Source organism: Aegilops tauschii, chromosome 5 (assembly GCF_002575655.3).
Source record: "Aegilops tauschii subsp. strangulata cultivar AL8/78 chromosome 5, Aet v6.0, whole genome shotgun sequence".
NCBI classification, from domain to species: Eukaryota; Viridiplantae; Streptophyta; class Magnoliopsida; order Poales; family Poaceae; genus Aegilops; species Aegilops tauschii.
Window position 1 is genome coordinate 255,791,426 of NC_053039.3, and position 72,089 is coordinate 255,863,514.

Here is a 72,089-nt window from a genome sequence, read left to right on the forward strand (position 1 = left end):
GCTCGCCATGCGCAGTGCGCCACCCTCTTGTCTTGTCAACATCGTCAACAACCGAGAGGAACAAGGAGATGACTGTATGTGGAGAGGATGACAGTAGGGACCCACCAGGGTCATGGCAGTATGCAAGCAAGTGCCTCGTTATTACAAGCCCAAAAAAATGGTTCATCCTAATGGTTGGACATCTAGGGCCCACGCCATAAACGAGAGAATTACACAACAAGCGACTGACACTAGGGACCCAGCAGGTCGGGCAGTTGTTATTTACTTTTTTCTTAAGGAACAAGCAGTTGTTATTTATACTAGTTCTAGAGACGGATCAGGGTAACAACGGGGCTATGCGGGGGCTGTGGCCCATCTAGCCAGGGTTTTATTTATGTTTACCACATCATGAGCCTAGTTGTGTTTTTTTCTTGCTGAAAATGGCTAGCCTAGTTCTACTTCTTTTAAAAGAAATACCCAACCGAGGCCTACTTGCTTTGTCAGCCCTGCTGGGCTGCAAATCTTTCAAGACGAGGAGAGTTTCATTCGGCTTGCCCAGAAAATGGGCTATCAGTAATGAGAAATGGGTTGTACATTTTTAAAACACATCAAACCGGGAATTAGTTTCATTTTTTTCCTTTCAAGATTTTTAAATTCCATTGATTTTCCTGCGTGGACAATTATTTGGATTTTATATTTATATAAATATATTTTTCAAATTAGTTTGAATGTGACTCAAAATTTCGGGATTAAAAACAGTTCACCGCACCGGAATATGCAAAATTTCGTATAATTTTTAGCCGTAGCCACAATATGGGCTGTAATGCTAACAAAAAAACAAAAACAAAAAGAAAATGGGCTCCAAAAAAACCCTTAAGAATTAGCAAATGGGCTGTAAATTATTAGAAATAATGGCAGATGGGTGGTATGTTGTTTTCCACATATTTTAGGCTGACTTGTGCGCCTACTATAGGTTGATGAATACGCTTTCCTAAAAAAGGTTGACGCACACGCAACGCCGTGTCAATTTATTCAACACATGAGAGCAGTGACTGTTGGATGTCCATCCAACGGCCGTCGTGCTTCTTCAATCTCTGCTCTTCCTGGTCCAGCCGCTCAAACAAGCGCCGGCGGTACTGCCTGCTCCCTCCTCCCGCGTCCAGCTGTGCTACCGCACAGGCCTCACCTCCCCATCGTACTCCCATCGCTGGCCTAGCCATCCCTCTACTCACCCACACCTGCTGTTATTCTCCGGCGACGGCAGACGAGCCAGTAAACCCTCGTACTCCCCTCCGCGTGGGAAACAACTGCCGAGTCTTCCCTGGCTCCATGTAGTTCCCTTCATAGGCCTCGCCGTCGTCCACCCCTTGGTGCTCTCGGCGTGGCGAGGTCAACGTGGTCCACGAACGACATCCATCGGAAGTGGACTGTACGTGGAGAGGCTGATAGCTGGGTCCACGGCCGCATGCAAGGAAATGCCTCCTTATTATGCACAAAATAATGATTCCTCGACCTGATAGGTAGGACCCACCAGAAGGGCCTGTGAATTTTGCGAAAAAAATGTTCCCACCCGCTGACAGCTCGGACCCACCAGCTATATCTTCGCACGCACGGAAGTGCCTCCTTATTATGCACAAAAAAATAAATACCCCCTGCTAGCTGGGACCCACCATAGTCGGAGGCTTACTTGTGGGCCTACTAAGTTGACGCAGACGGAGGGCTTTGTCAACTTAGTCAATATGAACGATTCTAGCTCCAGTGACCGTACGATGTCCATCCAACGGCCGTAGTGCTTCTTCAAAATCTGGTCTTCTTGCTCCAGCCGCCCAAACCAGCGCCGGTCGTGCCGCCTGCTCATGCCTCCCTTGGCCGGCTCTGCTGCCCCGCAGGCCTGACCGCCCCACCCTACTCCAATGTCTGGCCAGGCCATCCCTCTACTCACTCACAACCCCTGTTATTATGCGGCGACGACAGCCTCACACCGCAGCCGAACTAGTCAACCCTCGTACTCCTCTCCGCATGGGCATCCACTGTCGCGTCTTCCCCGGCTCCGCGTCGTCCCCTTCCTAGGCCTCGCCGTCGTCCACTGCCTTGGTGCTCTCGGCGCGGTGTGGTCAATATGGTCAAGGAACGACTTCCATTGGAAGAGTACTGTACGTGGAGAGGCTTACAGCTGGATCCATGGCCGCAGCAAGGAAGTGCCTCCTTATTACGTGCAAAATAATGATTCCTCCACCTGACAGCAGGGACCCACCTGACAGGCCACCGTATTTCGCAAAAAAAAGTTTCCCCCCTAACTGCTGGACCCACCAGCTACATCTTCACACGCAAGGAAGTGCGTCCATATTACGGGCAAAAAATATGATTCTCCCCCTGACAGCTGGGACCCACCAGCTATATCTTCACATGCAAGGAAGTGCCTCCTTACCCTCCCTGACAGTCGGGACCCACCTGGTCGAAGCGTACATGGCGTTGTCATTCTGGTCGCGTACGTGTACGTACATACTAGTCGATCGGTCTGTCTGCAGGCTGCAGCGATGAACCGTGGCCGAGTTAGGAAGGGCATGTGTCGTAGTAGAGGCGCGGACGTAGCATGTCACGCAGTCCCGTCAATATCGTGTACACGTACGTATAGCCAAGGTGGAAGAAAGTAAATACGGCCACGTACGTACATACGGGCGGGGTCTCGAACGCCTACTCGCGCATACGCATGGCCAGGGCTCGTGTACATGGAGAGGTAGCGGAGAGCAGTGACGGCGTCCTGTTCATCGGCAGCAACCTGGCTAGGTCGGAACGGAGAAACTACATCATCGTGTTCATCGGGAGGCAACGGAATGCACCGTGTTCATCGGGAGCCAACCGGCTTGGACGGAACAGCCGAAACCAGGCCTGGCGTACCTCAGAACGGTGGAAACGGCCTTTTGTTCGACCGCCTACGGTCGAAATGGGATCCTGTTCACCGGTAGGGGTCTGGCATACCACAAAACGGAGGAAATGGACTTCTCTACGACCTCCTACGGTCAAATCAGGGTCCTGTTGATCCGGAGGGGTGTGGCATACTGCAAAACAGAGGAAACAGACTTCTCTTCAACCTCCTATAGTCGAAGTGGGGGTCCTGTTCATTGGGAGGGGTGAGGCGTACCGCCAAACAGGACTCCACGGGCTACTGTTCATCCATCGTCTACTGCCTCGCTCCAGCCTCCCCGGGATACTATTCATCCACCATCAATCTCCTCCAGCCTCCACCTGTGACTGTTCATCCACGACCTCTCCCTCCTGCCTCCACCAGGTAATGTTCATCCAGCCTCCACCGCTCCTCCACCGGCTACTATTCAACCACCCCTCCACGGGCTACTATTCATCCAGCCCTCCATCGGCTACTGTTCAACCAGCCCTCCACGGGGTCCTGTTCATCCACCCCCAACCGGCTCGATCAGGGTCGTATTCATCCAGCGGCAACGGCCTCTAGCTACTACCACGGGGTCCTGTTCATCCAACCCCCACCGGGAACTGTTCATCTAACCTCCAACAACGCTCACTGTTCATCAAGAGGCAGCAGGTTCGGTCGGCTTCAGTTAGCAGCAGTAGCGAAGGAATCGCTCGATCGGGTTCAGTTAATAGCCAGGGATTGATCGCTCGGGTTCAGTAACGTGTAGCCAGTGCAATCGCTCGGGTTTAGTAGGCGAACGCCTCGCACCCACGCGCGTACGTGTACGAGAGAATTGCACAATCCCTCCGTGCATCGCTCGGCCCCGACCACCCACCGTAACCGGGAACTCCCCGATATTTTCCTCGCCCTCGCTTCTACCATGGTTTTTTCCATCATGGACGGCCCAAAGAATGTCATGCAGCTGCGTCTCTGGCCCGCTCAGGATGAAAAGCCCATTTTTTGTCATGATTTTTTGTCATAGAAGTAGGAGCCCACCACATCTATGATGATACCGGGTTTTGTCACAATTATCATCATAGAAGTGTCATAAGCATGACAGAAAAAATTCATTCAGCCCAAAATGTCACGGATGTGTCTTTTTTTGTAGTGCGGCCTTCTTCAGCCCTGGCGCACTTGTCAGCAAGGTTGAACAGCTCCACGGCTGAGCAAAGGTCTTCATGCATGGTGAGCTCCTCGCTCATATTGACGTCGGTTATGCCCTCTGTAAACGCGAAGATGATGGCTTCATCGGATGCTTTCGTGACCTTGAGGCGGACTTGGTTGATGGGCTGCATGTACTTCCGGAGGGTCTCACCTAGCTGATGATTCACGCGTCGTAGGTCATTGACGGTGAGGGCGTGGTCGCGGGTCCCTTGGAAGTTGGCAATGAAACGCTCGCGGAGCTCGTCCCACGACGAGATGGATCCCTCGACGAGGTTCATGATCCAGGAACGTGTGCCATCATTGAGGGCCATGGGTAACCAATTTGACATGACCTTGTCGTCGCCGTTCGCCACTTCGATGCTCAGCGCGTAGAGCTAGAGGAACTCCGCGGGGTCATGGGTGCCATCATAGCGCGGGGCAGGTCAGGCTTGAACTTGACTGGCCAAACGACGCGACGAAGCTCGCGAGAGAAGCCACGGTAGCCTGCCGCACTCACAGGCACGACCCGTGCAAGACGGGCACGGTCTTGACACCCAGGCTGGGCGGCCTCTAGCGTGGCCCGGTCCTGACGTTGGCGCGGTGGCGCGGGAACGGACGCGTGTCGTACTGAAGCTGCTGCACCACGTGGCAGCTGGCCTCGTCCAGTGCTAGAGTCGGGGCCTCGCGCGGCGGGTCATGCTGACGCACATCGCGCCCTGGATCGACGCTAGCGCTGCGCCGAGGCGGAGGTGGAGGAGCACCGTGCGCCACTTCGCCCGCGTGGGACGGTGGAGGACGAAGCGAATGGGAGGGCACTGGGCCCTCGCCGGCGGTGTTGACGAGCTCGGTGATGCGGCCCAGCCAGGCGTTGTAGCCCTCGTTGGCGGGGCGGTAGCACAGCAGTTTCCGTGCCATGAGGAGCGCGGCCTGCGCGTTCGTCGGCCCGCCGCGAGCATGGGAAGATGATGACGTGATGGGGGTGAAGGAAGGCGTGGCGGTGTGGCCATCACACGGCACGGAAGGGGGCAGCGAAGAATCCTATTGCTCGTGAGTGGCAGGGTCAGTGGCGGCGTTGACCACCGGGGAAGCGGAGCGATGAGGGGCACCGCGGCCCACCGGGGCCGTCTGAGTGATGCGAGCGACCCGGTGCTCAGCACAGACACGACAAGCTTCAGCCGTGGGCACGGCGGAGCGAGAACGGATCATGGTTGATGAAGGGACGGAGTTTGACACGCCCCTACCTGGCATGCCAAATGTCGGAATCAGGGATCCACAAACCCAGTAAGGTTCGAACTCGGGGGCGTGTACGAAGAACCTCGCTTGACCTGGACGCTTTGCTCGATACACCCAAGGCTCGATCTTACCGTGTGTGCGTGATTGCTGAGAAGGAAAGAACACCGAGATTTACCCAGGCTCGGGCCACCTTGTGGTGTAAGACCCTACTCCTGCTTTTGGTGGATTGGCCTCACGAGGAGGTGGTGGATGAACTAGTACAGTGGGCCAGCGGCCTCGCGAGGGCTCTGAGGTGAGAATGGATCGACCCCCCCTCTACGGTGGAGGCTAGTCCCTATTTATAGTGGCCTTGGTCCTCATCCCTTATCGCGTGGGAAGGGATCCCACAACGGCCAATTTTGAAAGGGGACAAGAGGTACATCTTATCCTGACGAAAGGTGGTCTTCGCATGCAAAGCTTCTGGCCATGATGCAGCGGTGGGCTCGATGATGGCATCCATCCTACCAAGCTCGTGTTCTCAGTCTCGTTGCACCAGAAGGGAAACCTTTGGGGCCTCCATCAGGAACCCGCGCCTGCCCTTCTCTCTTTTGCACCAAAGAGGAAACTGTCCCTCCTGTGCCCGCTGGCGCCCATCTGGGCTTGGTCGTCATGGCTCACGTCATCGCAGCCTCATGAGGTGGGAGGTCTGCATAGAAAACTCCGCTCCTCGGGAGGCAGGCTTGGGGAGCCGCTCCTATGGAGGTTTTGGCGTCGTCTGCCTCACGAGGCCGGGGGTCCTCGCGAGGGCCTAGCTCACGTAGTCTCGTAGCTGGGAGGTACCGGGCCGTCGAGGGGCACACACGCTAGGACGCAGGCAGGCAAGTCTGGGTACCCCTGATCCCAGAACGCCGACAACCCCGTCTACGAAGCATAGCATAAATTCGACAATGTGCCGGGCAATGGTAACATAGGGATCTGGGTCAACCTACCACATGATACTACTCAAGACTTGATTCAATTTCTCCTACTTGCATGCATGGTGGGGAGGAAATTCTACTAATGCAATAAAACATAGGTAATAAAATTTCATGATCAAAGACTTGCCTTGTTGACGATCTTCGAACGGTAAGGAATCGTAGCACTGGTACGCGTCGGTGCTATATAAACGGTTTTTAACCCCTTTCCGCGACGGCATTTGGAACCGTCGCCTAGTGAGTGTGGGCGATAGGGGGTCCTTCCCACACGACCCAGAAAATGTCGGGGATATGCCCTCCTGGCACACACGCTCAGCAAAATGAGGTCGTGTGCGACCGGCAAGCGCTCAAATACGGAAATACGTACAGTAGAGCTAAAAATACAATTATAGAGGCGAAATTTTTTCCGGACGCAAGTACATCCCACACAAGTAGTCCCCGCTAAACGTTTCCGTTCGTACGTACATCCCACACAGTCGCTCCAAGGAAAACGTTTCCATTCACTGGTACATCACACACAATTTTTCCCGTTAAATCGTTTGTGATAGCGTTGCCATTGCAGACGATATTAACAATTTTTATCTAAATCGGCAAAACGAGTTCACTAATGGACCCAGCTTAGAACTTGGCGGGGTCTCAATTCAACGAAGAAGAGATGCTCGCCTGCCAAGTCACCCCAAATATTGGAACCAGAGATGGTTTTATTGTAAAGACGCTTCTCCGGCTGATGAGAATCCACTGCCGGGTTATCGTGTTCAGCGGCTCGATCCAAAACATCATCTTCCCGGACGGCTTACCACTGCTGAACGTGCAAAGCTTGCACCCACTATTTCAAAGGTTAAGGCCCTGTTGGGAAATGGTTTAACTGGTATTGACTTGGTTTGGTGCTGGGTTTCCTGGAGAATCATACCCTTGAGCCGCCGATCCGGGTTAATGTGCACTTATACGTGTGATGCAAAAGATCCATTACGTTACAGCTCCTCGCGTTTAACTGATAACACAATCAATGAGATGACAAAAACCCTTCTTAATGAGAGCCTAGAAGACTGCAGTAAAGTGGGACTAAAACCTTTCTGCAAACTTTACCCGCCACCAGGTGTGAGTCTCCAAATCATTTATTTTTGCTTATCATTCACATGTTCTATCGACTCAGTTTTAATAATCTTCACAGGCTGGATCCGCTTTTTGGAATAAGGAGTACGACCACAAAGCTGCCAAGAAAGCCAGGGCCAAAGCAAGAGCCGCCAAAAAAGCCGCCAAGAAGAACAAAAAGAAATTAAGCGCTTCTGATATGTTTGAGTTGGACAACAGTACTGAGTCAGAGGTAGCCCTTGACTCCCTTGGCTCCTTTTTCAATTATCTTATTGACACTGATTATTATCAGGATGACACGGGGGCCAGTCAAGTGGGTGATGAAGAGGTAACTTATATTTCCTCCGACTCAGAGCCTTTGCCAAGACAGAAAATTCGTCGAGTAAGCCGGAAAGTAAGCTTTTCTCACCCATTAGCTCATCTGGATCCTCACTTTCTTTTGAAGCAACAGCAGCATGAGAATCGGCGCCAGACCCGGACCAGTGGAGGTGGAGAATTATCCTCTGGTTTACCAAATACTCCAGCTCTGCGGAAACATAGAAATGAGGTCCCTTCAAATTTAAACTCTTTTTATCCTCTGGCAGGTCTTATACGTCAGCTGCTTAATTCTTCCGATTCAAACTATCAGGGGACTTCTCACTCCCCGTCTGGTGACTCATCACAGACCCAACTGCCGGCTTTCAAAACTGCCCCCTGGGTAACAATTGTTATTTTCTACCACTTTGTATCCTTATACTTGTACTAACCTCCCACAACTCTTTGCAGTGGAAAGGCAAAGCCTAGCAAGAAGGCAAAGGTGATCAAACCGGCTGAGGACTCCAAAGTCCATGAGCCGGAGCAGCAAATTCCAGCGTTTGAAGCTTCCATGCAACAACTAGAAGAAACTGTTAATGATCTGCCACCAGAAATTCCTGACCTCTCAATTGATCACACAAATGTAAATCCTTTGAACACTGAATCATCAAGCCCAGTTAAACCGTCAGAAACACATGCTGAAGATGTTCTTATTACTGGCTCCTCCTTCCAAGAACCGGGAAAACCAACTGCCTTGGCCAAACATTCTGCCAAAGAGGAACTTACTGAGAGGCGGAAAGTGAGATTTGACATCGCCAACTACTCTCAATTAAGTATCAGTGAAGTACTCTCTGGTTATCTCAACCAAGTGCATACCAGCCGCGATCTTGAAATTGACATGGTGAAACACATGCATCAGAAATATGAGGTATGAGCTCCTGCTTAATAAATTATGCATATCCTGTCAGCCCCCAAGTCTACTGTGTATCATAGAATTGAATATGTTGTAGACTTAGAACCGCCATGGATAAAAAAAGCATCTTTGGTAGAATCCTTTCAAAGGCCGGGTCAAACCGGGTCTATAACTTTCGAAGAATTAACATTGCATCCGTAGCCCCCAAGGGCCGGTTTAATCAGCATGAATGAACCAGGACTGTTCATCATTGTTTATAAATCAAAGCATACTTGTATTGTCCCCATGAGCCAGTTGTGTTCCTTTATAGCACAACCGGGTCATCATAAGGTAGTAATAAATCGCGAGCAATATGCATTAGCCCCCAAGTGCCAAGTGCCCTTGCTTGCAAAGTGCTTGGGACTTATCCATGTATGTCGTGGTATGAAGCATTTTTCTGTACGCATTAGCCCCCAAGTGCCAAGCGTTGTTGCTTGCAAAAGGCTTGGGACTTTTACTCTTGTGACCCAACTGTGAACACGTACTCAAATCTGCTCATGTATAGGATGCCACTGCTCAACTTGAAACACAATTGGCTGGTGTAAAAATTCAACTGGAGAATCAAGAATCTGAGACTCGAAAGGCCGATTCAAAATTCAAATTTGCCCTAGATGAAACAGAAAAGCTGAAGACCAGTTTCAACACTAAATAGAGCGCCTGGGCTGAAGAAAGAACTGCTCTTATACAGTGGACTGAAAAAGCTGAAGCTTCTCTCCAAGAGATGACAACTGAGCTTACCGGCTTAAAGCACCAAATATCCCAGATGGTTTCTGCTACCTTTGGTAAGCAATATTGCTATAATCATAACCAAGTCTTATATTTCATGTTACACACCGTCACTGGTCAACTCTCCCATTGTTACACAGGGCCTAGGAGCAGCAACCTTGGTCAGGAGATGCTTGTGAAGCTGAAAGCCGTATACACGCTTGTTGAACAACTATACACTGGGACGCAGCGCACGCTGGCCACTATGTCCCCTACCAATCAAGCGCCCACTCTGCTAAGTGACGTCTTGAAAAAACTTTCTGTTCTGCCAGCTAGAATTGAAGAAATAAAGCGGTCGTCTGCAAGAGCCGGTGCTGTGACGGCATTGAGCCGGGCCAAAGCATGGCAAGCAGATTTAGACCCGGCCGAGCTTGCTACAGGATATCCAAGTCTCAAGGAAGATGGCACTCCTTTTGACAAGAAAGACTTTGCTGCCTGTGTGAAGGAGATACGTCCACTGGCCAGCCTGATTGCCGATGAAACGGATCTTTCAAGATACCAGGCGGCTTATAATATGGAGAATTAGAAGATGCCTACTCCGGCTTACAAAGTGATGGATCTGATCCCTCCAATCCGTAAGCATACCTTCGCTCCTGAAGTCGATCCGTCCGAGCTTATAGATGATGAAGCTGAATTCCAAGCCTTGTCTGGCATTGACTGGTCATCACCAAATTTCCAGACGACGGAGGATGACGAAGAACCGGCGAGGGATGATCCAGAAGCTTCAGGCCGTCAAGGCCAAGAAAATTAACCCACCAGGCGGTTTATGTTTGATCTTTTGAGAAATATTTGATCATTTGGACTCATAGAGTCATGTAATAGTTTAGTGAAAACTATGATCTGTCGTGCCATCGTGCATGTTTTGTTTTGCATGATACTATTGATCCGCCAAATTAAATAGCTGCCACTTATGCTTATAATGCCATCAATTTGAGTATGTTCCTGCATACAACAGATCACGAGTGTCCTGGCGGTTTACCGCAGGACGGGTCATAATACCGAATAGAGAACCATTGGTGACTAAAATAGTTCATAACCAGGGCTGGGTGAATCATAACACTACAAAAAAAGACACATCCGTGACATTTTGGGCTGAACGAAATTTTTTTTCTGTCATACTTATGACACTTCTATGATGATAATTGTGACAAAACCCGGTATCATCATAGATGTGGTGGGCTCCTACTTCTATGACAAAAAATCATGACAGAAAATGGGCTTTTCGTCCTGGGCGGGCCGGAGACGCAGCTGTATGACATTCTTTGGGCCGTCCATGACGGAGAAAATCGTGGTAGAAGCGAGGGCGAGGAAAATATCGGGGGGATTTCCCGGTTATGGTGGGTGGTCGGGGGCCGAGCGATGCGCGTTTCTCTCGTACGTACGTGCGTGTGTGCGAGGCGTTGCGCTCTAATAGACCCCGAGTGAGGCGTTGGGCTCTAACTGAACCCGAGCGATTGCACTGCAGGCTACGTGTTACTGAACCCGAGCGATCGATCGATGGCTGTTAACTGAACCCGATCGAGCGATTCCTTCGCTACTGCTTCTAACTGAAGCCGATCGATGCTACCTCTGGATGAACAGTGAGCGTTGTTGGGGGTTTGGATGAACAGTTCCCGGTGGGGGTTGGATGAACAGGAACCCGTGGTAGTAGAGGCCGTTGCCGCTGGATGAACAGTACCCCGATCGATCGAGCCATTGGATGAACAGGACCCCGTGGAGGGCTGGATGAACAGGACCCCGTGGAGGGATGGTTGAACAGTAGCCGGTGGAGGGCTGGTTGAGCAGTAACTGGTGGAGGGCTGGATGAACAGTAGCCCATGGAGGGGTGGTTGAACAGGACCCCCATGGAGAGGGCTGGTTGAACAGTAGCCGGTGGAGGAGCGCGCCGTGGAGCCTGGATGACCAGGAGCCCATGGATGAATAGTCGCTGGTGGAGGCTGGAGGAGGTCAACAGTGGATGAACAGTAGCCCGTGGAGGCTGGAGGAGGTCGACGGTGGAGATGAACAGTATCCCTGTGGAGTCCCGTTTTGCGGTACGCCACACCCCTCCCGATGAACAGGACCCCCGTTTCGACCGTAACGCTCCAACACAAGTCTGTTTCCTCCGTTTCACGGTACGCCACACCCCTCCCGATCAACAGGACCCCGTGTCGACAGTAGGAGGTCCGTTTCCTCCGTTTTGCGGTGCACCAGACCCCTCCTAATGAACAGGATCCCGTTTCGACTGTGGCCGGTCGAACAAAAGGCTGTTTCCTCCGTTCTGCGGTACGCCAGGCCTCGTTTCCATCGGCTGTTCCGTCCAAGATGGTTGGCTCCGGATGAACAGCACGCATTCTGTTGCCTCCCGATGAACACGACGCATTTCGTTGCCTCCCCATGAACACGACGACGACGCAGTTTCTCCGTTCTGACCCAGCCATGTACCCGACCCCTGGCCGTACGTATGCGCGGGTAGGCGTTCGAGACCCCGCCCGTATGTACGTACGTGGCCGTATTTTCTTTCTTGCACCCTGGCCGCTGTACGTACGTGTACATGCTACGTGCGCGCCTCTACTACCACACGTGCGCGCCTCTACTACAACATGTGCCCTTCCTAACACGGCCACGGTTCATCGCTGCAGCCTGCAGACAGATCGATCGACCAGTATGTACATACACGTTCGCGACCAGGATGACAATGTTACGTACGCTTCGACCGGGTGGGTCCCGACTGTCAGGCACTTCATTGCGTGCGAAGATGTAGCTGGTGGGTCCTAGCAGTCAGGGGGGAGAATCATTTTTTTTGCTCGTAAAATGGATGCACTTCCTTGCGTGCAAAGATATAGTTGGTGGGTCCCAGCAGTTAGGTGGAGAAAACATTATTTTTCAGGGTAAAAAGGATGCAGTTGCATGCATGCATCCATGGGCGTGGTGCGTCCCCACTGTCAGCCTCTCACGTACAGTCATCTTCCGATGACTCTCGGTTGTTGACCATGTTGACCACACCGTGCCGAGCGCACCAAGGCCGGTGGACGACGGCGAGGCCCCAGACTGGAACGACCCGAAAATGGGGAAGACGCGGCAGTGGAGTTGCAGATGGAGAGGAGTGGGAAACTTGACTGGTTCGGGTGCGCGGCAGCACTGCCGCCCACGAGAGACAGGAGCAAGAACAGAGGCTGAAGAAGGAGCACGGCTGTTGGATTAACATCCAACGGTACAGCTGCTAGAATCATTTGTTGATTAAGTTGACAAAGCCCTGTGTACAAGTCTGCTTAGTAGGCCCCCAACTCAGCCACCAAATCTGCCGGGTCCCAGCTGTCATCGGGAGGAATGGTTTTTTTCGCATAACAAGGAGGCACTTCCTTCCGTGTGAAGATACAGCTGGTGGGTCCCAGCTGTTAGGGCGAGGAAATAGCTTAATAAGGAGGAACTTTCCTTGCGTGCGACCATGGACCTCGTGGATCCCAGCCGTCAGGCTCTCCACGTACAGTCCTCTTCTGATGACTGCCGTATGTTGACCACGCCGCGCCGAGCGCACCGAGGCGGTGGACGATGGCGAGGCGCAGACTGGAATGACCCAGAGATGGGGAAGACGCGGCAGTGGAGTCGCAGACGGAGAGGAGTGGGAAATTGACTGGTTCGGGTGCGGGGTGGGCCTACACTCGGCAGAAAATAACAGGAGGTGCGGAGTGGAGGGATGGCCTCACCATCGGCGGGGTAGCATTTCGCTGAGGCACGCAAAACAACGCCGCTGGACGCCGGAGGCTGGAGCAGGCGATCCCGACAGCGCTGGGGGAAGAAGACGAGAGATTGAAGAAGAATGCCAGCTGTTGGATGTAAATCCAACGCCTTCTTAGGCTTTGACCTACTGGCCCACTTGTCAGCCAGTCCATTTGTTTTTTTAGTCCATTTGGTGGGCTGGGTGAAACAATGATGTAGCATCTATGCAGCCCGTTTATATACATGGTAGAATTTAAAGCCCATTTGCATTTTTCTCGAAATCCGCGGACTTGCTGCGCTGGGTGAAAATATCATGTTGGGCTAGACGGAGAAATGTTATAAAAACATAAACACATGATCGCACGTCTATTACTGCATTGGTCAGTAGAATCTTTGCAAGCTTATGTACGCAATCACTAGGAGTTAACTTGCCAAGTTATATATAAACAATTATTATTATTATTTTGTAAGAACTTTCAACTTATGAAATAAAATATCATTCTAATTTGATGAGTTAATAGTACATGGCGTATTATTAGTTTTTAGGCTAGACGTGGGACAGTTGAGTTGGTTCTAGGGAAAAGAACTGGGAGAAAACTTAGTTTACATCAAAAAAGAAAGTGGGAGAAAATTCTGATATAGGATTAATGAAAACGAAAAATAAAGGAAGTGGGAAGGTCTATAAAATGGTTGGACGAACGACAGGTTCAACGGAACCTTTTGTTGTTTCTATTATATATATATATAATAAAATAAGATATAAATATAGGTTCAGTTTTGCATTCTTATAGAAAACATAGGTTCAGTTTTTGCATTCTTATAGAAAAATAGAACTGAGCTGTGCGTCGTCTTGAAAAAACAAACATAACTTGGGCTTCTGATGTTACAGACAAGCTAGGTTGGGAGGCCCAGAGGCCGCTTGATACCTGCTGGATCCCAAAAATGTTGAAACATGTCGTGGGCTGCCCATGTTAAACAACAAAACCTAGGCCATGGACCTGGTGGGCCCGGGGCTGTCAGCCTCTCGACGAACAGTTGTCTCCCGATTCCTCTTGTTTTGCTGACCATGTTGGGAACGACAGAAGACGGCGTCGCAGCGAGATCACCAAGGCGGAGGACGATGTCAAGACCTCAGACCGAACGAACCGGAGCGGGGGAAGACGCAGGCGGAGGGGATTACGAGGGTTGACTTGTTCGGGTGCAGGGTGGGCCGGTGGAGCTGACGCCGCCGGACAATGTGTGGGAGTAGAGGGATGGCCTGGCCAACGCCATAGGCTATGATGGCCAGCCGCTGTATAGGAAGAAGACGAAAGATTTTACAAAATAAAGAAATACAAATGTATAGGTGGTTGGTCCCATATGTCTGTGTATGAGACCTGCTGGGTCCACCTGAGAGGGGGAATATGTTGGGAGGAAGGAGATTCAAAGCACGGCAGCCGAGTGAACTAGTTTTTTTAACGGACAAGTGAACAAGTTACATACATAAGCAAATAGCCACTAAAAAAGAAAACATGTTAATGGGTTCTTAAAAGAAATATTTCGGACAAACCAGATAATTACGACACATAGGCTAATGCATGAAACACTCAGATGATAAAGGTGCTTATAAACAGATAAAGTACAACATCTAGACCTTCCTGGCTGCGGCTGTCCGTGTACTCGTCGGTTACGGGAAGCAGACACGCCATCATGTCCAAGATCCGCATGTACATGTCGTAGCATGCGTAAGCGTCCTTGGCCGCGTAGGTTATGTAGGCTAGATTCAGAGGTACCTCCCACGTGTTCAGGTCCTTGGTATCATTGTCTTCTTTCATGTTGGCGTATCAGGGTCGATGATGGTCTCGGCGAGGTCAACCACGGAGTCCTTCTCCTGTCGGTTGCCGATGATATTGTATTGCTTCTGGATGTCGACAAGCTTGTTGCACCAGATGGCCGAATCGTCGCTCTCTTCCTTATCTCCACCATAGTGAAGGTGCAGTCGGCGCTGCCGATGAAACGGGCGAATGCTCCAAAACCATTGATGGCCCTATAGCAGTGGTAGATGACAACCTCGTCCCGCACACATACCTGGGCGACAGCGATCCGCTGGTCCCTGTCAGGAGATGAATGGGTGGGCACAAGGTCTAGTCCTACGACCTTGTGCTTTCTCGTCCTGTAGGTACTGCTTGGACTCGACGAGGCAGAGCTTCACCAAGTCCGGATCGTTGTGTACATCACATTCAACTTGGTGCAGCCATATGACTGAACGGCGAACTCAAAGGGGAACTCCTTGGTGAAGTCCACATCCAGCAGGCTCACCTGTGACGCCCGGATAATTAAGCTACAGTAACCCTCTGTGATTAAGCTAATCACTTTACTAAACAGTGCTTGATCACATTAGAATCATATCTCATTTCAAATTTCAGCTCCAACTGTAATTCAAGTATGAGGTGAAAATAAAAGTTGTCCCAAGCTAGGAACTAAAAAGTTCATAATATTGGAAATAATCCATTGTGGATTATGTTCACGGATTCAACAACATCTAAAGTCCCTAGATGCCTCTAACCTCTTGCAAATAGAGCCAACATCACTCTTTTGACTCTTTTAATGCAATGCAAAATTCAAATGAGATTATATTGCTCCCAAACTTTTTGTAGCAGTGCAGTATATTGCATCATAATTGTTTGGCCTGGCTGGACATTTTTCACAAATGTTTTGGCAGCCAAACAATTTGCAAACATAAAAGAAAAGATAAATAAAAAAACCAAAAAGGAAAACTCCCCTGAGGCCCTGACTCCCCCTAGGCTTTAGCCACCCAACCGGCCCAACCCAGCAGCCAGCCCAGCTCCCCCCCCCCCCCCCGCACCAGACCCCTTCCTGTTCCTCCGACCGCGAGACGGGGCGTGCCCGGTTGCCACCACACCGACTCGTCACTGTCGACGTCGAGTGGATAAGGATCCCCTCCCTCCTCCTACTCTGCACACTGCCCCGCTTCCCCCAGATCTCGCTCGCTCTCTTCTCCCTCTCCGCTGCGATCCCCTCTCTCCTCCAGATCCATGGCGCCCAGCGTGCCCATGGCCTCACCGCCGAGCTGACCGCGGCCATCGGCTGCCCCGTGACACCTCGTCTTAACCAGGTGCTTCGCCGAGCACCACTACGTCGTCTGCACCCTCGACCTCGAGCTCGGAGCCATCGGAGCACCCGCCTCGTCTTCTTCTTCCTCGACTCCGACACGCTCCGCCGTCGATTCCGTCACCGCCGACCCTTCCTCGAGCCCACTGCCTTCCACTACCGACCCGCAGTGAGCACTGCCCTGTTCCCCTCTCGAATCCCCCTGATGCCTCGCTCGTAGCCATACTCACTGCCATGGGTCGAGCTCAGCTCGGCCGTGCAGATTGTTGCCGTCGTCACTGTCGTTCTCGTGGCCATCCGAGCATGCCAGTGTGCTCGGGGCACCTCTACGGTGCTGTTGGAGTCCTCCATTTAGCAGCAAGGGCCGCGGCTGCCGTTCCCCTGCCTGCACGCCGCCTCTGCCCGCTCGCTGCGTGCCCACCGCCGCTGGCTTCTCCTCTGGCTACTCCTGCTGCGCCATTGCTGTCGTCGCCCGCGCCGCGTTTCCCCTACTCGCCATCCACGCCCGCACCGCCGGCTGGCCGGCCACGCCCTCATCCCGCCCGCTCCCTTCCTAGGTCGCTCGGGCACGCCTCTGGCTGCGGCCGCCGGCGCCTTGTGCGGCCGTGCGAGCCCAGCAGCGCCCCTGGTGGCCTCGGGCGCCCGCACCCGTTTAGCCGCGCCCGCTAAACCCGCCTGGGCCACAGTCCCATGGGGTCCACGCCCCTGAGAAATTAAAAAAAAGAATTTTAAAAATATAATTAATTAATTAATTATCCTATTAATTAAACTTAATTAACTTAATCTGCTAATTAAACTACCTAATCTGTAATTAGTTAGATGAGTGTATGACAGGGGGAACCCACCCCCTGTTGACTAGTCAACATTGACTAGTCAATTGGGACCCCCTGGACCCATTGGTTAGCCCCTGGGTGCACTCTGGGGCACTACACGGGTGCACTTAGCATTTTTGCTATTTTAATTCGAATTAATAATAAATCCAGAAATTGTTTTAAACTTCGAAAAATCAAAGAAATTAATCCGTAACTCGGATGAAAAAGTTTTATACATGAAAGTTGCTCAGAACGACGAGACGAATCGAAATATGCACTCCGTTCATCTGTCACGTGCCCCTACATAGCGAACATCGAATTTTTCCCCTCCGGTTCGTTTGTCGAAAATGCCTAACTCCGGAAAAACTTTCCGGATGTTACCCCCCTTCACCGGTATCGTGTAGCACCGCGTTAGAACACGTCTAGCTCTGCCTGTTATCCTGTTATGCACTTGCTTGCTATGTATTTACTGTTTCTCCCCCTCTTCTCTTCGGTAGACCCCGTGACGGCTGCCGATGCCGCTGTGATCGACTACGTCACTAACGACCCCTTCTTCTCGTCTGAGCAACCAGGCAAGCCCCCCTTTGATCATCCCGATATCGCCCATTCCATTGTGTCATGCTTGCATTAGATTTTGCTACTGTAATTGATTGCTCCTATTCTGATGCATAGCCTGCTTTTGTACCTGTTATTGATACCTACCTGCTTATCCTAAACTGCTAGTATAGGTTGGACAGTGATCCATCAGTGACCCCCACCTTGTCCTTGTTGCCCCTGCTTCATCTTTGATGACTCGATCAATGTGATCGACGACCAGAGCCTGACACCTCACATCACATCACGCCCCTTTAGCTGCTTGACTCTGCAGAGCTACTATCGAGTGTCGAGGGTGATCCCTCATAACGCACTCCTGATGATAATTCTGTAGTGTAGCTATTCGGTCGTGGTCAACGGGGGTGGTTCCTCTTTCACCATTCCCGATACGGCTCTGTCGTGCAACACCTCAAGTGTGAACCTCGAGGGTGGTTTCCTCTTACATTCACCTTGATGATTACATCGAGTGGAATCCACCAGGGGTGATTCCTCCGGTTTTCCCCTTGATGTCTGGACACATAGTTACCTCGACTTTACTTGAGACCATTGTGAAAGTCGGGAGGGCCCGGAGAGCACCCGTGCGATGTGACGGTGGTGGCTGGCTGTTTAGCGGTATCACCCGGGAAGGGGTGATAGCTCCGGACTTGTCCCGACAGCCGTCACTTCTTTTTATAATGCACTAACAGGTTTGGGTATTTGTTCTGAGTTGGCCTTTGTCCTTTACACTATAACCACCACGCGAGAATAGTTATGGGCCTCGAGGTCGTGGTATCAGCCGAAGCTTTATCAGATGTCCAATTCAGCATTGTGGCACGGTCGGATCGTGCCATCCACTACACGGGTGGTGCTGGTATCCACCCTGCACACAGCGACCCGGAGTGCAACGGGCGATGGGCCCAGACCTCGGAGTGCTTAGGATGTAGACCGGCGGGGACCTCTCTGCTGAGCCTAGGTCAGGCTGCGACGTGTTGATCTTCTAAGGCCGGGCATTGACCCCAGAAAGGTGTGTCCGGCCAGAGTAATCAAGCATGTTGGAAAACGTGGTGCACCCCTGCACGGAAGACATATATTCGAATACCGTGTCCATGGTAATGGACGTTCAGACTTGTATCCTGATCTTATACAACTAGAAATGGATACTTGATATGTGATGGATATGTGGCCCTGGGATTGCTTCCTCGCAGGGAGTCGAGGAAGGTTCTCTAGGCATTAATTCTACAACATGTTTGTTAAATATAAACTGCTATTCTTTACTCTTCTACATGCTGCAAGACGCTTGGAGTTGCTTGAAGATGCTAGTCTTTGATAGGCTAGGCCTTCCCCTCTATTCTGGCATTCTGCAGTTCAGTCCACAGATACAATCCTTCCATTTGATATCAATGCATACTTAGCATAGATCTGATGCTTGCGAGTACTTTGGATGAGTACTCACGGTTGCTTTGCTACCCCTTTTCCCCCTTCCTTATTCTTTCCGGTTTATGCAACCAGATGGTGGATCCCAGGAGCCAGATGCCACCCCAGTCGACTACTACTTTTACCCTGAGGGTGCCTACTACTACGTGGAGCCTGTTGATGACCAGGAGTAGTTAGGAGGTCCCAGGCAGGAGGCCTTGCCTCTTCGATCGTTGTTGCATTTGTGTTTGCCTTCTTAAGGCATCCTTGTTTAACTTATGTTTGTACTCAGATATTGTTGCTTCCGCTGACTCTTGTGTAGCGAGCTATCTATTCGAGCCATCGAGGCCCCTGGCTTGTAATATGAAGCTTGTATGACTTTTCAATTTGTGTTTAGAGTTGTGTTGTGATATCCTCCCATGAGTCCCTGATCTTGATCATACACATTTGCGTGTATGATTAGTGTACGGTCGAGTCGGGGGTGCCACAAGTTGGTATCAGAGCCAACTGCCTGTAGGAACCCCCTTTCCAACTCCTTGGCCGAAGTTGAGTCTAGTCTTTGAAAAACTGATTTACTAACATGGCTGTGAGGCTTACGGGCCCACGTCGCCATTGGGTGGTATTAGGATCTTTTAAATCCTCGTCTATACTCTGGGATTCTGATCTCTCTTCTACTCGGGTTAAAGTTTTCGCTAACTCTAACATTAGGATCTCGTGATCACATCTATCCAGAGATTTGTATTATGCCTTTCTTGAATTAAGGGCCAAGTTTTGCTTCACAATATTCACTGACCGCATGATCCTTTTATCGAGGGCACCCTGTGTCGTCATTTGCAAATCCCTCGCTCTAGAGGTTTTCCCTAACGTTGATGTAGCCTTCGCTTTGTCCCGTTGATGTATCCCTCCATCGCGTGAATGCGTGCCTCCTAGTATGTCTGTGATGTTTCTCTTGTCCGAACTCTTATGAACTACATGTAATTGGCCACGCATATGTATCGGTATGTCTTTAATGACTACTACTTTGTACATACTACGCCTTTGCTCATTGTTCAGATTACCTCATGAATGACTCCATATACTTGCTCCACCCCTGGGTAAACTGCCCCTGTTGCATTAAGCAAGATGGTTAGACCCGTTGGTCGTGGTCGTGGTGGCAACAATCCACCACCTCCCGAATACATGGCCGGAATGATACAGCAGCTGAGCTGAATCGCCAGTTCAAGGTACGAGTCATGGCTCAGTTCCCGCGCCCCAATATGAATCAACAACTAGCTCCAGTGACTCTGCATGTCTTTGCACGTCTCAACCCTGTCATCTACCGCAACTCAACTTAGCCCCTTGATGCTGATGACTGGTTTGTGACATCACTTTCGAGTTGGAGTCTGCTGATGTAGCCCCTGCCAGCTATGTCACCTCGCGGCTTATTACCGAAAGGTCCCGATGCTCACTGGTGGTACAACCACAGGCGTTCCTTACCTGTTGGAATCGCCATCACTTGGCCGGAATTCCAACCTGCATTCCGCGGGCCAATGTCCCCGTTGAACTTGAAGGATTGGAATTCCATGTTCCCCCCATTATTTTGAAGTCGTTCAATATCGACCTCATTCTAGGAATGGAATGGTTGAAAACATATACCGCTTCTATCATTTGCACCACTAAAACCGTCCATCTACTACATCCATCAAATGAGATAGTGAGCTACCATGCTCATCTTGTTCGAAATGCCGAAGCACGGATTTATTCCTTGAATACGTGAAACGCTTCTCCTCTTGTGAGAATTGAAAACATTCTAGTCGCTTGTGACTTCCCAGATGTCTTTCCAGAAGAACTACCCAATCCAAGACCTTGAACTTGTTGTAGTTAAATTGCACTGAAGTTGTGGCAGCATTTCCTTTTGGTACATGTTGTGAGATCTTCACCAATCATTAAATTCTGAAGTATCTGTTTGCTCAGCTAGATCTGGATCTCCGTCAGCAGAGATGTATGAAAACAATTACAGACTATGATTACGGTATTTCTTATACCCCTGGCAAGGCCAACGTCATGGCCGATGCCCTGTGTCGCAAATCTTATTGCAACAACAACATGGCTTATAAAGCTCAACCCCTACAAGATAATCTCACTTACAGAGAGCATTCGATCCATGTTCTCGTTCAACCTGAATGCCACACCCGTCTGAGGGCTATCAAATTTCTTAAAGCTCAGTGGTCAAATCCTTCTGAAGATGAAGCCATTTGGGAACTCGAGGACCGTCTTCGAGATAAATACCCTGTTTTTGTTTCCTTCTACCTCCTAAATCTCGGGACAAGATTTCTTGTAGTAGAGGAGAAATGTGACGCCCGGATAATTAAGCTACAGTAACCCTCTGTGATTAAGCTAATCACTTTACTAAACAGTGCTTGATCACATTAGAATCATATCTCATTTCAAATTTCAGCTCCAATTGTAATTCAAGTATGAGTTGAAAATAAAAGTTGTCCCAAACTAGGAACTAAAAAGTTCATAATATTGGAAATAATCCATTGTGGATTATGTTCACGGATTCAACAACATTTAAAGTCCCTAGATGCCTCTAACCTCTTGCAAATAGAGCCAACATCACTCTTTTGACTCTTTTAATGCAATGCAAAATTCAAATGAGATTATATTGCTCCCAAACTTTTATTAGCAGTGCAGTATATTGCGTCATAATTGTTTGGCCTGGTTGGACATTTTTCACAAATGTTTTGGCAGCCAAAAAATTTGCAAACATAAAAGAAAAGATAAATAAAAAACCAAAAAGGAAAACTCCCCTGAGGCCCTGACTCCCCCTGGGCTTTAGCCACCCAACCGGCCCAACCCAGCAGCCAGCCCAGCTCCCACCCCCCCGCACCAGACCCCTTCCTGTTCCTCCGACCGCGAGACGGGGCACGCCCGGTTGCCACCACGCCGACTCGTCTCCGTCGGCGTCGAGGGGATAAGGATCCCCTCCCTCCTCCTACTCTGCACACTCCCCTGCTTCCCCCAGATCTCGCTCGCTCTCTTCTCGCTCTCCACTGTGATCCCCTCTCTCCTCCAGATCCACGGCGCCCAGCGCGCCCGTGGCCTCACTGCCGAGCTGACCGCAGCCACCGGCTGCCCCGTGACACCTCGTCGTACCCAGGAGCTTCGCCGAGCACCACTACGTCATCTGCGCCCTCGACTTCGAGCTCGGAGCCATCGGAGCACCCGCCTCGTCTTCTTCTTCCTCCTCGGCTCCGACACGCTACGCCGTCGATTCCGTCACCGCCGACCCTTACCCGAGCCCACTGCCTTCCACTACTGACCCGCAGTGAGCACCGCCCTGTTCCCCTCTCGATTCCCCCTAATGCCTCGCCCGTAGCCATACTCGCTGCCATGGGCCGAGCTCAGCTCGGCCGTGCAGATTGTTGTCGTCGTCACTGTCGTTCTCATGGTCATCCGAGCACGTCAGTGTGCTCGGGACACCTCTACGGTGCGGCTAGAGTCCTCCATTTATCCGCTAGGGCCGCGACCACCGTTCCCCTGCCTGCACGCCGCCTCTGCCCGCTCGCTGCGTGCCCACCGCCGCTGGCTTCTCCTCTGGCTGCTGCTGCTGCGCTATTGCTGTCGTCGCTCGCGCCGCGTTTCCCCTACTCGCCATCCGCGCCCGCGCCGCCGGCTGGCCGGCCATGCCCTCGTCCCACCCACTCCCTTCCTAGGTCGCTCGGGCGCGCCTCTGGCTGCGGCCGCCGGTGCCTTGTGCGGCCGTGCGAGCGCAGTAGCGCCCCTGGTGGCCTCGGGCACCCGCACCCGTTTAGCCGCGCCCGCTAAATCCGCCTGGGCCACAGGCCCATGGGGCCCACGCCCCTGAGAAATTAAAAAACGACTTTTAAAAATATAATTAATTAATTAATTATCCTATTAATTAAATTTAATTAACTTAATCTGCTAATTAAACTACCTAATCTGTAATTAGTTAGGAGTGTATGACAGGGGGAACCCACCCCCTGTTGACTAGTCAATTGGGACCCCCTGGACCCATTGGTCAGCCTCTGGGTGCACTCTGGGTGCACTACACCGGGTGCCCTTAGCATTTTTGCTATTTTAATTCGAATTAATAATAAATCCAGAAATTGTTTTAAACTTCGAAAAATCATAGAAATTAATCCGTAACTCGGATGAAAAAGTTTTATACATGAAAGTTCCTCAGAACGACGAGACGAATGGAAATACGCACTCCATTCATCCGTCACGTGCCCCTAGCATAGAAAACATCGAACTTTTCCCCTCCAGTTCGTCTGTCCGAAAATGCATAACTCCGGAAAAACTTTCCGGGTGTTATCCCCCTTCACCGGTATCGTTGTGACACCCAAAAATTTTGACCTTGTTTTATTTATTAAAATGTTGCCAGGAAATAAAACTTTTCCATTTTGTCAAGATTTACCCTTGGTGATCTTTGATTTTTGCCTCTAGTGGAAAAACCTTTAAAGAGTATTGTTGGACTTGAATACTCTCTTTAATAGAACAATTCTTTATCAGTGGATTTAAATAGCAAGATTGGTTTTCTCAGAACTTTATTCTTTTAAAATGATTTCTTTTGCATTTGGAGCCAGTTTTGCACTACAACCATTTGACAAATGCATTCAAAATTTCCACCAAAATTTGGGGATGTCATGTGATGTTTCCACATCACTTTTATGCCAAAATACCTTTTGGCCATTGGAGATTTTGAGCTCTACACAAACTTTTCCAATCTGGTCCAGTAGGCACTTTTGCACTACAACCCATTCAAATGTTTCTTTAAAAATTCTTCCAAGTGTTTGGAGATGTCAGTGGATGCATACCATTCATCTTCATGCAAAAACCCAGTGATGTTCTTTGAAAAATTTGAGTGAATCATCTTCATTCCTATTCTGGTCCAGTTTGGTGATTTGTACTGCAACCCCATTTTATTTTGCTCTAGTACCTTTGAGCTTTTTCCTACCTATAGTCCTCCCTACCAAACTCTTAAGTCCAGGAGATTGGACCCATTGGAGTATTTTTGCTGCATGCAATGTCAGCCTTTAGTTTCTGCCCAAAACTGGTTTTCTCAAAATCTTGCACTATCAAGTTTCTGTTTTTGCCAAACTAGCCTTACCACCTTCTTTAGCTCCTAAAGAGACTAGGATCTGGAGAGTTTGGCCACCCCAAGAATTGCCTAGTTGCCCATGGCATTCTGTCGAACACCCTGTGTGCAGGAACAAGTTTGGCATGTCCTCTGGTTTGCATTGTGGACTTGAGCCCCTGACCCATCCAGCATGTCCACTAACCTCCCAGATGTCCCTAACCCTGGCCTGTTGACTGCCAGCCTCACCTAAGCTCCCTAGCGTGCACTGACATTTCGTCGAACACCTGCTGTGCGTGCTCTGGGCGCGGCCAGAGCGCGCGTTTTGCACGTGCGTGCGCTCGGGTCGACGCGTCCCGTCACTGGACCCAGCTCGCCTGTAGAGCTGCGCCACACACTCGCCCTCTCACCAGTACGCTCCAAGCCGCACTGGCACCCTACAGCGCCGCCGCCAGAGCTCCCTTGGCGGCACGCCGGCGTCGGCAGCGGGCTCTGCCGTGGACGGCGCCGCCCAAGCCACCCGCGCACGCCAGCTGCCCCAGGGAACAGCCCGTGCTTATCCTCATGCTCGTCGGCACGCGTTCATTGCCGCCACGACGCCCTGCAGCTACAGCAACGGCGACCCGTCATCGATCTTATCCACCGCCGCGAAGCCAGCCCCGTCGTGCTATAAAAGGAGGCCCCGTGCTCCTCCGAGCACTCAGGCAACCCCAGTCCACCCCCGTGGTGCTCCCGCAGCCAGCAATCGTCGGGGAAAGCCCCTTCTTCCTCGTCTCCGGCCAGCTCGGTCGCCGCCGCAATCCAGTTCCATTCGTCGCAACCGGAGCTTCCCCCGCCAATCCAACGCCACCAAGAGTTTCCCCATAGTCGTGCGGAGCTGCCTAGCGCCTCGGCCTCGACCAAGGACCCCTGGAGCCCAAAACCCACTCCGCTCCCGAACCATCGTCCGCCGTGAAGCTCGCCGCCGGCGACCTCCTCCGTCCCCGCCTGTCTAGCACCCACCGGGAGAACCGCCTCGGTCTGACGGATCCATCCCTGCCCTCGGGACCCCGTGGGGAGCTGCCGTTCTTGAGTAAGGACCACAGTCTGAGTTGAATCTAGTAACGGTATTCGGATGGAGAACGATTTAACTAGAACTTAGAAACGGTTTTCGGATGGAGACACGACTAACTGGATCATAGTAACGGTATTCGGATGGAGAACGAATTAGCTAGAGCTCAGTAACGGTCTTCGGATGGAGAAACGGCTGGACTAGATTTTTGTTTATGACCTGTGACATCTGGGGATCGTGTTTTAATTTTGTTATTATTGTGGACTAACCATTTACATTATGTATTTTACTGAGTATCCCTGGGATGGTTCTACCTCCTGGATACTCACTGTGATTATTCTTTTATAAGCCCTTTATGTGGTGTCGCTCAGACGCCCGACTGCGGCATGCTTGTTGTTTATTTATCTTTTATAAGCCCTTTATGTGGTGTCGCTCAGACGCCCGACTGCGGCATGCTTGTTGTTTATTTATCTTTTATAAGCCCTTTATGTGGTGTCGCTCAGACGCCCGAATGCGGCATGCTTGTTGTTTATTTATCTTTTATAAGCCCTTTATGTGGTGTCGCTCAGACGCCCGACTGCGGCATGGTTACTCTTGCATTTTCCTCTCGAGGAGTCATTCAGACACTCGCTTGGCCCTCAGTATTTTCCTTTGGGATTTCGGGAGGACTACCGCCCGACTTCTCTTTTGTTTCCCATGCACCATTATCTCTATGTCTGATTGCACTTGTTAATCTGTTCTCATGCATCGTGTTTACACTTGTTATATCTTATGTTCGAACTATTTTGCAAGTACTTTCATAGTACTCACCCACGTACTGCATGTCCATATTATCTCTGCACGCGAGCAACGCAGACCTTCGTGGCAGACATAGTGATCATAATTTTTTTGGAGCAGGATTGTCCCTTATTATATTATACCCGTGTTCTTAATGTTTGCGAGTACATTCAAACGTACTCACTGGCTTGTCCCTGGCTATTCTCTTGGCCAGATTTTCGCGCATGGAGATAAGCATCGCGGTGACCACCTCGGAGCCTACGTGTTGACGATAGCAGCCTCGCGAAGATAGGGGTTATCCTGGTCAGCTGTTCTTGTGGGAAATGGAGTCCCATAGACGCAGATGTACCCAACCGCTTCCGCCCTCAACCACTAGAAACCAAATGTTGTACTCCTAGGCCACAATGGTCTTGTACTACATATCTATGTACCTTACTTGGAATTCTTGTATCAAGTTGGTGCCTCATCAGCTAACAGCAATCCTGGGGCTGGTGAGCACAAAGGCCGTTTTTCTGGGAAATTATTATCCCAAAAACCCGGTCGTGACAGACTTGGTATCAGAGCCAGCCTGACCATTGGCTAATCCTATCTTAGCCAGGTCAATAAACCTAGGTTAACCAAACCACTAGACCTTAGCCTAAACCCGATCAAGCTTCCCGCGTAAGATAGCTCCAAAGTGACCCGACGCCTTTCGGCGGACGGTGCCCAACCTATCAGCCTAGCCCGTCGATCACGTGCCAGTGACCGACACCCAACCCGTCTCTATCGCAAGCGTGCGGAGGAAGACTCCGTCCCCTTTTCCTATAAAAAGGGCACGCTAGCCACAGCACAGCACAACCTCTTTCCCCAAACCAAACCACGATGCCTGGTCCCACTGTTCACAATGAGACCACCGCAACCAACCTGGGAGGTTTTGTGACCGTGCTCGCAAACCTCACCCGTCGTGCCTATGCATTAGAAGAGCCTCCTGAATATGTTGTGTACCAGGGACCCATGTACGGTGAGAGCCGTCAGTACTGGGCCACTGTGCACATCTACGGTAGGGGTCTGTCGCCAGAACGCCCCTACAGGTTCACTGGAAGGACAACTTCCTTTGAGCCACAAGCCATCCAACTGGCAGCCCGAGAAGCTATAGTTCAACTCCGGCACTTGTTGCCCAGAGTTAACTGTCGCTCGTTCTACTACTACCCCAGTCGTGACGGGTATGGTAGGCCGCCCCAGGTTGCCAACGGAGATCACGAGACGGATCCGGCACTATTGCATCTGGTGCGCTATGTAAGCGCACTAGAGCAACTGTTCGATCAGGTCACCCTTGATCTGATCGCGGCACGTGGAGAACTGGTTCGCCGAGCCCCGGCGAGAAGAGAAGCGGAGCCCGACGTCGACAACCCAGTCATGCTGTTCGGACACCCGATCGACCCCATGAGGTCTGCACCAGCCCTCAACCAGAGTGCTTTGGTGACCCCAGAAGCGCTTCGTCGCCTTTTGGGAACCCATTCCAACAGGATTGTGGCCAACAACCCCCGCGATGGTCATCACCATTACCCCGACTCTGCAGCCCCTCCACCTCAACCAGCAAATCCCAACGGTGAGAACCGTGGAGAAGCATCGGCGTCCGCAAGGCCAGCCCACTTAGACATTAACGAAGTAGACTAAGTCGCTCGAGTTGTATCGAGCCTTAGTTTTCCTACGCTTTGTAATGGTGTGATCTTGTATCGCTTTTATTCAATGCTGTTTGCTTGAACGCTCCTATTTTTGGAGTAGTAACTATGCATGTGTACGTTAGCGTACAGTTGCATTTTTAAATTTCGGGCGCAGCTACCAAGACCAACCCCGACGGCACCCACAGTAATGCGTCACATTTATGTGATATGTATATCTGTGGCTTTGACCCGAGAACAGGATCGACAACCAGTTACCCTTCACCCCGGTAGATAACCCAGCCCCGGTGCTATATAAAGGCCACTTCGTGACCTTGCCGAGTACCCCTCACCTTTGTGCGCAGCTCTCACAGCCATTCCTTTGCCATGTCGACCCCCAGTATTTATCTGAGGACCCCAGACGCAACCCCGGGTAGTTTTGTTAAATTATTGTGGGACTTTACCTGCAGTACTATGAGTGCCACCCGTCCACCCCAGTACGAGTTGCTCAAATCGAGGATCACCCCTTCCACCTCGAAATATTGGGCAGTGGTGCACATCCCTCCCGCATACCCAAACCAAGACCCAACGGAAGTCTCCTTCATGGGGAAATCGATGCCGACTCCGCATATGGCCATAGAAGCTGCTGCATACGAGGCGCTCACTCGTTTTCGATTTGCGGTACCCTATGCCAGCGAGCGGGGATACTATTATTTTCCGAGTCGTGCAGCACCCAGAGAAGTTGCATCTTTTCCCGGTGGACGTATTGAGAGAGATCCAGTACTGGCCAACCTTGCCCAGTACGTTATTGCCCAGGAGCGTTTAACTCAGCGAGTAATGGGTTATCTCCAGAGCCTCGCTGATTTAAATCCTCAGATTGCTATTGGCAGACCTCTGAGGCCTGACCAGGAAGGGCGCATTCATCGACTGGTCAACCCGCTTCCCCCGATAGAAGAGGAGTGTGCCCCAGTGCCAGAGGCGTTTTCTCAGGACCCTGTCTTTTTGCCGTTTTCCTTGTAAACGCCTCCGATGTATTTATTATCCCAGTATTTTGTTATTTATGTGTTTTAGCATGTTCGTGGTTCCCAAATTTTGTGCGACGGATCCGTTTTTTCTTTAGTTCCTGTTATGTGAGCAGTTTTACTGCTGTTAGTTTTGTTTTAATTATTTTTCTCTCACAGCATGTTTTTAAGGAGATTTCTTTCCCCGAGTCACTGCTACGTATATACTTTCGCGGCTTAGATTTTTATTCGCGCAGCATCGTAACAGCAGACTCACGGCAACAACCACTCGACCTCGAGCACTATTACAAATCCTTGAGCACATTTTTGCGCCTAACTGATCACGCACGAGGACACCACAGTCTCACTAAGAGAGATTTGTGAGTGTTCATTCGAGCGCGAGCTGCCCCAGCACACCTACAGCAGTTAGCCCTCGAGGCCGCGCCTAATCCACGTGATCGCTGCCGCCGCGAAGAGCTAGCACTCGAGCGGCAGCATCACGACGATCATCCAGGATCATCGCGCACAGGAGCACGGAGAACCCCAGCAGCACCGCCAAGCCTCCACACACCAGGACCACATACCAGTCCGGCATCGCCTCCGCCATTAGAGCCTCGGCTCGAGCTCCTGCTAGCAGCAATGAAGAGGAAGGAAGGAGAAGTAGAAGCGAGGCCAGATGTGAGGAAGAAGAGAGGAGCACCGCGATCGTTTTATAGCCCGTGATCGGTGTACGGTGGGCAAGGTCCACCAGCGCCACTCGTCGCTCGACCGCCGGTGTTCGGAGGCGAGTCCGCGAGCAGTGCCGACAACGCACTGGCCCGCGAGGTGAGTGCACACTGCCCCGGCAGCTAGCACGCCGCGCACTACCGCGGTACGGCCTCGATGATCTACGAGCTAGGCATCGCCGGTGGAGGAAGCGCGGGAGAGCGCGCGAGAGAGAAGAGAGAGCCAGAGGTAGGAGAAGAGGCCGGCAGTGGGCCCTGGGTCCACTTGTCAGCCAAAGAGAGCACTGTGCTCTCGGGTGCGACCAGCGTATTTTGGTAATTTAGATTTTATTCTAAATTACTATATCTGCGTAGAAATATCTCGTTTTCCCTAACCGTGGATTTTTCCACACTACGCCAAGTGTACCACACTGTGGTTTTGCACCACTTATTGCCCTTTCACTGTAGCCGTTTTGTTTTTGTGCAATTGAATGATTTGTTTAATAAAAATGGATTTTGTTCAAAACAGCTTTTAACAAATCTCGAGGACGAGATTTTTTTTAGCGGGGTAGTGTTGTGACACCCAAAAATTTTGACCTTGTTTTATTTATTAAAATGTTGCCAGGAAATAAAACTTTTCCATTTTGTCAAGATTTACCCTTGGTGATCTTTGATTTTTGCCTCTAGTGGAAAAACCTTCAAAGAGTATTGTTGGACTTGAATACTCTCTTTAATAGAACAATTCTTTATCAGTGGATTTAAATAGCAAGATTGGTTTTCTCAGAACTTTATTCTTTCAAAATGATTTCTTTTGCATTTGGAGCCTGTTTTGCACTACAACCATTTGACAAATGCATTCAAAATTTCCACCAAAATTTGGGGATGTCATGTGATGTTTCCACATAACTTTTATGCAAAAATACCTTTTGGCCATTGGAGATTTTGAGCTCTACACTAACTTTTCCAATCTGGTCCAGTAGGCACTTTTGCACTACAACCCATTCAAATGTTTCTTTAAAAATTCTTCCAAGTGTTTGGAGATGTCAGTGGATGCATACCATTCATCTTCATGCAAAAACCCAGTGATGTTCTTTGAAAAATTTGAGTGAATCATCTTCATTCCTATTCTGGTCCAGTTTGGTGATTTGTACTGCAACCCCATTTTATTTTGCTCTAGTACCTTTGAGCTTTTTCCTACCTATAGTCCTCCCTACCAAACTCTTAAGTCCAGGAGATTGGACCCATTGGAGTATTTTTGGTGCATGCAATGTCAGCCTTTAGTTTCTGCCCAAAACTGGTTTTCTCAAAATCTTGCACTATCAAGTTTCTGTTTTTGCCAAACTAGCCTTACCACCTTCTTTAGCTCCTAAAGAGACTAGGATCTGGAGAGTTTGGCCACCCCAAGAATTGCCTAGTTGCCCATGGCATTCTGTCGAACACCCTGTGTGCATGAACAAGTTTGGCATGTCCTCTGGTTTGCATTGTGGACTTGAGCCCCTGACCCATCCAGCATGTCCACTAACCTCCCAGATGTCCCTAACCCTGGCCTGTTGACTGCCAGCCTCACCCAAGCTCCCTAGCGTGCACTGGCATTTCGTCGAACACCTGCTGTGCGTGCTCTAGGTGCGGCCAGAGCGCGCGTTTTGCACGTGCGTGCGCTCGGGTCGACGCGTCCCGTCACTGGACCCAGCTCGCCTGCACAGCCGCGCCACACACTCGCCCTCTCACCAGTACGCTCCAAGCCGCACTGGCACCCTACAGCGCTGCCGCCAGAGCTCCCTTGGCGGCACGCCGGCGTCGGCAGCGGGCTCTGCCGTGGACGGCGCCGCCCAAGCCACCCGCGCACGCCAGCTGCCCCAGGGAACAGCCCGTGCTTATCCTCATGCTCGTCGGCACGCGTTCGTCTCCGCCATGACGCCCTGCAGCTACAGCAACGGCGACCCGTCGTCGATCTTATCCACCGCCGCGAAGCCAGCCCCGTCGTGCTATAAAAGGAGGCCCCGTGCTCCTCCGAGCACTCAGGCAACCCCAGTCCACCCCCGTGGTGCTCCCGCAGCCAGCAATCGTCGGGGAAAGCCCCTTCTTCCTCGTCTCCGGCCAGCTCGGTCGCCGCCGCAATCCAGTGCCATTCGTCGCAACCGGAGCTTCCCCCGCCAATCCAACGCCACCAAGAGTTTCCCCATAGTCGTGCGGAGCTGCCTAGCGCCTCGGCCTCGACCAAGGACCCCTGGAGCCCAAAACCCACTCCGCTCCCGAACCATCGTCCGCCGCGAAGCTCGCCGCCGGTGACCTCCTCCATCCCCGCCTGCCTAGCACCCACCGGGAGAACCGCCTCGGTCTGACGGATCCATCCCTGCCCTCGGGACCCCGTGGGGAGCTGCCGTTCGCCGACGGCGATCGCCGGAGCCCCGCCCTGTTCGGGCAGAGAGAAAGGAGGGAGAGGAAGAACGGTCAAACCTGACCAGTGGGCCCCCCGGACCCACTGTCAGTGACCCGCGCGGCCGTTCTCTCTGTTTAAGTGAAAGCGCAGAGTCCCGAGTACGTCTTCTCCGCTTCGAAAGCGTATTCTCCCCCGAAGCGTTTTCCTTTTTCTGATTTTTATAAAACAGAACTTTGACTGATCTTTGACTGGCTATAACTTTTAAAATAAAACTCCAAATGAGTTGATTCTTTTTCCTACCTCTCTCAAATTCCATCTAGTTTATTTTAAGATTTATTTCAAAAATATTTGAGACAACTTTTTGTACTGTGTTTGAAATATTTGTTATTTGGATATTTTGCAAAATAGGGATAATGGAGAGAAGAGAAAGCTTTCAAAAAGTGCATCCTCTGCATACTCTTGAAGGCAAGAATTTCTGAACTCTGGCGTAATATTTTGTTGTGGTGTTTTGATACGATTACAACACCATTTGACTTGGAGTATGCGTTATCTTTATGTAACGATAAAGTCTCGTGCATGAGTACTTTTTGGGAGATATTTTGCGGTCAGCAATGGATCCGCTAGTGTTTTGGATCATCCTCGTGAGCTCCTCATGCATACTGGAAGGGAGCCGGGAAAGTTGTGGTCTTGGGTAGACACGAGCTTGTCCCTAGTCCCTCGTCGAGACGAGTATGTCCGGTATGGCATGGTGAGGCTTGATGAGTGGTGATTTATTCCACTAATGGTAATATTGTTGGAGGATACTTGGACCACCTGAGTCGGTTGTAGGTCGAGTCTTGGTCAGTAGCTTCCCTATTTGTTGGTACCACCACTTGTCCCTATCGCAGACGGGGTATGGTTCAGTAAGTTGTCAACCCCTTACCAAAGCACACACCGTACAGAGAGGCCATAGTGGAAGATACCGGAGGCCTCCGGTAGGCATGCCACTTGGTCCGGGGGCATGGGTGTTTCCGGTTGGGACCGAGAGGGGGGCACCCCTTAGAGCGCGCATATAGAAATTTGATCCCATGCTACGTCGAGGTTGTAGCCTCCCCACTTAGAGTTTTGCTTGGAGGTGTCGTGGGTGATTCCAGACATCGGTGAGTTGAGCTGGTGTGTGCAGGTCAGGCGTGTTTTCAATTAAAAGGCCGTAGGCGGAATTAGTCCCGATGGACTAAATAAATCCGTTACTCGTGGGAAAATAGTGCTCCCTCTGCAGAGGATATATCCTGTTGGATAGCCATGTTCTTGAGTAAGGACCATAGTCTGAGTTGAATCTAGTAACGGTATTCGGATGGAGAACGATTTAACTAGAACTTAGTAACGGTTTTCGGATGGAGACACGACTAACTGGATCATAGTAACGGTATTCGGATGGAGAACGAATTAGCTAGAGCTCAGTAACGGTCTTCGGATGGAGAAACGGCTGGACTAGATTTTTGTTTATGACCTGTGACATCTGGGGATCGTGTTTTAATTTTGTTATTATTGTGGACTAACCATTTACATTATGTATTTTACTGAGTATCCCTGGGATGGTTCTACCTCCTGGATACTCACTGTGATTATTCTTTTATAAGCCCTTTATGTGGTGTCGCTCAGACGCCCGACTGCGGCATGCTTGTTGTTTATTTATCTTTTATAAGCCCTTTATGTGGTGTCGCTCAGACGCCCGACTGCGGCATGCTTGTTGTTTATTTATCTTTTATAAGCCCTTTATGTGGTGTCGCTCAGACGCCCGACTGCGGCATGCTTGTTGTTTATTTATCTTTTATAAGCCCTTTATGTGGTGTCGCTCAGACGCCCGACTGCGGCATGGTTACTCTTGCATTTTCCTCTCGAGGAGTCATTCAGACACTCGCTTGGCCCTCAGTATTTTACTTTGGGATTTCGGGAGGACTACCGCCCGACTTCTCTTTTGTTTCCCATGCACCATTATCTCTATGTCTGATTGCACTTGTTAATCTGTTCTCACGCATCGTGTTTACACTTGTTATATCTTATGTTCGAACTATTTTGCAAGTACTTTCATAGTACTCACCCATGTACTGCATGTCCATATTATCTCTGCACGCGAGCAACGCAGACCTTCGTGGCAGACATTGTGATCATAATTTTTTTGGAGCAGGATTGTCCCTTATTATATTATACCCGTGTTCTTAATGTTTGCGAGTACATTCAAACGTACTCACTGGCTTGTCCCTGGCTATTCTCTTGGCCAGATTTTCGCGCATGGAGATAAGCATCGCGGTGACCACCTCGGAGCCTACGTGTTGACGATAGCAGCCTCGCGAAGATAGGAGTTATCCTGGTGAGCTGTTCTTGTGGGAAATGGAGTCCCATAGACGCAGATGTACCCAACCGCTTCCGCCCTCAACCACTAGAAACCAAATGTTGTACTCCTAGGCCACAATGGTCTTGTACTACATATCTATGTACCTTACTTGGAATTCTTGTATCAAGTTGGTGCCTCATCAGCTAACAGCAATCCTGGGGCTGGTGAGCACAAAGGCCGTTTTTCTGGGAAATTATTATCCCAAAAACCCGATCGTGACAGACTTGGTATCAGAGCCAGGCTGACCATTGGCTAATCCTATCTTAGCCAGGTCAATAAACCTAGGTTAACCAAACCACTAGACCTTAGCCTAAACCCGGTCAAGCTTCCCGCGTAAGATAGCTCCACAGTGACCCGACGCCTTTCGGCGGACGGTGCCCAACCTATCAGCCTAGCCCGTCGATCACGCGCCAGTGACCGACACCCAACCCGTCTCTATCGCAAGCGTGCGGAGGAAGACTCCGTCCCCTTTTCCTATAAAAAGGGCACGCTAGCCACAGCACAGCACAACCTCTTTCCCCAAACCAAACCACGATGCCTGGTCCCACTGTTCACAATGAGACCACCGCAACCAACCTGGGAGGTTTTGTGACCGTGCTCGCAAACCTCACCCGTCGTGCCTATGCATTAGAAGAGCCTCCTGAATATGTTGTGTACCAGGGACCCATGTACGGTGAGAGCCGTCAGTACTGGGCCACTGTGCACATCTACGGTAGGGGTCTGTCGCCAGAACGCCCCTACAGGTTCACTAGAAGGACAACTTCCTTTGAGCCACAAGCCATCCAACTGGCAGCCCGAGAAGCTATAGTTCAACTCCGGCACTTGTCGCCCAGAGTTAACTGTCGCTCGTTCTACTACTACCCCAGTCGTGACGGGTATGGTAGGCCGCCCCAGGTTGCCAACGGAGATCACGAGACGGATCCGGCACTATTGCATCTGGTGCGCTATGTAAGCGCACTAGAGCAACTGTTCGATCAGGTCACCCTTGATCTGATCGCGGCTCGTGGAGAACTGGTTCGCCGAGCCCCGGCGAGAAGAGAAGCGGAGCCCGACGTCGACAACCCAGTCGTGCTGTTCGGACACCCGATCGACCCCTTGAGGTCTGCGCCAGCCCTCAACCAGAGTGCTTTGGTGACCCCAGAAGCACTTCGTCGCCTTTTGGGAACCCATTCCAACGGGATTGTGGCCAACAACCCCCGCGATGGTCATCACCATTACCCCGACTCTGCAGCCCCTCCACCTCAACCAGCAAATCCCAACGGTGAGAACCGTGGAGAAGCATCGGCGTCCGCAAGGCCAGCCCACTTAGACATTAACGAAGTAGACTAAGTCGCTCGAGTTGTATCGAGCCTTAGTTTTCCTACGCTTTGTAATGGTGTGATCTTGTATCGCTTTTATTCAATGCTGTTTGCTTGAACGCTCCTATTTTTGGAGTAGTAACTATGCATGTGTACGTTAGCGTATAGTTGCATTTTTAAATTTCGGGCGCAGCTACCAAGACCAACCCCGACGGCACCCACAGTAATGCGTCACATTTATGTGATATGTATATCTGTGGCTTTGACCCGAGAACAGGATCGACAACCAGTTACCCATCACCCCGGTAGATAACCCAGCCCCGGTGCTATATAAAGGCCACTTCGTGACCTTGCCGAGTACCCCTCACCTTTGTGCGCAGCTCTCACAGCCATTCCTTTGCCATGTCGACCCCCAGTATTTATCTGAGGACCCCAGACGCAACCCCGGGTAGTTTTGTTAAATTATTGTGGGACTTTACCTGCAGTACTATGAGTGCCACCCGTCCACCCCAGTACGAGTTGCTCAAATCGAGGATCACCCCTTCCACCTCGAAATATTGGGCAGTGGTGCACATCCCTCCCGCATACCCAAACCAAGACCCAACGGAAGTCTCCTTCATGGGGAAATCGATGCCGACTCCGCATATGGCCATAGAAGCTGCTGCATACGAGGCGCTCACTCGTCTTCGATTCGCGGTACCCTATGCCAGCGAGCGGGGATACTATTATTTTCCGAGTCGTGCAGCACCCAGAGAAGTTGCATCTTTTCCCGGTGGACGTATTGAGAGAGATCCAGTACTGGCCAACCTTGCCCAGTACGTTATTGCCCAGGAGCGTTTAACTCAGCGAGTAATGGGTTATCTCCAGAGCCTCGCTGATTTAAATCCTCAGATTGCCATTGGCAGACCTCTGAGGCCTGACCAGGAAGGGCGCATTCATCGACTGGTCAACCCGCTTCCCCCGATAGAAGAGGAGTGTGCCCCAGTGCCAGAGGCGTTTTCTCAGGACCCTGTCTTTTTGCCGTTTTCCTTGTAAACGCCTCCGATGTATTTATTATCCCAGTATTTTGTTATTTATGTGTTGTAGCATGTTCGTGGTTCCCAAATTTTGTGCGACGGATCCGTTTTTTCTTTAGTTCCTGTTATGTGAGCAGTTTTACTGCTGTTAGTTTTGTTTTAATTATTTTTCTCTCACAGCATGTTTTTAAGGAGATTTCTTTCCCCGAGTCACTGCTACGTATATACTTTCGCGGCTTAGATTTTTATTCGCGCAGCATCGTAACAGCAGACTCACGGCAACAACCACTCGACCTCGAGCACTATTACAAATCCTTGAGCACATTTTTGCGCCTAACTGATCACGCACGAGGACACCACAGTCTCAGTAAGAGAGATTTGTGAGTGTTCATTCGAGCGCGAGCTGCCCCAGCACACCTACAGCAGTTAGCCCTCGAGGCCGCGCCTAATCCACGTGATCGCCGCCGCCGCGAAGAGCTAGCACTCGAGCGGCAGCATCACGACGATCATCCAGGATCATCGCGCACAGGAGCACGGAGAACCCCAGCAGCACCGCCAAGCCTCCACACACCAGGACCACATACCAGTCCGGCATCGCCTCCGCCATTAGAGCCTCGGCTCGAGCTCCTGCTAGCAGCAATGAAGAGGAAGGAAGGAGAAGTAGAAGCGAGGCCAGATGTGAGGAAGAAGAGAGGAGCACCGCGATCGTTTTATAGCCCGTGATCGGTGTACGGTGGGCAAGGTCCACCAGCGCCACTCGTCGCTCGACCGCCGGTGTTCGGAGGCGAGTCCGCGAGCAGTGCCGACAACGCACTGGCCTGCGAGGTGAGTGCACGCTGCCCCGGCAGCTAGCACGCCGCGCACTACCGCGGTACGGCCTCGATGATCTACGAGCTAGGCATCGCCGATGGAGGAAGCGCGGGAGAGCGCGCGAGAGAGAAGAAAGAGCCAGAGGTAGGAGAAGAGGCCGGCAGTGGGCCCTGGGTCCACTTGTCAGCCAAAGAGAGCACTGTGCTCTCGGGTGCGACCAGCGTATTTTGGTAATTTAGATTTTATTCTAAATTACTATATCTGCGTAGAAATATCTCGTTTTCCCTAACCGTGGATTTTTCCACACTACGCCAAGTGTACCACACTGTGGTTTTGCACCACTTATTGCCCTTTCACTGTAGCTGTTTTGTTTTTGTGCAATTGAATGATTTGTTTAATAAAAATGGATTTTGTTCAAAACAGCTTTTAACAAATCTCGAGGACGAGATTTTTTTTAGGGGGGTAGTGTTGTGACACCCAAAAATTTTGACCTTGTTTTATTTATTAAAATGTTGCCAGGAACTAAAACTTTTCCATTTTGTCAAGATTTACCCTTGGTGATCTTTGATTTTTGCCTCTAGTGGAAAAACCTTCAAAGAGTATTGTTGGACTTGAATACTCTCTTTAATAGAACAATTCTTTATCGGTGGATTTAAATAGCAAGATTGGTTTTCTCAGAACTTTATTCTTTCAAAATGATTTCTTTTGCATTTGGAGCCTGTTTTGCACTACAACCATTTGACAAATGCATTCAAAATTTCCACCAAAATTTGGGGATGTCATGTGATGTTTCCACATAACTTTTATGCAAAAATACCTTTTGGCCATTGGAGATTTTGAGCTCTACACTAACTTTTCCAATCTGGTCCAGTAGGCACTTTTGCACTACAACCCATTCAAATGTTTCTTTAAAAATTCTTCCAAGTGTTTGGAGATGTCAGTGGATGCATACCATTCATCTTCATGCAAAAACCCAGTGATGTTCTTTGAAAAATTTGAGTGAATCATCTTCATTCCTATTCTGGTCCAGTTTGGTGATTTGTACTGCAACCCCATTTTATTTTGCTCTAGTACCTTTGAGATTTTTCCTACCTATAGTCCTCCCTACCAAACTCTTAAGTCCAGGAGATTGGACCCATTGGAGTATTTTTGGTGCATGCAATGTCAGCCTTTAGTTTCTGCCCAAAACTGGTTTTCTCAAAATCTTGCACTATCAAGTTTCTGTTTTTGCCAAACTAGCCTTACCACCTTCTTTAGCTCCTAAAGAGACTAGGATCTGGAGAGTTTGGCCACCCCAAGAATTGCCTAGTTGCCCATGGCATTCTGTCGAACACCCTGTGTGCAGGAACAAGTTTGGCATGTCCTCTAGTTTGCATTGTGGACTTGAGCCCCTGACCCATCCAGCATGTCCACTAACCTCCCAGATGTCCCTAACCCTGGCCTGTTGACTGCCAGCCTCACCCAAGCTCCCTAGCGTGCACTGGCATTTCGTCGAACACCTGCTGTGCGTGCTCTGGGCGCAGCCAGAGCGCGCGTTTTGCACGTGCGTGCGCTCGGGTCGACGCGTCCCGTCACTGGACCCAGCTCGCCTGCACAGCCGCGCCACACACTCGCCCTCTCACCAGTACGCTCCAAGCCGCACTGGCACCCTACAACGCCGCCGCCAGAGCTCCCTTGGCGGCACACCGGCGTCGGCCGCGGGATCTGCCGTGGACGGCGCCGCCCAAGCCACCCGCGCACGCCAGCTGCCCCAGGGAACAGCCCGTGCTTATCCTCATGCTCGTCGGCACGCGTTCGTCGCCGCCACGACGCCCTGCAGCTACAGCAACGGCGACCCGTCGTCGATCTTATCCACCGCCGCGAAGCCAGCCCCGTCGTGCTATAAAAGGAGGCCCCGTGCTCCTCCGAGCACTCAGGCAACCCCAGTCCACCCCCGTGGTGCTCCCGCAGCCAGCAATCGTCGGGGAAAGCCCCTTCTTCCTCGTCTCCGGCCAGCTCGGTCGCCGCCGCAATCCAGTGCCATTCGTCGCAACCGGAGCTTCCCCCGCCAATCCAACGCCACCAAGAGTTTCCCCATAGTCGTGCGGAGCTGCCTAGCGCCTCGGCCTCGACCAAGGACCCCTGGAGCCCAAAACCCACTCCGCTCCCGAACCATCGTCCGCCGCGAAGCTCGCCGGCGGTGACCTCCTCCGTCCCCGCCTGCCTAGCACCCACCGGGAGAACCGCCTCGGTCTGACGGATCCATCCCTGCCCTCGGGACCCCGTGGGGAGCTGCCGTTCACCGACGGCGATCGCCGGAGCCCCGCCCTGTTCGGGCAGAGAGAAAGGAGGGAGAGGAAGAACGGTCAAACCTGACCAGTGGGCCCCCCGGACCCACTGTCAGTGACCCGCGCGGCCGTTCTCTCTGTTTAAGTGAAAGCGCAGAGTCCCGAGTACGTCTTCTCCGCTTCGAAAGCGTATTCTCCCCCGAAGCGTTTTCCTTTTTCTGATTTTTATAAAACAGAACTTTGACTGATCTTTAACTGGCTATAACTTTTAAAATAAAACTCCAAATGAGTTGATTCTTTTTCCTACCTCTCTCAAATTCCATCTAGTTTATTTTAAGATTTATTTCAAAAATATTTGAGACAACTTTTTGTACTGTGTTTGAAATATTTGTTATTTGGATATTTTGCAAAATAGGGATAATGGAGAGAAGAGAAAGCTTTCAAAAAGTGCATCCTCTGCATACTCTTGAAGGCAAGAATTTCTGAACTCTGGCATAATATTTTGTTGTGGTGTTTTGATACGATTACAACACCATTTGACTTGGAGTATGCGTTATCTTTATGTAACGATAAAGTCTCGTGCATGAGTACTTTTTGGGAGATATTTTGCGGTCAGCAATGGATCCGCTAGTGTTTTGGATCATCCTCGTGAGCTCCTCATGCATACTGGAAGGGAGCCGGGAAAGTCGTGGTCTTGGGTAGACACGAGCTTGTCCCTAGTCCCTCGTCGAGACGAGTATGTCCGGTATGGCATGGTGAGGCTTGATGAGTGGTGATTTATTCCACTAATGGTAATATTGTTGGAGGATACTTGGACCACCTGAGTCGGTTGTAGGTCGAGTCTTGGTCAGTAGCTTCCCTATTTGTTGGTACCACCACTTGTCCCTGTCGCAGACGGGGTATGGTTCAGTAAGTTGTCAACCCCTTACCAAAGCACACACCGTATAGAGAGGCCATAGTGGAAGATACCGGAGGCCTCCGGTAGGCATGCCACTTGGTCCGGGGGCATGGGTGTTTCCGGTTGGGACCGAGAGGGGGGCACCCCTTAGAGCGCGCATATAGAAATTTGATCCCATGCTACGTCGAGGTTGTAGCCTCCCCACTTAGAGTTTTGCTTGGAGGTGTCGTGGGTGATTCCAGACATCGGTGAGTTGAGCTGGTGTGTGCAGGTCAGGCGTGTTTTCAATTAAAAGGCCGTAGGCGGAATTAGTCCCGATGGACTAAATAAATCCGTTACTCGTGGGAAAATAGTGCTCCCTCTGCAGAGGATATATCCTGTTGGATAGCCATGTTCTTGAGTAAGGACCACAGTCTAAGTTGAATCTAGTAACGGTATTCGGATGGAGAACGATTTAACTAGAACTTAGTAACGGTTTTCGGATGGAGACACGACTAACTGGATCATAGTAACGGTATTCGGATGGAGAACGAATTAGCTAGAGCTCAGTAACGGTCTTCGGATGGAGAAACGGCTGGACTAGATTTTTGTTTATGACCTGTGACATCTGGGGATCGTGTTTTAATTTTGTTATTATTGTGGACTAACCATTTACATTATGTATTTTACTGAGTATCCCTGGGATGGTTCTACCTCCTGGATACTCACTGTGATTATTCTTTTATAAGCCCTTTATGTGGTGTCGCTCAGACGCCCGACTGCGGCATGCTTGTTGTTTATTTATCTTTTATAAGCCCTTTATGTGGTGTCGCTCAGACGCCCGACTGCGGCATGCTTGTTGTTTATTTATCTTTTATAAGCCCTTTATGTGGTGTCGCTCAGACGCCCGACTGCGGCATGCTTGTTGTTTATTTATCTTTTATAAGCCCTTTATGTGGTGTCGCTCAGACGCCCGACTGCGGCATGCTTGTTGTTTATTTATCTTTTATAAGCCCTTTATGTGGTGTCGCTTAGACGCCCGACTGCGGCATGGTTACTCTTGCATTTTCCTCTCGAGGAGTCATTCAGACACTCGCTTGGCCCTCAGTATTTTACTTTGGGATTTCGGGAGGACTACCGCCCGACTTCTCTTTTGTTTCCCATGCACCATTATCTCTATGTCTGATTGCACTTGTTAATCTGTTCTCATGCATCGTGTTTACACTTGTTATATCTTATGTTCGAACTATTTTGCAAGTACTTTCATAGTACTCACCCACGTACTGCATGTCCATATTTTCTCTGCACGCGAGCAACGCAGACCTTCGTGGCAGACATTGTGATCATAATTTTTTTGGAGCAGGATTGTCCCTTATTATATTATACCCGTGTTCTTAATGTTTGCGAGTACATTCAAACATACTCACTGGCTTGTCCCTGGCTATTGTCTTGGCCAGATTTTCGCGCATGGAGATAAGCATCGCGGTGACCACCTCGGAGCCTACGTGTTGACGATAGCAGCCTCGCGAAGATAGGAGTTATCCTGGTGAGCTGTTCTTGTGGGAAATGGAGTCCCAAAGACGCAGATGTACCCAACCGCTTCCGCCCTCAACCACTAGAAACCAAATGTTGTACTCCTAGGCCACAATGGTCTTGTACTACATATCTATGTACCTTACTTGGAATTCTTGTATCAAGTTGGTGCCTCATCAGCTAACAGCAATCCTGGGGCTGGTGAGCACAAAGGCCGTTTTTCTAGGAAATTATTATCCCAAAAATCCGGTCGTGACAATCGTGTAGCACCACGTTAGAACACGTCTAGCTCTGCCAGTTATCCTGTTATGCACTTGCTTGCTATGTTTTTACTGTTTCTCCCCCCTCTTCTCTTCGGTAGACCCCGTGACGGCTGCCGATGCCGCTGTGATCGACTACGTCACCGACGACCCCACCTTCTCGTCTGAGCAACCAGGCAAGCCCCCCTTTGATCATCCCGATATCGCCCATTCCATTCTCTCATGCTTGCATTAGATTTTGCTACTGTAATTGATTGCTCCTATTCTGATGCATAGCCTGCTTTTGTACCTGTTATTGATACCTACCTGCTTATCCTAAACTGCTTAGTCTAGGTTGGATAGTGATCCATCAGTGACCACCACTGAGGGAGTCCTGGATTAGGGGGTATCCTGACAGCCGGACTATATCCTTTGGTCGGACTGTTGGACTATGAAGATACAAGATTGAAGACTTCGTCCCGTGTCCGGATGGGACTCTCCTTGGCATGGAAGGCAAGCTTGGCAATACCGATATGTAGATCTCCTCCCTTGTAACCGACTCTGTGTAACCCTAGCCCCCTCCGGTGTCTATATAAACCGGAGGGTTTAGTCCGTAGGACAACAACAATCATACCATAGGCTAGCTTCTAGGGTTTAGCCTCTACGATCTCGTGGTAGATCAACTCTTGTAATACTCATATCATCAAGATCAATCAAGCAGGAAGTAGGGTATTACCTCCATCGAGAGGGCCCGAACCTGGGTAAACATCGTGTCCCCTGCCTCCTGTTACCATCCGCCTTAGACGCACAGTTCGGGACCCCGTACCCGAGATCCGCCGGTTTTGACACCGACATTGGTGCTTTCATTGAGAGTTCCACTGTGTCGTCACCATAAGGCATGATGGCTCCTTCGATCATTGGTAACAATGCGGTCCAGGGTGAGGTTTTCCTCCCCGGACAGATCTTCGTATTCGGCGGCTTCGCACAGCGGGCCAACTCGCTTGGCCATCTGGAGCAGATCGAGAGCTACGCCCCTGGCCACCAGTTCAGGTTCGGAAACTTGAATTACACTGCCGACATCCGCAGAGACTTGATCTTCGACAGATTCGAGCCCATGCCAGGTGCGTCGCACGATCACGTCGAGCATAATATAGCTCTGCCGTCGGACAGTGTTCGGGAGATCACACCGGCAACTACTCCGGCCTTCAATCCGGAGCAAATTGCGCCATCCAAGGACGGGCGGATAGACCCCGCCATGGAGGTCGTACTCTCAGCGACGATAGAGCCGGATACTGACTTCACCCCTCACAATAGCCGTGACGCTGAACCACTGGGTTCATCTCCGGCCATGGACTCTGAGCCGCCTACGTCCGCGCCTATCGAATCCGATTGGGCGCCGATCATGGATTTTACCTCCGCGGATATCTTCCAGCACTCGCCTTTTGGCGACGTGCTAAATTCATTAAGGTCCCTCTCCGTGTCAGGGGAACCTTGGCCGAACTATGCCCGGCTAGAATGGGATGCGGACTTAGTAGCCACCCACCCACCACCCACTTAGTAGCCACTGTCGACGATTTAACCTACATGCTCAACTTCGACTCCGAAGACATCGACGGTATGGACGACGACGCAGGAGACGAACAGGAACCACCGCCCACAGGACGCTGGACCGCCACTTCATCACATGACATATACATGGTGGATACACCCAAAGAAAACAATGACTAGGAACGGAAAGAAGCAGCGAAGAACAGCTCCATCGAGAAGCAAACAAAACGTCGGTGTAGGCGCCGCTCTAAATCTCGCCTCGGCAAAAACAGCGATAACAGCAAAAGAGAAAATAACACCCCGGTCGATTCCAGAGGAAACGACGACCACACTGACCCAGCGGCAGAGCAAAATGAAGCCGCGAACGGTGAACATAGTACGGATCCTATGTCCGAGCATGGTGATGCCGAGGATAAAGCTGATAAAACTCCCTCCGAGGAGGAAAATAGTCCGGACGAAGATGTGCACATCATCCCAGAAAAGCACTTGGAACAAGAGAACCTCCGCAGAAGGCTTATTGCCACAGCGAGGAGTTTGAAGAAGCAGAAGCAAAGGCTCAAGGCCGCACAAAATATGCTCAACAGCAGATGGAACAAAGTGCTCGACAACGAAGAAATACATGGTGGAAGTTACCATGCAAAGAGCTATCCAAAGCGCAAGCTATTACCCGAATTCGATGACGAGGCCGTAGAGCCCACACAGTCGAAAAACAAAACGGCCAACCGGTCGGATCAACCACCCCGTGGCTGCGATAGAGCGGCTAACAGGGCCGCACATAAGACAACACACGGCCTACGTGAGGACTTGTGCCTAAAATCCAGTATGACCAGATCCATCTATGGATCTAGGAAGCGCGCTACGGTACAATATCAAAACCAAATACCACAACCGTCTGAACGCCTTGATAAATCTAAATACAGGGGTGCCGCACACCCCCTATGTTTCACCAATGAGGTGCTGGACCACGAATTTCCAGAAGGATTCAAACCAGTGAACATAGAGGCATACGATGGTACCACAGACCCTGGGGTCTGGATTGAGGATTTTATCCTCCATATCCATATGGCTCACAGAGACGATCTCCACGCCATCAAGTACTTGCCCCTCAAGCTTAAAGGACCAGCTCGGCACTGGCTAAAAAGCCTCCCCGAAAACTCCATTGGAAGTTGGGAGGAGCTCAAGGACGCCTTTCGGGCTAATTTTCAAGGGACCTATGTCCGACCTCCGGATGCAGATGATTTAAGTCATATAATTCAACAGCCCGGAGAGTCAGCCCGAAAGCTTTGGAACAGGTTTCTCACTAAGAAGAACCAAATCGTCGACTGTCCGGACGCCGAAGCCTTAGCAGCTTTCAAGCACAGCGACCGAGACGAAAATCACCAGACACCTCGGCCAAGAAAAGCCGAGAACAATGGCAGCACTGACAAGCCTCATGACCCGCTTTTGCGCGGGCGAAGATAGCTGGTTGGCCCGCAGTAGCACCAGCGACCCAAGCACATCCGAAGTCAGGGATGGCAACAGAAAACCACGGAGCAATAAAAGCAAGCGTCGAAATACAGAAGACAACCCAGACAATACGGCGGTAAACACCGGATTCAGGGGCCCTCGACCAGGTCAACGGAAAAAGCCTTCTAAAGGCAGCAGAGATGGACTGTCCGGCCTAAATAAGATTCTAGACAAACTATGTCAGATTCAGGGCACCCCCGATAAACCTGCAAATCACACCCACAGAGAACGCTGGGTCTTCAAGCAGGCCGGTAAGCTAAACGCCGAACACAAGGGGCGGGATACACCGAGCGAAGACGAGGATGAGCCTCGCCAGCAAGGCATTGGGGGACAGAAAAAATTCCCACCAGAAGTCAAAACAGTAAACGTGATCCACATGACGAAGAGGAGAAGCAAACATGCACTCCGAGACACACGAGCCGTAGAGCCCGTCACCCCTAAGCTCAACCCCTGGTTGGCCTCCCCGATCACTTTTGATCGCAAGGATCACCTAACAAGCATCCGACATGAAGGATTGGCTGCCTTGGTGCTGGTCCCAATAATAAATGGATACCATCTCACACGAGTCCTTATGGACGGCGGCAGTAGTCTAAATCTGATATACCAGGACACAGTCCGCAAAATGGGGATAAACCCAACAAAAATCAGCCACAGTAATACTACCTTCAAGGGAGTAATACCAGGCACAGAGGCCCGCTGCACGGGTTCTCTATTACTAGAGGTTGTATTCGGCTTTCCCGACTACTTCCGAAGTGAAAAGTTACACTTCGACATCGCTCCATTCCAAATCGGCTATCAAGCACTACTCGGACGAACAGCTTTCGCTCGTTTCAACGCTATACCGCATTAGCTTCTCTTAAGCATAAGATGCCTGGCCCGCGCGGCACCATCACTGTTAATGGAAATATTGAGCGTTCCTTACGCGCGGAAGAACGGGCGGCTGCTTTAACAGCCGAACACTAGACAGCCTCACCAACCAGAACAAATGACCGGTCGTTATGACCACGAACACGGTTAGACGAGTCCGGCGCATCATTAGTGTCGGGGATATACCCCGCGGTATGACCCGGCCGGACTTGGCATTTCGCTGATGACCCGGCGGAGGACTAGCAACTCATGGGTCTGGCGGTTCATTGGTCAGACAACTCATGAACCAGACGACTCATGGATGGCCCCGACGACGGGTCAGATAGAAGACAAGGCCCAAGGCCCAGAAGGCCGACTCACATTTATGATGGGCCGGCTTAAGAAGAAAGGGATGACGAATATTTCCTTTACGAGGAAGCAAGACCCGGACTTGTAATTAACTTGTATGAGAAGATAGACTAGTCCTAGTCTACTAGGACTCCACATGTAACCCGCCCCTCTAACTTATATAAGGAGGGGCAGGGCACCCCAAAGAGGGACGAGTAACAAGAAACAATCTCTAGGGATAGACACCGAGAGCCGGTTCCCGGCGACTCTCCCGTGATCATAATGAGACCTAGCCCCAAACAGCATGTAGGGTTGTTACCGGATGATGTTTCCCGGGGCCCGAAGCTCTCTAAATCCTTCTCTTGTGTTGCGTCTCTCGATTCCGCTCAACCCCTCTCAAGCTACCACATAGATGCGTTGGCCTCGCGACTAAGTCCTGACACTAAGGACATCTGCCGTGACAATTCCACGACAGTTGGCGCCCACCGTGGGGCTGGACGCACGGTGGTGTTGAGGTCTTGGAGGGATCTATCTCAGGGATCGAGGAGTTCGCAATTATCCGGATGAACAAGAACCGGTCTGAGAGGATCTGCATCAGCATCAAGTTCATTGGTCCAGATTAAAGATCTGTGAGATTTAAGGTTTAGGAAAAATTAGGGTTACGCCTATGCGTCACTGTAAGCCGCCGAGATCAACAGAAGTGTTTCCGCTGCCGTTAAACATCAGATGATTATTGCTCACGATGGATCGAGCCCCGAAGCGTTCCGCTAAGCATCTTTTTTCCTGTTTCCAATCGAGCCAAGGACAAGTTACATCAAGATTGAGCTGCAGTTGCTGCATCTCATCAAAACCCCCACGACTTGGAGGAACGCTCGGCCATAGCTTGCCAGTGCCTCCGTGCCGCCCTTGCATCATCCACCGGTCCAGCGCCGCCGAAAAGCCGCCTGGCGCAGCCCTTGCCTCTAAGCCGCCGTCGCCATCTTCTCCTCCGAGTCGACTTCATGACCTCCGCCGAGCCGCAATCAGGGCCATCCCGCCTCGACTCATCCCGAGTCGCCCGCGCCCTCAATTTGAGTCTCCACCGCAGTCTCAAGCTAACTTCGTGTTGTTTCTGCTCTGGGCCACCTCTGTATCACCGGCGCGCCGGGCCGCCATGGGCCTGCCGCAACCTGCCATGACCCGCCGCCCTTGCTGTGGTTGTTCGTGAGCCGTCGTTTCTAAAGCCGCTGACACTCCCTGCCTTCGCGGCCTCGCCCTCGCACTGCTCAGACTCACCATCGCGCCTCCGCCTCGCTGGCGAACTGCCGGCCACCTCCGTCGGACTCTACTAAGCCGCCACACCTCGAGTCGACGGCCGGCTCTGCTCCACCTCGCTTCAGAGCTGCTGCTCCCATCGCCCCTGCTTGGTTTTTACCTCTGAGCCGCTGCGATGTTACATGCTCTCCTGCTAGTTGCTATCTGAAGAAAGGGGACGTGGGAGCAGGCCGTGATTCCTTTCCTCTGCAACAATACTACAATTGGTTATCCCGCAAAGCAAGGAAGAAGCCACGGAAACTATCATGGTAGACTCAAAAGAAAGAAAGATGAATATTTGAAGCAGTGAGGAACTCCATGCGGTTCTGCTCATGCTGATTACGTCAAGCATGCAGATTTTCCTTCGAACAAGTTTGCAAGGTATTGCTACCATACAGTAAATTCTTTGAATACTGACTATTTGTTTGTATTTGCATTGTGATGTCAATAGCGAGTAGGGCGAGGCGGTGCTGGTCGTCCGCGGCTGAGCGGGCTGGTCCTGCTACCTGCACCACACCGCCGGCCCAGCCCCAACCACGACTGCCTTTTTCACAAACCAGCCACGGCTGAGCTAGATTCATCCCAATTGGGAGAATCGGCTGGACTATGGTTGTTTTGGTTAAAAAAAGGGGGAAACTCATGCGGTCAAACTATCCAATAAAATTGATGGTGCTGCAACCGCTACCGAGCAAAGCTCCACGCATGGATTCCAAAAACTGTGCTACCACTTGTGTCCAGTCTGCATCAAAATACTAGAGGCCATGACAGCATCCGCCTGTGTCGCGCCAGCCCACCTAATGAACATGTGCGGACGTTTCCTGCGAATCATCTGTCGACCAAATACACCAGGTGATATCCATCTAGTCTATTTTAATAGCACATATTGTTTTTGTCAAAGGACAATCACTTTGGTCTGTATATTTCTATATGCAGGACAATTGGGCACTGCAAGAGAAATCGTCATGCCATAGACATGAGGCTTGCACCGGTTTAAATGGTGCGGCCAACTCTCGCGCCTGCACTAGCTACCACTGCTGTGGCTGACTCGTCAGTCCGCGCCCGCGCGCACTGGTCACCAACACCGCGGCCGACTCCCTCGCCAATGGACATGCGCACGCCACCGCCCCTTCGGTCCGGTCTACATCGATGCGCCAGCCGACTCGCCCATCCGCGCCGCCTTACAATGCCATGGACGACCTGCCCGTCCACCCTCGCGGCCGGCTCACACGTCTGCGACCGGCTTACAATATGATGGACAACTTACCCGTCCGCCCCCGCGGCCGACTCGGCGTCCGCGTCGCTTACTGCTCCTGCGATTGACTCGCCCGACCGCACTGGCTTACAACACCGCGGCCGGCTCATCTGTCTGTTCCCGCGGCCGACTCGGCCGTGATTGGTTTCAGCTTCACCGTGATGATCATCAACTCCGCGGTGGATAATTTCTGGCCTGACATATCAGGTGAAATCAATCCAGTAAATTTTTATATATTATATATTGTTTTCTTTAAAAAGAGAAATTACTCTGGCTTGCGAGGTTTTTGATACAGGACAAATGTTCACTACATCAACACAACGTGGTTGACTTTCCCATCCGTGCGGCTTACCACGCGGGCGGTCGATTCGCCCGTCGGGACCGGCTTACAACACCATGGCCGGCTCATCTGTCTGTGCCGCCTCTGATGCAACGGTCGTCTTTACCGTCCGTCTCTCGCGGGTTGGTTTATATAAACACACTGGGCCGCACCTGTATGCATGAGATGTTTATTGAGTATGAGCGAGTCGCTGCTTGGGAAGCCCGGTTTTCTTCCAACAAATTGGAGGCGAATTATCATGTATTATCAGCCGCCGTCTGCACTGGATGGTTCAATGGGCAGGCGCACAAGTCGCCGCCACTATAGTTTGGTTAACTTCAAAACATCCAGTTGGAAGGAACCATTGGCCGAGTTGCTGACACGGCGCATACGGGATCATTTTTAACCCGCGCAGTCACTTCAACCTTCTGTGGATTCACATCGCGCTATCAACACCAATGATATACACCTTATGCTATGGTCAATATGGAGAATCTCAAAGCCAACTCCTCGAGTCGTCTTGAGACTCGGGGGCCAATGATATGACTCAGCAGCATTGGTCGGTTTCAATGCATTCAAGAACTCCGGGTCATTGGAGGGAAAAATAATCCAGTCCCGGAGGCTACCACCATATTGGTGAAAAGTTTAAAGGCCGTCAGAAAATTTCCGGCTTAAAAAGAAGGATTTCGGTTTAGATCCGGCTCAAGAGACTTGACATCTTCCACAAAGCACTGAAGCTCTTAAATATCCGGTTTAAAATCCGGTTCAAGGGAAATTTAGCTGCCACAAAGTTTTGAAGCTCTCAAATCCGGTTCAAGGTAAATTTGTTTATCACAAAACTTTGAAACTCTCAATATCCGGTTTAAGAATTTCCGGTTCAAAAAGAATTTATCTCTCGCAAAGTTTGAATTCTCAGGAAAAATTAAAGGGACCAAAGAGAGTCGGTTACAAAGAACAACTCAAACATAGGTACCCTGCTTTAATGGCCATTGGGAGCTGATCGTATTCAAATTTAGCTTAACCCTTTTGGTGTGACCCTGATCGTATTCGAATCAGAGTCGTTAAATATTCTCATGATCACTAGGGGGCTTCTTGTTCAAACATAGGTCGTATTCGAACCAAAGAGAACATAGCTGTCGGTACCCTTTTGATTGGCACACTGCCGAGCTCACTAGGGGGCTTCTTGATCGTATCCGAATCATAGCTCAACCCCTTTTGGGAACCGACGTGGATCGTATTCGAATCAGCGTTGTTAAACAATTCTCAAGGTCATTTGGGGGCTTCCTGTTCAAACATAGGTCGTGTTCGAACCAAAGAGAACATAGCTGTCGGTACCCTCTTGATCGGCAACGCCAAAGCCACTGGGGGCTATATGATCGTATTCGAATCTTAGCTTAACCCCTTTGGGACGGTTTTCTGATCGTATTCGAATCAGAAGCCTCAAAATTTTTGAAGTCTCTTTTTGCAAACGATTTTTGGATTTTATTTGAAGCTCTTTTGATCATATCTAAAGTGTATATGAGTGGTTGCTTTTTAACCCGGTTTGACTTTGGATGATAAGTCGCCATCATATGACAATCATAAACATTTGGAAGTCTTGATTTCTAAAGATTGGGTTATCACCCTTACTGCACAGGTCACATAAACCGGCAGTGAAAATTCAATATCACAGGTATAATATTATTATTATAGTTATGTTTCAAAGTTATGATTCATAACAGGCTTATCTGTGACTCCTTGTTACACATCAATGGTTATATGTGAGATATTATGACCCGCCCTGCGGTAAACCGCCAAGGGATCTTGTGATCTAATTATGTGCAGGATAAGACTACATTTGGGTGGTTACCCGCCCTGGCTTTTGACGTTAAGTCATCAGGGCATATGTTGTTTAAACTCTGTGCAGGTGTAACGCCCACGATGCGGCTATATCTCCCACGTGTCGAGGCACGACTTAGAGGCATAACCGCATTGTGGTTTTGTCGCAAGAAGGGTCATCTTCACACAATCCCATGTAATGAACAAGAATGGGATAAAGAGTTGGCTTACAATCGCCACTTCACACAATACATAAATGAATTCATACATCATTCAAGATACACACATAGGTCTGACTATGGAACCAAAATAAAAGAAGACAACCCAACTGCTAGATCCCCGATCGTCCCAACTGGGCTCCACTACTGATCAACATGAAAGGAAACAACACAACGAACAAGATCTTCATCGAGCTCCCACTTGAGCTCAGTTGCGTCACCTGCACTGGTATCATCGGCACCTGCAACTGTTTTGGAAGTATCTATGAGTCACGAGGACTCAGCAATCTCACACCCGCGAGATCAAGACTATTTAAGCTTAAAGGAAAGGATGGTGTAATGAGGTGGAGCTGCAGCAAGCACTAAGCATATATGGTGGCTAACATACGCAAAGGAGAGCGAGAAGAGAAGCAACGGAACGGTCGTGAACTAGCAATGATCAAGAAGTGATCCTGAACTCCTGCTTACGTCAAACATAACCCAGAAACCGTGTTCACTTCCTGGACTCCGCCGAGAAGAGACCATCACGGCTACACACGCGGTTGATGCGTTTTAATTAGGGTCAAGTGTCAAGTTCTCTACAACCAGATATTAACAAATTCCCATCTGCCACATAACCGTGGGCACGGCTCTCGAAAGTTTATACCCTGCAGGGGTGTCCCAACTTAGCCCATTATAAGCTCTCACGGTCAACAAAGGATAAACCTTCTCCCAAGAAGACCCGATCAGTCTCGGAATCCCGGTTTACAAGACATTTCGACAATGGTAAAACAAGACCAGCAAGACCACCCACTGTGTCGACAAATCCCGATAGGAGCTGCACATATCTCGTTCTCAGGGCACACCGGATGAGCCAGACATCGGGTTGGCATAGACCCTGGTTGCCGAGGGGGCGCCGGACATCGCTCGGTTTGGACCAGCACTCGAAGGAGAACTGGCCCGGGGGTTAAAATAAAGATGACCCTTGAGTCTGCAGAACCCAAGGGAAAAAGGCTTAGGTAGGCGAATGGTAAAACCAAGGTTGGGCCTTGCTGGAGGAGTTTTATTCAAAGCGAACTGTCAAGGGGGTCCCATAAATCACCCGACCGCGTAAGGAATGCAAAATCAAGGAACATAACACTGGTATGATGGAAACTAGGGGCGGCAAGAGTGGTACAAAACACCAGGCATAAGGCCGAGCCTTCCACCCTTTACCAAGTATATAGATGCATTAATTAAGATAAGAGATATTGTGATATCCCAACATAAACATAATCCAACATGGAGCAATCTTCATCTTCACCTGCAACTAGCAACGCTATAAGAAGGGGCTGAGCAAAGCAGTAACATAGCCAAACAACGGTTTGCTAGGAAGGGTGAAAAGGTTAGGGGCTGACATGGCAATAAGGGAGGCATGATATAGCAAGTGGTAGGTAGCGTGGCATGGCAATAGAACGAGCAACTAGCAAAGCAAAGATAGAAGTGATTTCGAGGGGTGGTCATCTTGCCTGAGATCCCGCAAGGAAGAAGAACGAGTCCATGAAGAAGAAAAACGGATGTAGTCGAACGAATCCTCACAACTCCGGAACGAAACCGAAGCTAACGGGAGAAGCAAACCGGAAAGAAACAAACAACACGGTAAACACACAATCATAAACATGGCATGATGCACAATCAAGTATGATGCATGTCCGGTTTAATGAGGTATGGCATGGCAAAGTGCAACAAACAATACTACAAGTTAAGTGGAGCTCGATATGCAACGAGTTGCCTATTGACGAAACACCACATCAATTATTTAGTTCTCTCTCGTTTATGTACCCAACAATATTAAATGTTGACTAACATGGCAAGAGGTGAAGCATAAGTAAACTAACTATCTAGGCAATTTAAATGAGGCCGGAACAACAAACAATAATTCCGGAAAATCCTCATATGCATATTATGAATTTGGTACTGCTCTGCCCTAAACCATATTTTAATGTTGTTAAACAGCAAAATGAAGTGCAGCAAGTTAATCTATGCATTTTCCTACCCCATTTACATATGAAGTTTATTAAAATCCGAGTTACGGTTATTTAGTTATGAAATAAATCATTTTAACATGGCATTTATGCAAAATTAAATAAACAGCATTTTAAACATTTTAACATGGGATGAAAGTGGTATATTATTAAGCTACACAATTTTCTGAGCATTTTACATATATAAATTATTTACAAAAGATGCACGGTTAATTAATTATTAATGCATGAACATGAGGGGTTTTCTGTAAAACTGGCAGTCTCTGGATAATTAGGAAATTTGCAGCAGCGAAAAAAACACTGCGGGCCTAAACTGGCTGGCCCACTGGTGCACAGGAGCGGGCACTGGGCGCTGCTCACCATGGGCTGAGGCCCGGTCGATGGAGGAGGCCCAAGAGGGGCGCAAGCAGGCCGGCTGGAGGGAAGGCCGAGGTGGGCGCTTGGGGCTGGAGGATGCTGGCCCAGGCGCTGGAGGCGCGGTCAACGCGAGGAGCAGGGGCGCGTCGTCCCGTCTCGCTCGAAGCAGGGGAAGCAGGGGCGGCGGCAGGGACTTGGCGAGGCGGCGAAGCCGAGGGCCTCTCGGCGAGGAAACTCCAGGGCGGCTGGACGGGGACTCGGGGCGCCGGCGGCGGGATCCAGGAGACAGGATGGAGGGGGCGCGAGCGAGGCTCTCGTCGAGGTCCTCCGGGAAGAAGAGCATCGGCATGACGCGGAGCAACAAAGGGACTTGCGGCGGAGCTCGGTACCTTACGGCGGAGCTCGGTACCTCGCCTTGCTGCAAGACGAACGGGACGGCGGCGGCCGGCGCTGGTTCATGAGCAGCAGAGAGCGAAGGTTAGAGGAGAACCAGGGAAAAAGGGGAGAAGGGGCGCGAGGAGACGGCGACCTGCTGGCCTCGGCGAGGGGCAACGGGTGGCGATGGAGCTCGGACGTGAGCTCCTGCTCGAGGAAGACGACGGGGAGGCAGCAGCCTCGGGCAGTGAGGAGGACCGACGGGAGTCGCGGCTCCCCGTCCGGCGCTGGGACGAGACGAAGGAGGTCGGCGGCGGCTGGAGAGGCAGCACGGGCGCTGGAGGCGTGGACGAACGGCGGCGCGGGGAAGGGGCTCTGGGCGAGCACCTGCTCGGGAGAGGATCGAGGAAGCCTCTCCTTTGGTGCTGGACACGCACGGGAGCCGGGAGGGGAGGCGGCTGCGAGCAGTGGCTGGCCTGGTGCTGAAAGCGAGGGGGAATTTTGGATCGAGGAGATCCCGAGGAGGGAGAGAATGGACAAGGGTGGCGGCTAGGAGGAAGGATGGGACATCTCCCTAGAAGTTAGGGTTTGTCCATATTTAGATTAGGGGTCTTTATATAGGGAAAGAAAGGGGTACATCTGATTAAAATCGGATGGCTGAGAAAATATAGTTTAGGAAGTCCAATGAAGAAAACGGTGATGTTTTGTAAATGTTTGGGGATGATCCGGACCCAACGGTCACAACAGTCCGGGTCGGGTTCGGGGAAGTTTTCAGACGCACGCCAGAGGGGGGTCGGTGGTTGTGTAGAGAGGGTCAAACGGTCACACAAGAGAGAATCGAAAATCCGGTTAGACTCAGAACGGTCGACGAACGCAAGGGGGGACGCGGCAACTACGAGCGGATGCAAGTTTTAAAAACATGCGGATGCAAGGCGATGATGCAATGATGAATGCAACACACAAATAAAACACACGGCGCACACGAAAACATGGAAGGCGTCTGGAGCGTCGGTCTCGGGGCATTACAGCAGGATTTACAGAGCTATGACTTACATAAATGATTAAGTTCAAGCCCATCATCAAAGATTGAAATTGGTGTCTCAAAAGGGTTATCAATTCTTGATTTTCTCAAAGGCTATAAGCCGATGGGTTATAAAAATTCCGGTTTACAATGGAGGCGTATTAATTTGCCATCGGCCAAGAGCCACCGGATATTTAAACTCCGGATTTACTTATCAACAGATGAGGTATTCAAAGTCGCTTTGGCGCAATGGATATGATTTATTCTACAATGGAAGGAATAGTCCCGAGACGCTGCAGGCTTACGACCCGGCACTTGGGGGCTACATTATTCAAATTGATATTACATCAAATATGCAAGTCCCATGTCACTGCCAGCATGCACCATGGCACTTGGGGGCTAATGCAAAGTCATTTTTTTGCTCAACTTATTGAAGACCCGACTCATCGCATTCTAAATGAGCCGGCCCTTGGGGGCTACCAATTGCTCCTGTCGAAAATTCAAGGTACACAAGCCTTAATCCATTATATTAAAAGATCCACTACTCAGTTGGTAGAGTACAAAGCTCTTAACCTTGTGGACGTGGGTTCAAGCCCCATGGTGGAGATTACATCATATGCTGTTATTATCAATGAATCATATACAAATTCCCAGCTCGGTAATATCTTACTGACCCGGCCCTTGGGGGCTACACGTTGCTGGTCAAGTTTACATGATCATATTTACAAAGTCCCTGCTCATTATTGCATAATGACCCGGCCCTTGGGGGCTACGTTGGTTGAAGTTTATATGAGCATAAGGCAATTACAAGTCCCAGGTTGCTGCAAGCATGACAACCCGGCACTTGGGGGCTACATAGTATGGAGTATTTAGTTTTTACTAGTGACTCAGATGAACAATATGGATTTCTTCAAAGTGGCAGCATTTATATTGAAGCAAGTCTTAAGCCATCACTTTGTTCTACTCAAGACTTGGGGGCTACAGGTATTATATTATTATCGAAGAAATATTTTCAAATTCTTTGTTTTGAGCAAACCAGATTGACCCGGCGTCACCATTCATTATGACCCTGTATCTACAACCCGGCGTCATCAATAATCATGAACCGGTGTTGGCAACAATCATGACCCGAAATTATCAGCTTTTATAACCCGACAATGGTGGTAATCATAAACCGGCAAGTTTTACATCTTCAAGCCGGCTGGATATTAGTTGAGTATTTCAGAGACTAATATTTTTGTCAAGTCAGAGCATTGAAGGCCAATTCAAATGGATTCTTTATTTACAAGAGCCAATATCAGCAAATGGGTTATGAAGCTGGCCTATTGACCCGGATATTCCAGGAGAAAATGTCAAGGACTCAAGGATGATCAGGTGCCGGTTTACAAGAATATTTAACCCGGAGCACAACCTGTCAAATTTGTTCTTGTGTTTATGTTGAAGGATCAGTTTAACATGGATAAATCCAAATTAAACTGGGGGCTAATGTCGGGGATATACCCCGCGGTATGACCCGGCCGGAAGTATGACCCGGCCGGACTTGGCATTTCGCTGATGACCCGGCGGAGGACTAGCGACTCATGGGTCTGGCGGCTCATTGGTCAGACAACTCATGAACCAGACGACTCATGGATGGCCCCGACGACGGGTCAGATAGAAGACAAGGCCCAAGGCCCAGAAGGCCGGCTCACGTTTATGATGGGCCGGCTTAAGAAGAAAGGGATGACGAATATTTCCTTTACGAGGAAGCAAGACCCGGACTTGTAATTAACTTGTAAGAGAAGATAGACTAGTCCTAGTCCTACTAGGACTCCACATGTAACCCGCCCCTCTAACTTATATAAGGAGGGGCAGGGCACCCCAAAGAGGGACGAGTAACAAGAAACAATCTCTAGGGCTAGACACCGAGAGCCGGTTCCTGGCGACTCTCCCGTGATCATAATGAGACCTAGCCTCAAACAGCATGTAGGGTTGTTACCGGATGATGTTTCCTGGGGCCCGAAGCTGTCTAAATCCTTGTCTTGTGTTGCGTCTCTCGATTCCACTCAACCCCTCTCAAGCTACCACATAGATGCGTTGGCCTCGCGACTAAGTCCTGACACTAAGGACATCTGCCGTGACAATTCCACGACAATTAGATATACTTGAGATTGTTTTGATGATTATACCCTTATAGACGGTACCAGGGGCTTCCCGCGTGTAAACAGGGCTAGTTCGGCTCAACCTTACTTATATTGAATTTTAAATGGTTTATTTAGAATAACCAATTTTTTGCACGACAACCTTTAACAAAGTTCCTCTCTTTTACAGATGACAATCGTGCTACACCCGTCCAGGATACGGCACAACGGAGACACAGGCACAGACGTGCAACAGGGACCCGCTCAAAGGTTTCTTTTTAGATTAAGACCCTGCGTAAACCTTTTTTACTGTCTCTTGTTGTTCACATCCTCCGGATTCTCAATACAACCGAGAAGGATGCTGGCGTTATTGGCATTTGGCCACGTCAGAATATTGCACGTACCTGGACACTCGGGGTTCATTATCAAGGGCATTGTTTAGCCCGGCATATGTTATAAAGACCGAATACCTTAGGGAGTGTTCGGCGTCGCGAGTTTGGCCTTATATGCATCTGCTCCGAATCATGTCTTTGGTCAAATGTTGGGTTTGCCCGGCTCCTGTGTTTTGCTACCTTACGTTCCGCTCTATCGGCTAAGGTGGCACCAGGAGAACTACTACGATTATGCCCTGGTTCATTCGGACGAGCACCTCAGTAGAGAAAGCCGAAAACTGGCTGTCATGATAAAGCGCGAGACTGGTCAACCACTCGATGACTTAGCGGAATCTTCGGGATTCCTCCGCATTAATGAAGGGCCGTTTCCCGGCCAGGCATGTACGCACCCCGTATTTGGACGAGCGCGGAGCAACCAGGGGCTATATAGTAGCCCCACCGTCAAACTACTATGGCTAAGTGAAAGTGTTAAAGCAATATAGTCCGATTACCTAGTTCGCTACGCTATCACCTCCTTAATGGACCAAGACGTTGGATCAAGTGTGAACACGCGTCTTCTGGGAACACCCCCGCATTATCTGCGTGGGGGCTGAAGCCGGCGACTGCAAACTTTCAGGTTATATACATATATACATAAACGGCCGCACAGGAGGCATCATAATACTTCCAGGCAAAAAGTATAAACACAGCCTTTTATAACTCAATAAAACATTGTTTTCACAATGGGAATACATGTCATTAGAACATAATATTCTTCGAGCACTGAGCCTCTATTAAACGAGCGCCTTCAAGGACTTCTTCACAGTAGTGCTCGGCAGCTACTCGGCCCACGGCCGAACCCTGGGTTGCAATAGCGGTGGCCTCCATCTCCGCCCAGTATGTCTTGACACGGGCAAGTGCCATCCGCGCACCCTCTATGCACGCCGACCGCTTCATAGCATCGATGCGCGGCACAGCACCAAGGAATTGCTGCACCAAACTAAAACAACTGTTCGGCATTGGCCCTTCCGGCCACAGATGATCCACAACAGACCTCATGGCAAGCCCGGACAACCTATGGAGCTCGGCCCACTTGGCCATTCTCTCGTTCAACCAAAGCGGACGCGCTGGAGCATTGAATTGTGACCAAAACAACTTTTCCACTTCACGATCTTTTTGATCTTTGAAGTATTCGGCTGCGTCAGCAGCACTTGCTGCCAAATCCAGATACGCGTCTGCAGAACTCCATAGCCGATCAAGAGGAGCGTACGTAGGATCTCCGAACTTCATCCGCAACATAAAGGGCTTCCTAGCCGCGATATCCCCGGCTTGGCGCAGCTCCTCCTTCATCGCTCTAATTGTAGAGCGGGCGTCCTTGGTAGCCACCGTGGCCTTCTACAGGTATGTTACCTTCGCTTGACTTTCACCTTCAAGAAGCTCGTAACGGTCGGCGGCTTCCTTCAATTCCACAGCCATCTTGGCTATCTTATCCTTGCTTCGGCAATGCGCAGCCTGTTCGGCTCTCAGCTCTTCGACCACCTTTCGAGCGGCCGCATCACTTTTTCTGGCTTGTTCCTTGGCTCGGGCAAGTTCTGCCCGAAGGGTCTCCACGGCGGCAGCTCCATCTGCAGTCACAAACATATTAAAGATACTAGCATCATGCTCCTCTTACCATGTGTTGATCACAGGAGAAATCACATACCCTGTGCCTCGTCGAGCCGTTCGTTCACAAGCATGATGTCGGCATCCGCCGCATCAAGTTGCCGCTTTAGCTCGGCAAACTCACCAGTCTGGCTAGCCACCGAACCTCCCGCCACCTGCATATGAAGGCGGCCTGATTATTACCTGGGACTATGATCCTCTGTTTGCCGCCGTTCTCGACAGCAACCAGAGTCTCAGGGGCTACTATCTGCACAGGGCACACCTAACATGTGCGGTACTGTCAAAAACATACACTATTTCACGTACCTCAAAGCCTTTCAGCAGACTCATAAATGCTTCTTGCAATCCGCTTTCAGCGGATGAAATCCTATGAATCACCATACCCATTAGCGTACGATGCGCCTCTGAGATAGCCGCTTGCTCCAGAAGATCCTTCAGTGCGTCCGATCGCACACCAGACGAGTCCGACTCTTTCTGTTGCTCTCCTTAGGAGCCGAATACTGAGGGCTTCGGGCGGCCGAGGGATTACCCTCTGGCCTTGGCGGATCAGGAGAAGCCCCTCGCGACGACACTTCAGCCTCGCCCGCCTCATGAGGCGGGGTGGCATGGGGAGGTGTTTCGCTCTCCATCATCTCCGGAAGAAGATCCCCCGAAGACGAACTCTGTCGAGAAGGGCTACGATCTGAACTACAAGATATATGTTTTGGTCATTGTCCTCAGAGGTAAAGCAGGATATTTTTACTATTAAGCACTTTTTGTTTACTTACAGCTCAGTGGGAGGCTGATCCCCTTGCGGACACTGTGCAGCAAGGATGCCCCCCGAGGCAGGACCCTTTGGTGAAGATTTCTTCCCCCGTTTGGAAATCCTGGTTTCCGGGTCTTCAGAGGTGGTCCTCTCCTTACTCTGGGAGAGGGGATTTCGAATCCTTCTCCCCGGTCGTCCTCCTACGCGGAGGCGTTAATTCCCCCGGTTTGGATGAACAGTGAGTGAGGCCTATTTTCAGCCTCTTTATTCCCCCTTCATCTTCCCCTAAGGGCGCCTAATAAGGCGCCGGCTCGAGCATTCTGTCCAGTACGGGATCTGCTATTCCTTCGGGAAGGGGAGCCGAACACCTGATCATCTTCGCCTTTATCACCCAGTCCTGGTCAAAGAGCGATTTTTCAGAATGATGTTGTGATAAATAAATAGACAGCGTATTCGGCCATGGGATTACTTACTTGGGTGTCTGGGCGATTGCAACTCAGACCCGCATCCTCGGTGAGGTCCGGACACCTTATTTGTGGTCCGAAGAACAATTTGTACATCTCTTCGGGCGTCATGCCGAGGAAGTGCTGAATAGCCTGCAGTCCTTCCGGGTTGAACTCCCACATTCGGAGGGGTCGACGTTTGCAAGGCAGGACCCGACGAACTAGCATGACTTGCATTACTGTAACTAGGCCGACGTCTCTCTCGAGGAGATCTTGGATGCGGCTTTGCAATATCGGCAAATCATTTACTGGCCCCCAGTCCAGCCCCTTATTGATCCATGACGTCAGTTGTGGTGGGGGCCCGAGCGAAAGGCAGGGGCGTCCACCCACTTGGTACCCCGGGGAGCTGTGATATAAAACCACTCCCGTTCCCATAAACTGGACACCTCCGGGAAGGAACCTTTTGGCCATGGAACTTCGACACCTTTTCTTATGACGGCGCCTCCGCACTCTACATGTCGCCCCTCGATCATCTTCGGCTCCACGTTGAAAGTTTTGAGCCACAGGCCGAAGTGTGGGGTAATGCGGAGGAAAGCTTCACACACACCGATGAACGACGAGATGTGGAGGATGGAATCCGGAGCCAGATCATGGAAGTCCAGCCCGTAATAGAACATGAGCCCCCTTACAAAGGGATCTAGAGCAAGGCCTAGCCCTTGGAGGATGTGAGAGATGAATATAACGCTCTCGTCGGGTTTGGGAGTGGGAATGACCTGCTCTCGAGCAGGCAACCTGTGCGAGATTTCGCCGGTCAAGTACCTGGCCTCTCTTAGCTTCTTGATGTCTTCCTCTGTGACAGAGGAAGGCATCCACTGACCTTGAAGGTTGGATCCGAACACGGTAGAAGGTCCGAAGCACCTGACCTGAGCCTTGGGTGTTGGAACTCGAGGTGGGGGAAGGATTCGATTGAGCGCAAGAAGAAAAAGGACAGGCCTTGGCCTCCTTATAAAGGGGATGAATATCAAGCGTCCTCCGCGTGACCGTTTGGGACTTTCCTAAAATCGAGGAGTCATACCAACGGGCACGATGGGGTTACCCACATCCGTATTGATGAGAATCCCATAATGAGGGGGACACGATCTCTGCTTCGACGAAGACGTGCCAATAAAATCGCCTCGCAAAACGTGTAGTGGCAGGCTGGTTGAGAAAGACGGTTCGTCATGGCCAGACCACGGCAATATGTCACGTTATGAGAAACGGTCGGCAGATTAGATTTGTGGAAATATTATTCTCTCTACGGTGGTATGTGGAATTTGTTTTGCAGAGCCGGACACTATCCTTGTGTTCAGAATCTTCTGTGGAGTATTCGGAGGAGGAACCCGCCTTGCAATGCTGAAGACAATCTGTGCGTCGGACTCATCGTCATTGAAGCCTGGTTCAGGGGCTACTGAGGGAGTCCTGGATTAGGGGGTATCCGGACAGCCGGACTATATCCTTTGGCCGGACTGTTGGACTATGAAGATACAAGATTGAAGACTTCGTCCCGTGTCCGGATGGGACTCTCCTTGGCGTGGAAGGCAAGCTTGGCAATACGGATATGTAGATCTCCTCCCTTGTAACCGACTCTGTGTAACCCTAGCCCCCTCCGGTGTCTATATAAACCGGAGGGTTTAGTCCGTAGGACAACAACAATCATACCATAGGCTAGCTTCTAGGGTTTAGCCTCTACGATCTCGTGGTAGATCAACTCTTGTAATACTCATATCATCAAGATCAATCAAGCAGGAAGTAGGGTATTACCTCCATCGAGAGGGCCTGAACCTGGGTAAACATCATGTCCCCTGCCTCCTGTTACCATCCCCCTTAGACGCACAGTTCGGGACCCCCTACCCGAGATCCGCCGGTTTTGACACCGACAGCCACCTTGTCCTTGTAGCCCCTGCTTCATCTTCGACGACTCGATCAACGTGATCGACGACCAGAGCCTGACGCCTCACATCACATCACGCCCTTTAGTTGCTCGACTCTGCAGAGCTACTATCGAGTGCCAAGGGTGATCCCTCATAACGCACTCCTGATGATAATTCTGTAGTGTAGCTATTGGGTCGTGGTGAATGGGGGTGGTTCCTCTTTCACCATTCCTGATATGGCTCTGTCGTGCAACACCTCAAGTGTAAACCTCGAGGGTGGTTTCCTGTTACGTTCACCTTGATGATTACATCGAGTGGAATCCATCGGGGGTGATTCCTAGGGTTTTCCCCTTGATGTCTGGACACACAGTTACCTTGACTTTACTTGAGACCATTGTGAAAGCCGGGTAGGCCCGGAGAGCACCCGTGTGATGTGACGGTGGCGGCTGGCTATTTAGCGGTATCACCCGGGAAGGGGTGATAGCTCCGAACTTGCCCCGACAGCCGTCACTTCTTTTAATAATGCACTAACAGGTTTGGGTATTTGTTCTGAGTTGGCCTTTGGCCTTTACGCACTAACCACCACGCGAGAATAGTTATGGGCCTCGACGTCGTGGTATCAGCTGAAGCTTTGTCAGATGTCCAGTTCAGCATTGTGGCACGGTCGGATCGTGCCATCCACTACACGGGTGGTGCTGGTATCCACCCTACACACAACGACCCGGAGTGCAACGGGCGATGGGCCCAGACCCCAGAGTGCTTAGGATGTAGACCGGCGGGGACCTCTCTGCTGAGCCTAGGTAGGGCTGCGATGTGTTCATCTTCTGAGGTTGGGCGTTGACCCCAGAAAGGTGTGTCCGGCCAGAGTAATGAAGCGTGTTGGAAAACGTGGTGCACCCCTGCAAGGAAGACATATATTCGAATACCGTGTCCACGGTAATGGACGTTCAGACTTGTATCCTGATCTTATACAACTAGAAATGGATACTTGATATGTGATGGATATGTGGCCCCGGGATTGCAGGGAGTCGAGGAAGGATCTCTGGGCATTAATTCTACAACATGTTTGTTAAATATAAACTACTATTCTTTACTCTTCTACATGCTGCAAGACGCTTGGAGCTGCTTGAAGATGCTAGTCTTTGGTGGGCTAGGCCTTCCCCTCTATTATGGCATTCTGCAGTTCAGTGCACAGATACAGCCCTTCCATTTGAGACCAATGCATACTTAGCATAGATCTGATGCTTGCGAGTACTTTGGATGAGTACTCACGGTTGCTTTGCTACCCCTTTTCCCCCTTCCTTCTTCTTTCCGTTTGATGCAACCAGATGGTGGATCCCAGAGCCAGATGCCACCCCAGTCGACTACTACTTTTACCCCGAGGGTGCCTACTACTACGTGGAGCCTGCTGACGACCAGGAGTAGTTAGGAGGTCCCAGGCAGGAGGCCTGGCCTCTTCGATCGTTGTTGCTTTTGTGTTTGCCTTCTTAAGGCATCCTTGTTTAACTTATGTCTGTACTCAGATATTGTTGCTTCTGCTGACTCTTGTGTAGCGAGCTGTCTATTCGATCCCTCGAGGCCCCTGGCTTGTAATATGAAGCTTGTATGACTTCTCAATTTGTGTTTAGAGTTGTGTTGTGATATCCTCCCGTGAGTCCCTGATCTTGATCGTACACGTTTGCGTGTATGATTAGTATACGGTCAAGTCGGGGGCGTCACATCACCCCTCGGATCGTAATTGGGTAGGCGGCGGCAGCAGTTCGTTTTTCAGCTCTTGGGGAACTGGATTCAACAGTAAAGAAACCTACTCCGGCCACACGTCGGTTCACGAGCGGGTCTGTATTGGTACTGTAATAACAAGAGTTAGTGGTCACTTTACTTAAATTTAATTAGCTTTAATTGAAATTTATACTTAAAACAAGCAATGCATTGGCTCGTTCTATCAGTGCCACAGGATCAACATGCACAACAATTAGAATTATTATTCTTAGGACGCACACGATCATCACATTTGTCGCACTTTCACACAGATAATAGTACCAAGTTTGAACTGTTTGTTATTGTTGTTGTCCTCTGCATCATCATGCCGTGTTTCCCAGCTTGCAAGATTCAGAACCAACAAATAAGATCCAAATAGTAAGTACAACAAAGATGCCTACACATCTCATTGATTCCTAGCTTGCAAGATTCATAACCAACAAATAAGATTCAAATAATAAGTACAAAAAATATGCCTACACATCTCATTGATTCCCAGCTTGCAAGATTCAGAACCAAGCCATTAGAGCCTTTTGATAAAGTGAATATCAGGATTAAATCCATCTTGGCTAGCCGTGTCATACAACCGAAGAACTTGGCAAGTGCTCTTGACCGTCACAACATGTGTAGTTGAGTATTCCTATTTGCACAGCACAAACAAGAAGAGCATGATTACTATAATAGTGGCACTCCTTGAACTCAACCTGCAGCTCCACTCGGATGAGGCCTGCCTGGAGTTCCATGATTCAATTCATGCACCTTTTTCTGCAGTTCACCTGAAATGAAGCAAAGATTGCATCATTCAGCTAGCAAGAAGTACTTGCTCTTGTGAGCTGGCAGGTTCTTCTTTAGTAGTTGCACTAAAATTGAGGAACATTAAGGTTGGCTGTCCGACTCATGTAAGGTGCAACTATAATTTGCTTATCCTTTTGTGCAGTTCCACTAAAATAAAGTGCTATTGTGGTGACAGTGACGACTCATCTTCCAAAGGCTAATAAAATGTTGCACGAGATTACCAGCAAAACTTGACGGAGATTTTGGAAACTCCAATCACCATTTTGTGCAGTTCCACCAAAATTGAGAGGTGTTGTCCATGTGACATTTTAGTTGAACTGCACAAGACACTCATTCCAAGAAAAAGTGTTTTGTGCAGTTCACCAAAAGGTCACAATAGCAACAAGGTGAAATGGATATCCCTATTTGCACAAAAAGATAGAAACTAAGCAGTTGCTGGTCAATAAGAATATACGAAACATACATGTAATGAAAAGAAGCATCTTAATTATGTTCATGGCAATCACGCAAGGACAGTAGAAATTTTAAAACGTCAGCAATGCTTCATGTTACCGGAAGCATTACGATCAACAATGACATTCGTCAAATATGGGATTACTTTAATGGTGGCATTGCTTGTTTACCAGATACAGTAAATCAACAGCAGCTAAAGAGTTGGTTTCAGGGCATGGGACCGTGGGCACACCAGGACACTCAGCAGCGTAAAGGAGCAACTTACTTATCATACTGGGGAAAACAGCAGGAGTACCATTTGTAACACAGTTTAATTGCATCTTATCACTGGAGGCATTAGATTAACAATAACACTTGTTAGACATGTCCCTAAGGTAACAGTGTGATCGCTTCATTTTACATGCGCCCTTACATTAACAACATTAAAAGGTTGCTATAAGGACATGCGACAGTGGACGCATCAGCACAATGTACCTACAAGGAGGCATAAAGTGGTGATGCCGAGTTTGTTCATGCTATGTGAGGGCAGCAAATCTAATCCTGGAGACCTTTTACTATGTGAGGGCAGCAAATCTAATCCTGGAGACCTTTTACTATGTGAGGGCAGCAAATCTAATCCTGAGACCTTTTACTATGTCAGGATAGCAATTCTAATACTGGAGACCTTTTACTATGTGAGGGCAACAAATCTAATCCTGGACATACTCTATTGACTTGTCCACCAGCCGCCACTTTCTATCCTTTTTTCAACCAATAATAGATCTGTTCCTTATCCAGTTTGTACTGCGTTTTCCCATTATTTCCCTTTTCAACCAAGAGACCGGTTGGGTATCCGGTCTCTACTACTTTCACCATATTATTTCCTCTTTGAATCAAGTCCTGGATTCATGCTACAACTTCCCCCCTTTCTTTGTTGTTTGAACAAAGTCCTAGATTCGAATGCATGAAGTAGCTTTACCTCTAATAATACTAAAAATTTAGGTGGCTTTGGAAGAGCTGATGGGAGTAGAAAAAGATGCACATGCAAACACGTGGGGAGCTGGGGCTGTAGAGCAAGGCCACTTTCGAAGAACTTATACCTGAGGGTCGTCGGGATGTCGGCGGTGGCAGGTCAGATCTGCGCACAATACGGCAGGGAGGAAGAAGGGTCGGAGGACCTCCCGAGTCGGTGATGTGTCAGAGAGAATGGCACGGGTAGAGGATCGGGCCCCTCTGGAAGCTGTGGGTTTCCTCCCTCACCGGCGATGACCTCGTGAACGATGCACCTAGTCCTCTACACACACCAGCCGAAGGGATCCGGCCGGATCTGTGACCAGCTGTGAGCAGAGAGAAAATGTCGCTACCGCTGTCTTGTTTATATTTGGAGAGGATGAGAGAATGAAGAGAGCAACCCTAGTAAAGGAAGCGCTCAGGCCCCTGCGTACATATATAGTGGAGTGATTATCTTTTTCTCTCCACAAGAAGCATTTCAATTTGTGTATGTGGCATTAAAGAAAGGAAACTCTCTATTTAAGGTGACTAACTGTACGACTCCTACTTAATACTACTAGTAGTAGTATTGTTCACTTGTGCTCCCCGGCCCTCCATTCATTGAACAACCCCACGGGTGAATAAACATACTGTACTAGTATTTATATAGAACGAACAAGCTCGAACTATTTTCGCGTAGTTAAAAGTTGAGGGCGGGGCTTTTCCCAGGCAGTACACGTTGCAGTTTTCGCGTAGGCGGTTTGACAGAGAGGCGAGGAGGGTGAGGGAGTAGCGGATTAAACTTACTTACTGCTGGAAAGGTCGGGCTGTGCGATTTGACGGCGCGTTACTGCTGGAAAGACTTGTGATATGACTACTCACTATAGTCATGAATTACCGGCGGTACGACCGGGGTGATGCCCCCCTTCTGTTCCGCACTAATCTGGTGCATTAGACGTATTACATCGACCCGGATGCTGCTGCCTCTCCCACATGTCGGCGAAGTAGTACGTAGTAGTAAGAAGGAGCAAAGAATCATGCGGTATAAGTCTTTCTAGAGATTCCAACACGTGACTACATATGGAGCAAAATGAGTGAATCTACTCTCTAAAATATGTCTACATACATCCGTATGTTGTAGTAAATTTGTAATGTCTAAAAACACATATATTTAGGAACGGAGGGAGTAGTAGTACTACTACTCACGTCGGAGGAGTGTGAACCACGGCAGCCCAGTGAATCAGCAGTAGAAAAAAATGTGCTGATATGGCCATAAAAATGGTGTGCCACGGTCCAGACTGTAGCATGTACAGTACTACTCCTCTTTGTTTGGATCCATGAGTTAGAGCTAGTTTGGGTTGAAATAGCCTCAAATTATCCAAACAGGAGGGGTTAGTTTGAGCTAGTTTGCTCTAACCTAGCTAAAAAAATGGCCCGGTGGAGAGGTTCTAGTATGGTTAGTTCTCCTCGGGCCCACTAAAAGAGAACTAAAAAAATCTCCCCTGCCCGCACCAGATCGCTCCCTCCGCCCTCCTCGCACGACTCCTCTCTGTTCCCCATCGGGCCGCCCGCCCAAGCGCTGCTCCGCAGCTCGCCCTCTCTCTCATCCGGCCGCCGTCTCCCTCCGGCCTCCGCCGTCCTCCTCCGGCCGCCCTCTCCCTCCGGCCTTCGAAGCTCGCCCCGCTCCCCCTTCATCGGTCGTTTTTCTCCCTCTGTCTTGCACGGCGGCGGCGTATCTACCAGGGAAGTCGCGAGAGGGGTGAGTTTGTTCATTCCTTCTCTGTCTCACAGCCATATCATTGATCTTGCTCGCTCTAGCGCTAATTCTGATTTGGAAAAGTTGATCCTGATTAAACTTGGTATAGATTTGTGGTGCACGCATGGAATTGTTTGATGCTGCTTGAGGAGGTAATAAATCTTTCTAGAGGCCCAAATATTCAGTTCACCTTTCTAGGTATTTCAGTTCCAGGCTTGCATTATTTCTAGAGGCCCAAAGAACCAGTTCACCTTTCTAGGTATTTCAGTTCCAGGCTTGCATTGTTTCTAGAGGCCCAAAGATTCAGTTCACCTTTCTAAGTATTTCTGTTTCAGGATTGCATTATTTCTAGAGGCCAAAAGATTCAGTTCACCTTTCTAGGTATTTCAGTTTCGGGCTTGCATTATTTCTAGAGGCCCAAAGATTCGGTTCGCAGTCGTCGGCAAGTGGCCCTGCTACCCATGCCGGTGTCGACCTCAACTCGCAAGCGCTGGCGTCACAGCGGTTCCCGGGGCTTGGGCTCTACAGAGCCTTCCTCCAGAGTGACGATGATGAGCTCCTCCCTGGATGCGTGAGGGGCTCCGGGCTCCCTCCCTATCGTGAATGACTTCCGTGATGAGTTAGCTCATGCTTTGTTTCACAGAGTGTATTTTTTGTGAAGCTTGATTGAGCACTTGTATGTATAAGTGGGATATCTCAATTGTATGGACAAAGTAAAATTTATCATGTTTTGCGTGCTTGATTTGTAAAGATGGTTCGTTTATATCAATTGTGAGTGGGAGGAGGCCACACAAGAGTCGGCCACACCAAATCCGGCAGGAAATAGGGTCCAAATAGTCAAATGATTGAGAAAGAACATTTATTGTCAATCTAACCCTGCCATCCACGCACCTCTTTGGTTTAGAGTTAGTTCAGGTTTAGAATCTAACTCTATCCTCTAACTGAGTTAGAGTTCTCCTCGTCTCGGTTCATCGCCATCATACTTTCCCCATTTCTATGTTTTCAGTATCCTGTGAATCAAAGAGGCCCTTAGACTGGTTTAGGTCCGGTAGTTTTTTATAAACGTGTTATGTCCAAAATTTAATGAACGTACTCTGATTTGTACGAAAATAATCCAGTTTCATGTAGTAATTCATTTATTTATTTATTCTTCTGCATGGGGTTTGCATGTAATTCGTGAGGTCTGAAATGTAAAGTACCCCGGCATATGCTCGGAGCCGTGCATGCACTACGACCCAGATGCTCTATGTCCCACATGTCGGCGAAAGGGAGCACGTGGAAATAGCCTAGGAGTACATATAGGAGGATAAATGCGTGAAAAAATATGTACAGTGAAGCGTAGCTGCGGTTTGAAAAGGAGACCTAAAGTGATGACAGGTATAGGTCGCACGCCCCCAACTAGTGGTAGTACTATACATACGACTGCTTTTTCCCTAAAAAAAGAGGTACGAGTGCTCAGTACTCCTACTCTATCAACGTGACTCCCATCTGACAACAGCGTCCGTGCTACAGCTAGCTCTTCTCCCTTGTTTCTCTCTTCTAATTCTAAACTTAGTCGACGCCCGGTGGGTGGGGTGGGGATTTGCCGATGGTCGGTTTGCTCAAATGCGGCCCCACCTCATAGTTAAAACGTTACTACTGGAATGAAAATGCCATATACTCCTATACTAATAAAACATTAAGGCCACGAGGCGATGCAGTGCTGGTTACAGGAGGCAAGAAGAAGAGATGCATCCATCGACGACGTCCACATCCTCGACTCGGGGCGCCAGCCCACCGAATGGCGGCTAAGTAGTAGCGGCTTTCGTGGCCAGGTCGATGTGCTTCTGAACAATGGCGTCCAAAGATTCCAGGCGCTGGAAGAAGGCCAACGTCTTTCTGTCCTCGTTGGCCTTGTAGTGGCCTATGTAGACGATTTCCTCGTAGACATGGATGTGCAGGTCGACAGTTTCTTCCATGGCAAGGCGCTGCGCGACGAGCGCGGCCTCGAGGTGCACATTCTTCGTCGCGGCCTCCGGCACCTGCAGGGCCACCAGGGCCTGAAAGAGTTCGTCACCATGGAGGCCGATGAGGGTGTCAGACAATGAGGAGCCTGGGCGCGCGGGCTGGAGCAGTACGGCAAGGTCGTCCGTGCGCTTCTTGACGGCGGTGAACTGGCGGATGGAGTTGACCATCATGTCGTCCATGCGAGAGACGAAGTCGGCGTCGGTGAGGGCTACGACGCCGGCGGTCGCCAGCACCGTCTGGAAACGCTGCGCGGTGCGGGGCCGCAGGCCGGCGCCTTGGATGATTTGGCACAGCCGACTGCCGCCCGTGTCCACCGCCTCCATAGGTGCTTCTGGCTTCTGGTCACTTGGTCTTGGATTGGAGTGAGAAGTGTTGCGCAGAGACTAGTAGATGGATTGGAGTGGTGGGGCGCCTTTATATGAGGATCCAAACTCTGTTGCATTCACATCGTGCTGGCTCTATTCTGCTTCTCCGATTAATTCCCTCTGCATGTAATTTGAGGATGCATCATTGACCATTCAACGTCGCGGGAACCGCTACCCTCTTCCTCCTTGGCATTCAAGCACCTATGGAGGCGACTTCTGCTTGCGTCTATCGCGTGTCAGGAGACATTCCCGTCGGCGATGAGGTGCCTATGGTGACTTCATAAATTTCAAGATGATAGTACTAGTATACTCAATATTGTGCACCGCGACCAAGGCGGAGAGGAAAATGAGAGAACTACATATTTATTTATGGTGTGATTCATTCATTTTGCTCCATATGTACTCCGTCTCGGTGTAGTCTAGTCACTTGTTGAAATATCTAGAAAGGAAAATACTCCTTTCTGGTTTACAGGGCTATACTACTAGCAAGTAATAGTGGGCTCACATAGCAATTTTGTCTCATGCAAGAGCCTGCCTATATGCGTGCTCCTGAGAACTGAGCATAGCTCAGTTGGCAAGGCACGGGAGTTCGCAGCCAGCCCACCAGGGTTCAAGTCTCGGCTTGAGCGTTTGGTGCTCACGGAGTTTTCTTCTAAAAAAAATGCCAACGGGCTAGTCTAGCCCGGGTCGGTCTCATTTTTTTATATGCATGCTCCAAGGTTCGCAACTGCCAAGTTCCGGTTGCGCTTGGCTCTTCGCCTCTTCAAGAAGACGAACAATGATGTAACTACCACTGCTTCTACAGTATCGAATCCACTGTTGCATGTCCGTCCACTGCGAGCGGGAGGGATAGCTTGTTGTAGTACTATAAGCAAAAGCCTGTCCTCGTCTGCGAGCCACCGCGTGCATGGGCGAGGGAGAAGGTGTGTAGTAGTAAAATCAAGCTTCTCCTCATTGTACGAGTTGACGCGACACATCATAGCACTGGCCCCACATGGTTGCCTCTAAACTTTGCTGAAAGACCCGCAGTGTACAATACTCCATTTGCTGCAACCTCTAACATTTACCCCACCACAAATTAAAATATATATTCCTGTCTTGACCAAATGAGCGTGCAAACTAGAATCACCAGGATGACAGGTAGGGCCAGAAGATTATTTTAATCAAAAAAAGAAAGCACGGAGCCGACCCCAACGATTTTAAGCTTATAGGCACAGTACACGCTATCCTAGACTACTCTACACATGAAACTGCCACATGAGCGTCCGGGCTGCGCTTGGCTCTTCGGCTCTTTGGGAAGTCGAACAATGATGGAGTACTACTGTAGTGGAGGAGTACTACAGTATGCTTCTGGCCATCTGACATCGATTGAACTGCTGCATGTCCACCGCGTGCGGGAGGGAGAGCGTGTAGCGAGCGAAAGCTTCTCCTAGTCCTGCCAGCCACCACGCTCATGGGCGAGGGAGGGACGCATCTTCATTGACTTACTGCTCCTGCCTTTGCGTCTATGGTAGGTGGGCCTAACAGGTGGGTGGCCCACCTGTCATGCAGCCAAAGGCAGGTGCGGTTAAGGCGAGAGGGCGTTGTAGTAATCAAACTTCTCGGTCTTGTACGAGTTGACGCGACACGTCAAAGCACTGCACTTGATATATTTCAATAATTTTCGTTTACCGATGCATTAATTACAACACATGCATGCATGCCGTGACTCTCCTTTTGATACTTGCATGTGTTGATTTAATGCACCTTGAAGTAGTATGAATATGTGACGGTAAAGCTTTGTAATGCCCCAGCCCTAATAAAGCGAGAGATGGTTGTGCACGAGGAGGGCGA

At 50.1% G+C, this 72,089-nt stretch overlaps 1 long non-coding RNA gene across 1 annotated transcript; it reads left to right on the top strand.

Moving 5' to 3' along the window:
• The first annotated feature begins 21,965 nt into the window (after positions 1-21,965).
• Positions 21,966-34,163, top strand: LOC141023382 (uncharacterized). Its single transcript, XR_012184600.1, has 3 exons — positions 21,966-22,258; positions 31,993-32,049; positions 33,846-34,163. It is a non-coding gene; the product is annotated as an uncharacterized lncRNA (long non-coding RNA).
• The last annotated feature ends 37,926 nt before the right edge of the window (positions 34,164-72,089 follow it).